Below are 60,948 nucleotides of genomic sequence, written 5' to 3' on the forward strand. Positions count from 1 at the left end.
CGGCTCATAAAAAAATCCATCTGGAGGGAGGAATGTCAATACCCCCATTACTTGATGTCCCACCTTTGACATTCTTCTTTCTTAATCCTCATGTTGCAAGTTCCTTGTCCTTGCTAACCAAAGGCCAAACCATATCACAAAGTTCAATGATTGACAGAAGCTCATTATGGAACATTTAAATGTCTTAAATTGATTGCACTGGTTAATGTGTAGAATGTTTGAAGAAATGATTATAGTAACATCCACGTGCCTCAGTTTCTGGTTAGGGAAGATTTTAATAGTCACAATGGGTACAACATCTCCAATCCACTTCCTAATAAACTCACTCATAGAATCAGTGTATACGTCAACGTTATTGTCTGAGGCTGGAACATATCCCAGTCCATGTGATTGAAGCAATCTTGAAGCATGGAATCCGATTGGTCAGACCAGCGTTGGATAGACCTAAGCACGGGCGCTTCCGGTTCAAGTTTCTGCCTATAGGAGAGGAGCAAAAACATGGAGTCATGGTCAGATTTGCCAAAGGGAGGGCATTGTATGCATCGTGGAAGTTAGAGTAGCAGTGGTCCAGCGTTTTGCTCGAGTGGGTACTACAATCAACGTGCTGGTAGAATTTAGGTAGCATTGTTCTCAAATTAGCTTTGTTAAAATCCCCAGCTATAATAAATGCAGCCTCAGGATATATGGTTTCCAGTTTACATAGAGTCCAGTGAAGTTCTTTCAGGGCCGTCGAGGTATCTGCTTGGGGGGATATACACAGCTGTGACTATAATCGAAGAGAATTCTCTTGGGAGATAATGCTGTCAGCATTTGATTGTAAGGAATTATAGGTCAGGTGAACAAAAGGACTTGAGTTCCTGTATGTTGTCATGATTACACCATGAGTGGTTAATCATGCGGCATACACCCCGCCCTTCTTCTTATCAGAGATGTTTGTTTCTGTTGGCGCGACACAGGAAGAAACCCGGTGGCTGTACCGACTCTGACAACATATCCCGAGTGAGCCATGTTTCCGTGAAACAGAGAATGTTACAATCTGTGATGTCTCTCTGGAAGGCAACTCGTGCCCTAATTTCGTCCACCTTGTTATCTAGAGACTGGACATTAGCGAGTAATATGCTCGGAAGCGGTGGATGGTGTGCTCGCCTTCTAAGTCTGACCGGGAGTCCGCTCCGTCTGCCTCTCCTGCGGCGATGACGTTGTTTCGGATCGGCCTCTGGGATTAGATCCAATGTCCAGGGTGGCGGTCCGAACAAACGATCCGCTTCGGGAAAGTCGTATTCCTGGTCAAAATGTTGGTAAGTTGACATCACTTATATCCAATAGTTCTTCCCAGCTGTATGTAATAACACTTAAGATTTTCTGGGCTAACACTGTAAGAAATATTACATTAAAACTACAGTGCCTTGCGAAAGTATTCAGCCCCCTTGAACTTTGCGACCTTTTGCCACATTTCAGGCTTCAAACATAAAGATATAAAACTGTATTTTTTTGTGAAGAATCAACAACAAGTGGGACACAATCATGAAGTGGAACGACATTTATTGGATATTTCAAACTTTTTTAACAAATCAAAAACTGACAAATTGGGCGTGCAAAATTATTCAGCCCCTTTACTTTCAGTGCAGCAAACTCTCTCCAGAAGTTCAGTGAGGATCTCTGAATGATCCAATTTTGACCTAAATGACTAATGATGATAAATACAATCCACCTGTGTGTAATCAAGTCTCCGTATAAATGCACCTGCACTGTGATAGTCTCAGAGGTCCGTTAAAAGCACAGAGAGCATCATGAAGAACAAGGAACACACCAGGCAGGTCCGAGATACTGTTGTGAAGAAGTTTAAAGCCGGATTTGGATACAAAAATATTTCCCAAGCTTTAAACATCCCAAGGAGCACTGTGCAAGCGATAATATTGAAATGGAAGGAGTATCAGACCACTGCAAATCTACCAAGACCTGGCCATCCCTCTAAACTTTCAGCTCATACAAGGAGAAGACTGATCAGAGATGCAGCCAAGAGGCCCATGATCACTCTGGATGAACTGCAGAGATCTACAGCTGAGGTGGGAGACTCTGTCCATAGGACAACAATCAGTCGTATATTGCACAAATCTGGCCTTTATGGAAGAGTGGTAAGAAGAAAGCCATTTCTTAAAGATATCCATAAAAAGTGTCGGTTAAAGTTTGCCACAAGCCACCTGGGAGACACACCAAACATGTGGAAGAAGGTGCTCTGGTCAGATGAAACCAAAATTGAACTTTTTGGCAACAATGCAAAACGTTATGTTTGGCGTAAAAGCAACACAGCTCATCACCCTGAACACACCATCCCCACTGTCAAACATGGTGGTGGCAGCATCATGGTTTGGGCCTGCTTTTCTTCAGCAGGGACAGGGAAGATGGTTAAAATTGATGGGAAGATGGATGGAGCCAAATACAGGACCATTCTGGAAGAAAACCTGATGTAGTCTGCAAAAGACCTGAGACTGGGACGGAGATTTGTCTTCCAACAAGACAATGATCCAAAACATAAAGCAAAATCTACAATGGAATGGTTCAAAAATAAACATATCCAGGTGTTAGAATGGCCAAGTCAAAGTCCAGACCTGAATCCAATCGAGAATCTGTGGACAGAACTGAAAACTGCTGTTCACAAATGCTCTCCATCTAACCTCACTGAGCTCGAGCTGTTTTGCAAGGAGGAATGGGAAAAAATGTCAGTCTCTCGATGTGCAAAACTGATAGAGACATACCCCAAGCGACTTACAGCTGTAATCGCAGCAAAAGGTGGCGCTACAAAGTATTAACTTAAGGGGGCTGAATAATTTTGCACGCCCAATTTTTCAGTTTTTGATTTGTTAAAAAAGTTTGAAATATCCAATAAATGTCGTTCCACTTCATGATTGTGTTGTTGATTCTTCACAAAAAAATACAGTTTTATATCTTTATGTTTGAAGCCTGAAATGTGGCAAAAGGTCGCAAAGTTCAAGGGGGCCGAATACTTTCGCAAGGCACTGTATTTATTGCATAGTATCCAAAGGACTTGAAGAGAGGCGACCATCTCTGTCGGCACCATCTTGCTACACAAGCTGGGTGCGCAATTACGCAGGTACTTTCCCGAAACAGACGACACAAACAACTGGATTCGTTATCTCTTTCATGCCCTGCCTCCAGTCCACTTACCGATATCTGAACAAGATAGCCTCATCGAAATTGCAACAAGTGGTTCTGTGAAAATTGTATTTAATCAGAAGCCACTGCCAGATTTTTGGATAGGGTTGAGCTTAGAGTTTCTTGCCTTTCTTGCAATTCACACTGTTAAGTTTCTGATGCCCTTTACAACCACGTACCTATGTGAGGGTGGATTCTCGGCCCTCACTAGCATGAAAACTAAATACAGGCACAGACTGTGTGTGGAAAATTATTTAAGACTGAGACTCTCTCCAAAACAACCCAACATTGCATAGTTATGTGCATCCTTTCAAGCACACCCTTCTCATTAACCTGTGGTGAGTTATTCACCATTTTTGATGAACAAATAAGGTGTTAAATGTAAGATGACTAAACAAAGAGCAAAATTATTGATTATTATTATATTATTATTTGTACCCATGTTCTATAAGAGCTCTTTGTCACTTACCATGAGCCGGGTTGTGACAAAACTCATTCTTATGTTTAATAAATTTATCGTATAGTGTGTGTGTCGCAGGTTTACAATGATGGCAAAAAACAACATTTGATGGTGCGCTGACCCTGGTGCTAGAGGGTGTATGCAGCTGGAGGTTGAATGTTTGAAGGGGTACGGGACTTTAAAAAGCCTCAGACGACCACTGCTTCAAACAAAACAATATTGATTCTGCATTGAATAAATAAGTAGTAAGCTTTAGGCTGTCTAGTCCAGGGGTACCAGACAGGGGTCTAGGGGTGCCCGATAGGGGGCCTAGTCTAGGGGTGCCAGATAAGGTTCTAGGGGTGCCAGATGGGGGTCTAGGGTGCCAGATAAGGCTCTAGAGGTGCCAGATAGGGACCTAGTCTAGGGGTGCCAGATAGGGGCCTAGTCTAGGGATTCCAGATAGGGACCTAGTCTAGGGGTGCCAGATAAGGCCAGATAGGGGCCTAGTCTAGGGATTCCAGATAGGGACCTAGTCTAGGGGTGCCAGATAAGGCTTTATGGGTGCCAGATAGGGGCCTAGTCTAGGGGTGCCAGATAGGGGTCTAGGGGTGCCAGATAGGGGCCTAGTCTAGGGCTGCCAGATAGGAGTCCAGGGGTGCCAGATAGGGACCTAGTCTATGGGTGCCAGATAGGGACCTAGTCTAGGGGTGCCAGATAAGGTTCTAGGGGTGCCAGATGGGGGTCTAGGGTGCCAGATAAGGCTCTAGGGGTGCCAGACAGGGGCCTAGTCTAGCCGTGCCAGATAAGGCTTTAGGGGTGCCAGACAGGGGTCTAGGGGTGCCAGATAGGGACCTACTCTAGAGGTGCCTGCCCCTTTGCCCTCATATGAAGAAAGTGCCCTTGCAGTTTTATTTTATGAATTTATGAATGTCACTAAGTTCATGTCAAATTCACAGAACCCCCTTTACAGTGTATATGTAGTTAATTCATATTTAAGCCAGATAGCTAACAATGGAATGTAGGATAGAGACTCATTACAGGCTATGTTCCAATATTCACATTAGTCTTCTGATGAACCACTAACCTGTTCAGAGGTAATGTGTGTGGGGGTGTGCCAGACACCAGTAACCTCCAACCCATCCTGCTAGTCTGAGACCTTAGGCTATTTCATTATTCCCTATCACTGTGTCTGTGTCCCAAGTGGCATTCCCTATGTAGTGCACTATAAAGGGAATATGTTGTTGTTGTGCACTATATAGGGAATATGGTGTTGTAGTGCACTATAGAGGGAATAGGGTGTAATTTGGGGGACACACCATCCATTGGCCTTACATGCAGCATTCTCCTTGCATTCACTCTCTCAGCTGTCAGACTCATGGAAGGTTCGGCTCAATTGATGACCTTGTTTATTCTGTTCAATATTCCCAGATAATTAAATGGTGGGGAGATTGATTCAAGCCGTTACATTAGATGAAGCTCTGACATTTTAGCCGTTCCAGATTCAATTACAGTCTGTGAACAACATGCCCATCAAGAAGCAGCACTCGAGCGTGTAACACTCTCCCCTCCTCTCCATCACAGGGGAGTTGTCAGAGGGGTGGCTCCCCCCTCCCTTGATGGTTGATCATTATTCAATGCCAGTGAGTTACCATTGAACAGGTATCTAACTTGAATATTTTCCCTATGTTTATTTTCAAATGTATTTATTTGAATAGATTAGGAGCATATACAAATTAACATTAACGGTTATTCAATGCAATGCATCGTAGTTTAAGACAATTTTCAACGCTATTTGTGATATAATTTAGCTGATTTCTTATGGCCACCTGACTGGTTCTTAGTCCCCCCTTTGCCCTGCCATTAAATCCTTCCTAGAAACGCCCCTGTTCTTTCAGCTCAGAGTGAAACCATGTTTGTTGACGGTGTAGCTCTCTGGGTTGTGATCCGTAAAGGCGGTTGTCGTCACAATAGACCTAGCAACGTCCGGTCGGGGTGTAATCAACCTCTTGCCATCTACAACCCTCTGTCATGGTAACAGTGTCCAGACAGAATCCCTAACAACTACTCCAGGTCCATCATTAGCATCAGTTATAATGTAAGAAGCTCGTGACATTGATGACAGGATCCTGATCATTTCTTTTGACCAGAGGATATTGGATATTCTTGCCATGAAGGAGACTTTGTCCTGATTTATGTAGATAAAGTACTAAGGCCATTGTTTCCCTTCACCTTGTGCCATGTCAAGGACGAGCTGTAAACTGTACAGTCAGTCCCATTTTCAGGTGTCCTTTCTGCACTGGCGTGTTGAGGGTAAACGCTGTCCGGAGACTTTGTTTTACCTTTCAACACTTGCTAATTCTGGCTCAGACCTTGGTACGTTGCATTTCTCTATCCGAGAGTGACTCAGGAAGGGATATGTAGAGGGCACCTCTGAGCAGGGACAAGTATGTAGCACAGAGATCTCAAACAGCGATCCGAAGAGTCTAAGAAGTTCACGGTTCAATGGGTTCATGGTCAAACACAGAGAAGAGAATAAGGGTGGTTCTGCATCCCAAAGGAACCCTATTCCCTATTTAGTGCACTACTTTTGACCAGGACACTATAGGAACTAGCGAGCCATTTGGGACGTAGTCAGGGTAGATGGGATGGTTCAGGGAAACAGCTCATTGAGGGAAGGATGTTCATCTCAATATAGGGGAAGTCTACAAGGAGCTTCATTTACCCTATGGAAAATCTCACGATTGGAATGGAGAAGTCCCAACCACAGACAGAAGACAATGGACTATATCACTGGGTTTTATGCTGTGGTGTAAAGTACTGAAGTAAAAATACTGTAAAGTGCTACAAGTAGTTTTGGGGGGTATCTGTACTTTACTATTTATATTTTTGACAACTTTTATTTTTACTTCACTACATTCCTAAAGAAAATAATGCATTTTCCCTGACAACCCAAAGTTACAGTTTGAATGCTTAGCAGGACAGGAACATTGTGAAATTCATGCACTAATCAAGAGAACACGTGGTCATCCCTACTGCCTCTGGTCTGGAGGACTCACTATACACAACAGCATCTTCTGTTAATAAAGTCTGACTGTTGGAGTGTGGCTATCCAAACATTGTTTAAACAAGAATCTGCTTTACTTAATATAAGAAATTTGAAATGATTTATACTTTTACATGTGAAGTATATTTTAGCAATTACATTTACTTTTGATACTTAAAACCAAATACTTTTAGACTTTTACTCAAGTAGTATTTTACTGGATGACTTTCCCTTTTACTTGAGTAACTTTCTATGAAGGTATCTATACTTTTACTGAAGTATGACAATTGGGTACTTTTTCCACCATTGGTTTTATGGGAGCTTCTTCTGATTCTACACACAGTGGCTCTCTGCCCTGAACCAGCTCCATAAACCCATAAACTAATACAACTCTGGATATTAATGTGTTCACTATGAATCTGGCTACATGTGGTGCTGACAACCTCAGTCAGTACACATTAGCAATACATATGCTATTTGTTTTGGAACGTTGTGTTATACTTGCGTCTACCTATCGCTGTCCGGGGCCTGAGACTGTGCAGAGAAAAAGAGACTAAACACCAACTCCAGTACTCTTTGAGAAAACTCATCAATGTCAACAATAGGAAAAGCCACTGTTGTAAAATAGGAGAGTGGGGTAAAACATGAAAAGATCTCTGAAAGGCTCAGGAAACAAGGAAAGGAGGTTGACATTCATTGGAGGTCCGTGCCAAGACAAACAGGAAATATCAGTCAGGAAGTAGTGTTCACGTAACGACTCAGCAAATCTAAGAGCCGGCCGGACGGCCAGTCTCTCTACAGGACGTCACAGAACACAGTAGAACAATAGGGAACTGCATCATCACATTGCCCACTAACAGGCTGGCTAAGGAGCACTAGACATTGACATTGAACAAACCCTGGGACAAAAGAGAATCCTAGGTCATTACCGTGGTGCAAACAGGAAGATGTTGGCACTGCAGGTCAGAGAGTATCTTCACATCAGCCATTGACATGTGCTGTGTTATTAGTCATATGAATCAAACCATACAATATGAACAGAAAATTAACTCAAATTAATTACGTTTCTAAATATTGTACATGGCAATTTTGTTCTAAAATCCTTTGGTATGGGAGCAGCGAACTCAGAATCTTCGTTACTGGGACAGTGAAGTGTTTAGTGAACCCTGCTGCTGAGCTACAGGGGGCTAATAGGTTTCTAATGCACCTCCACTCTATCTCTGATGTTAGGGCCTTTATATTCTCCCTCCCTCCCACCCTATCTCTGATGTTAGGGCCTTTATATCCTCCCTCCCACCCTATCTCTGATGTTAGGGCCTTTATATTCTCCCTCCCACCCACCCTATCTCTGATGTTAGGCCTTTATATTCTCCTTCCCTCCTACCCTATCTCTGATGTTAGGGCCTTTATATTCTCCCTCCCACCCTATCTCTGATGTTAGGGCCTTTATATTTTCCCTCCCTCCCACCCTATCTCTGATGTTAGGGCCTTTATATTCTCCCTCCCACCCTATCTCTGATGTTAGGGCCTTTATATTCTCCCTCCCTCCCAACCTATCTCTGATGTTAGGGCCTTTATATTATCCCTCCCTCCCACCCTATCTCTGATGTTAGGGCCTTTATATTTTCCCTCCCTCCCACCCTATCTCTGATGTTAGGGCCTTTATATTATCCCTCCCTCCCACCCTATCTCTGATGTTAGGGCCTTTATATTCTCCCTCCCACCCACCCTATCTCTGATGTTAGGGCCTTTATATTATCCCTCCCTCCCACCCTATCTCTGATGTTAGGGCCTTTATATTCTCCCTCCCTATCTCTGATGTTAGGGCCTTTATATTCTCCCTCCCTCCCACCCTATTTCTGATGTTAGGGCCTTTATATTTTCCCTCCCTATCTCTGATGTTAGGGCCTTTATATTCTCCCTCCCTCCCACCCTATCTCTGATGTTAGGGCCTTTATATTCTCCCTTCCACCCACCCTATCTCTGATGTTATTATATCATTATGACTCCCTGGCCTTTAGAAGAGTCATGATCATTATGACTCCCTGGCCTTTAGAAGAGTCATGATCATTATGACTCCCTGGCCTTTAGAAGAGTCATGATCATTATGAATCCCTGGCCTTTAGAAGAGTCATGATCATTATGACTCCCTGGCCTTTAGAAGAGTCATGATCATTATGAATCCCTGGCCTTTAGAAGAGTCATGATCATTATGACTCCCTGGCCTTTAGAAGAGTCATGATCATTATGACTCCCTGGCCTTTAGAAGATGGTGTCATGGTGCCACTGCAGGGGCTGTTTCAGCATATTACTCAGCATCCCTATAGGCATTTAATTCGAAATGTTTGTACAATAATGCTAAGCTATATCTGGATCATAATGCCTTTATATTCTCCCTTCCACCCTATCTCTGACGTTAGGGCCTTTATATCCTCCCTCCCACCCTATCTCTGATGTTAGGGCCTTTATATTCTCCTTCCCACCCTATCTCTGATGTTAGGGCCTTTATATCCTCCCTCCCACCCACCCTATCTCTGATGTTAGGGCCTTTATATTATCCCTCCCACCCACCCTATCTCTGATGTTAGGGCCTTTATATTCTCCCTCCCACCCTATCTCTGATGTTAGGGCCTTTATATCCTCCCTCCCACCCTATCTCTGATGTTAGGGCCTTTATATTCTCCTTCCCACCCTATCTCTGATGTTAGGGCCTTTATTTGTCATGGTGCCACTGCAGGGGCTGTTTCAGCATATTACTCAGCATCCCTATAGGCATTTAATTCGAAATGTTTGTATAATAATGCTAAACTATATCTGGATCATAATGAATTATTATTTTATAATATCATTCTGCCATAAAGTCCTCTTTATTCTGCCTACAACTCTTTTGATGTTTTAAAATTAATTGCGTTAGCCCTCAGGAATATCTAGGGCACCATTCAATCAAGCCCTATCACCAGGTTTCTAGGATAAAAAGTCAAACATATCATTTGTCTTCCACTGCAGCGAGTCAGAAACACATTTCCACAACAATGGTGTCCCAGTGGCATTATCAGTAGTGACACTCTGAACACTGTGGAAAACAATTACATACAGTGCCTTGCGAAAGTATTCGGCCCCCTTGAACTTTGCGACCTTTTGCCACATTTCAGGCTTCATACATAAAGATATAAAACTGTATTTTTTTGTGAAGAATCAACAACAAGTGGGACACAATCATGAAGTGGAACGACATTTATTGGATATTTCAAACTTTTTTAACAAATCAAAAACTGAAAAATTGGGCGTGCAAAATTATTCAGCCCCTTTACTTTCAGTGCAGCAAACTCTCTCCAGAAGTTCAGTGAGGATCTCTGAATGATCCAATGTTGACCTAAATGACTAATGATGATAAATACAATCCACCTGTGTGTAATCAAGTCTCCGTATAAATGCACCTGCACTGTGATAGTCTCAGAGGTCCGTTAAAAGCGCAGAGAGCATCATGAAGAACAAGGAACACACCAGGCAGGTCCGAGATACTGTTGTGAAGAAGTTTAAAGCCGGATTTGGATACAAAAAGATTTCCCAAGCTTTAAACATCCCAAGGAGCACTGTGCAAGCGATAATATTGAAATGGAAGGAGTATCAGACCACTGCAAATCTACCAAGACCTGGCCGTCCCTCTAAACTTTCAGCTCATACAAGGAGAAGACTGATCAGAGATGCAGCCAAGAGGCCCATGATCACTCTGGATGAACTGCAGAGATCTACAGCTGAGGTGGGAGACTCTGTCCATAGGACAACAATCAGTCGTATATTGCACAAATCTGGCCTTTATGGAAGAGTGGCAAGAAGAAAGCCATTTCTTAAAGATATCCATAAAAAGTGTCGTTTAAAGTTTGCCACAAGCCACCTGGGAGACACACCAAACATGTGGAAGAAGGTGCTCTGGTCAGATGAAACCAAAATTGAACTTTTTGGCAACAATGCAAAACGTTATGTTTGGCGTAAAAGCAACACAGCTCATCACCCTGAACACACCATGCCCACTGTCAAACATGGTGGTGGCAGCATCATGGTTTGGGCCTGCTTTTCTTCAGCAGGGACAGGGAAGATGGTTAAAATTGATGGGAAGATGGATGGAGCCAAATACAGGACCATTCTGGAAGAAAACCTGATGGAGTCTGCAAAAGACCTGAGACTGGGACGGAGATTTGTCTTCCAACAAGACAATGATCCAAAACATAAAGCAAAATCTACAATGGAATGGTTCAAAAATAAACATATCCAGGTGTTAGAATGGCCAAGTCAAAGTCCAGACCTGAATCCAATCGAGAATCTGTGGAAAGAACTGAAAACTGCTGTTCACAAATGCTCTCCATCCAACCTCACTGAGCTCGAGCTGTTTTGCAAGGAGGAATGGGAAAAAATGTCAGTCTCTCGATGTGCAAAACTGATAGAGACATACCCCAAGCGACTTACAGCTGTAATCGCAGCAAAAGGTGGCGCTACAAAGTATTAACTTAAGGGGGCTGAATAATTTTGCACGCCCAATTTTTCAGTTTTTGATTTGTTAAAAAAGTTTGAAATATCCAATAAATGTCGTTCCACTTCATGATTGTGTCCCACTTGTTGTTGATTCTTCACAAAAAATACAGTTTTATATCTTTATGTATGAAGCCTGAAATGTGGCAAAAGGTCGCAAAGTTCAAGGGGGCCGAATACTTTCGCAAGGCACTGTAGTCATCATCTCACTGGAAAATCCCATCGGTCCCTGTCTAGATGAACATAGTCATCATCTCACTGGAAAATCCCATCAGTCCCTGTCTAGATGAACATAGTCATCATCTCACTGGAAAATCCCATCGATCCCTGTCTAGATGAACATAGTCATCATCTCACTGGAAAATCCCATCGGTCCCTGTCTAGACGAACATAGTCATCATCTCACTGGAAAATCCCATCGGTCCCTGTCTAGACGAACATAGTCAACATCCCACTGGAAAATCCCATCGGTCCCTGTCTAGAACATAGTAATCTCTGGATTCTTTCCTTGCTAGAGTGCAACACTGTACACACCACAGGTTCTGTTTGGCTAGTCTAGTCCACGGCTGCAGGAAGATGTTTTGGATTTGGGGTGCTGTCGGCGGGGGGGGGGGGGGGTGTTGACGATTGTTTTAAATACTACACTAATAAAAGGCCTAGTTCACACATTTAGTGAAAAATACTATTATTAAAACATATATATAGATTTTTTAATTTCGATTTATCAGGGGGTGATGCAGCACCCTCAGCACCCCTACTTCCCATGGCTATGGTCTAGTCCACTTGGCACTCTGCTCGTCCGTCCGTCCGTCCGCCCGTCTGTCTGTCCGTCTGTCTGTCAGGTGGCGGTGAGTGGGGGTGGTATTTGTGTGTGTGTCATCTGGCCCATAAGCTTGGTGGCTCTCAGCATTACGCTTTCGATCTATTCATGGCGACTACTTGGCCAAACGTCACAATGGTAACTAACTATCTGTTCCAATGGGTCTAGCTGTCAACACTGTAACACTGAGTCAGGCCTGCTTGTGATGAGGTACAACACAAGTGTCTTAGTGTCAGCCTGGAGTTAGGCAGATCTATTCATAGTCCCTAATCTAATGCATTCATAGTGCCCTCTATCAACCAACAGTATATGATAAGACCATACCCACTGGGCACAGACATTAGTTTTCATTTACATTTGGTTGAGTTGTCAACTAACGTAAAATCAACAAAATATGTGGTGGAAACAATGTTGATTGAACCAGTTTTTACCCAGTAGGTATAAGCATTCATAACAGTTCATGGCTTCTTATAGCAGCTAATATCAATACATAAATCCATTCATTTATAAGGTGTTATATACAGCTGGCTCATGTAAAGGGTTATCAGCTGTCTATGTACTATGTATAACTCTGCAGTAGGAAAAACTGCAGCTAGCAAGAAAACCTGGTGGATTCTGGGTAACAAATGTCCCTTAATGTGTCTGTATTCGTGCACATGTGCATGTGTGTGCGTGCTTGTGTCCCCATGTCTGGGACTGACAGCGAGGGACAGTCAGTCGGTCGGTGGAGAGGATTACACCTTTCATCCTTTCACACACAGCTGCATTCTCTGCTGAGTCATCTGCCTATGTTACCATGGTAACGGCTGGTAGTACTGTAGCATGGGGGCGTCCATCTGTCTGTACTGCGAAAGTACCGGCTGGGAATTAATTTCACTACCGAGCAGCTCTGGGAGGCAGGACGCTGCATGGATGATGAAACTGGAGCAGGACCAAGTCACGACTTCTTTGTGAGGGAAGATGGGACACGGAGCAATGCGGATTGTGTTTGAGACTCATGACATTCAATTAAACAGCTGTCTCTGGTAGGGAGAAAAACATCATGCTTGATGCTACCAGATAGTGTATACAGTAGGTAGAGGTAGGTGTAGAGGTAGGGGTAGGGGTAGAGGTAGGGGTAGAGGTAGGGGTTCCAGGTAGGGGTAGAGGTAGGGGTAGAGGTAGGGGTAGAGGTAGAGGTAGGGGTAGAGGTAGGGGTAGAGGTAGGGGTAGAGGTAGGGGTAGAGATGGGGTTCCAGGTAGACGTAGAGGTAGGGGTAGAGGTAGGGGTAGAGGTAGAGGTAGAGGTAGGGGTAGGGGTAGAGGTAGGTGTAGAGGTAGGGGTAGAGGTAGGGGTAGGGGTAGAGGTAGAGGTAGGTGTAGAGGTAGGTGTAGAGGTAGGGGTAGAGATGGGGTTCCAGGTAGAGGTAGGGATAGAGGTATGGGTAGGGGTAGAGGTAGGGATAGAGGTAGATGTAGAGGTAGGGGTAGGGGTAGAAGTAGAGGTAGGGGTAGAGGTAGGGGTAGAGGTAGGGGTAGAAGTAGAAGTAGAGGTAGGGGTAGAGGTAGGGGTAGGGGAAGGGGTAGGGGTAGGGGTAGGGGTAGAGGTAGGGGTAGAGGTAGGGGTAGGGTAGAGGTAAAAGTAGGGTTAGAGGTAGGGTTAGAGGTGAGGGTTAGAGGTGAGGGTTAGAGGTAGAGGTAGGGTTAGCGGTAGGGTTAGAGGTAGGGTTAGAGGTGAGGGTTAGAGGTAGAGGTAGGGTTAGAGGTAGTTTTAGAGGTAGAGGTAGGGTTAGAGGTAGGGTTAGAGGTAGAGGTAGGGTTAGAGGTGAGGTTAGAGGTAGGGTTAGAGGTAGAGGTAGGGTTAGAGGTAGAGTTAGAGGTATAAATAGAGGTAGGGTTAGAGGTGAGGGTTAGAGGTAGAGGTAGGGTTAGAGGTAGGGTTAGAGGTGAGGGTTAGAGGTAGAGGTAGGGTTAGAGGTAGTGTTAGAGGTAGAGGTAGGGTTAGAGGTAGGGTTAGAGGTAGAGGTAGGGTTAGAGGTGGGGTTAGAGGTAGGGTTAGAGGTAGAGGTAGGGTTAGAGGTAGAGTTAGAGGTATAAATAGAGGTAGGGTTAGAGGTAGTGTTAGAGGTAGAGGTAGGGTTAGAGGTAGGGTTAGAGGTAGAGGTAGGGTTAGAGGTGGGGTTAGAGGTAGGGTTAGAGGTAGAGTTAGAGGTATAAATAGAGGTAGGGTTAGAAGTAGGGTTAGAGGTAGAGGTAGGGTTAGAGGTAGGGTTAGAGGTAGAGGTAGCTTTAGAGGTAGGGGTAGAGGTAGGGTTAGAGGTAGGGTTAGAAGTAGGGTTAGGGTAGAGGTAGAGGTAGAGTTAGAGGTGAGGGTTAGAGGTAGTGTTAGAGGTAGAGGTGAGGGTTAGAGGTATGGTTAGAGGTGAGGGTTAGAAGTAGGGTTAGGGTAGAGGTAGAGGTAGGGTTAGAGGTAGGGTTAGAGGTAGGGTTAGAAGTAGGGTTAGGGTAGAGTTAGAGGTAGAGTTAGAGGTGAGGGTTAGAGGTAGGGTTAGAGGTAGAGGTGAGGGTTAGAGGTAGGGTTAGAGGTAGGGTTAGAAGTATAAATAGAGGTAAGATTAGAGGTAGGGTTAGAGGTATAAATAGAGGTAGGGTTAGAGGTATAAATAGAGGTAGGGTTAGAGGTATAAATAGAGGTAGGGTTAGAGGTATAAATAGAGGTAGGGTTAGAGGTAGGGTTAGAGGTATAAATAGAGGTAGGGTTAGAGGTATAAATAGAGGTAGGGTTAGCGGTATAAATAGAGGTAGAGGTAGAGTTAGAGGTAGAGGTAGAGATAGGGTAGAGGTAGAAGCAGGCTTTGAGGTGGGGGTAGAGGTAGAGATAGGGGTAGGGGCGGCAGGTAGCCTAGTGGTTAGAGCGTTGGACTTGTAACCGAAAGGTTGCCTGTTTTCGTAATATTTGTCGATAAGTGTCTCTAGTCTTTAGATTTGTTTTGTGTTATTATCCAGATTGAAGGTTATCACCCACCAGATTATATAGTGCTAATATTTTAGTCTAACTTGCCAATATTGAATATTATGTTTTATCTTGAGGTGCTCCACATAACTTCATTCAGTCCACCTTTACGTCAGCACTGCTCCCTAATTACCAGATCAAATCCCAGAGCTGCCCGTTCTGCCCCTGAACAGGCAGTTAACCCACTGTTCCTAGGCCGTCATTGTAAATAATAATTTGTTCTTAACTAACTTGCCTAGTTAAATAAGGTTAAAAAAATCATAAATAAAAAGTAGGGGTATAGTATTTGAGAGAAACACTGTGTTCCATTCCACCAAAAGCAGTGTCTACCTCATAATCAAAATAATTTGAAGACAGTTTGTCTTAGTTTGATGATTGGCTACTACTTGCAGTATCTACATGAAGCAAGAACATGACTTGTGTCTTCAAATTCAACCTGATCATCGAAGGATGAAGAACTAGGCCCGAGGCTGGTGGTGGGTCTGGTAGGCAGAATAACTTGATCCCATTGATCCAGATAGCTGAGAAAACTTAACAGTGGCCAGAATGGCCCCTGATACCCCCACAGAGAACACATACCTCAGACCACCCAGAGGGTCACACACACGCATGCACACACAGAGACAACCACGCATGTTATTCAGAAAGCTTCCAGGATCTTTCACTGCTTTCCCTGGAAAATGTCAACTATTCCACTATTCCATGTCCACCATGTAGCAACTGTTTGTGATGACAGTAGACGTATACACTACAGTATATGCCTTTTAGGGGTGAGGAAGTTCACTTTACCTACTACCTACTTATGTTATGGACTTAAACCCACACTGGTAAACGTCTCCCAACTTGTTCTACCGTAAAGCCTAAGTAATTATCCCTCTGCTTTCAAAACAAAACAAAGACTTGGAACACTGGTAATGTGTATACAGTAAACCTGGGTGAATTGTACCCACAACGCTGACTCTTCACCGGGCACAGATAGAGGTCTAAGGGTGCCTGAGCACCTGACCTTTTCCCTCCTATGACAAAAGTGCCCTTTCAGATTGGTGGTGGTTTTCAATTATTACATTAGAACTTAATCTAATTTCATTTTCTCTCATTACTTAAATGAATTGCCCATCAAACTAGGTATATTCTCCTTTTTGGACATTGGAAACATTTCCCACATGAGCATGTGCACTGCGCTACCGGCACTGAACGGTAGTGTGGAAGGGCTCCCTTTTGAGTTGCATGTGTGATCTCACGGTCAGGAACAGGGAAGATTTCAATTTGACTGTTGGTTAGGAGGCCTAAGAGGCAGATGTCAGCACCCGAACAAACTCCAATCACAGGTAAAGACTAGTTAGATTGTTTCAACAGCATAGCTAACTAGCTAGCTAGCTAACTAGCTGATTTACATAATATATTTTCATTATGATCAGCTGATAGCCGACCCCTCTTTGCCTCTTTGAGCAGTAGGCTGTAATCTTGTTTACAGTGGGATAAGTGGCATGATTTTGCAGAAAGTCAATGAGGCCTATGCTTTATAATATATGTTGAGCATTAGATAATTAGCTATGAATGTAAGAAAGTAAGTAAACTTGTGTGTGTAACTTGGAGCACCTGCCCCGCCAAAGGCCTGTGCACGGCCCTGCCCTTCACACTGTGTGGGATTGTGGAGATGGGTTGGTGACATTCCTGATAGGCTTGGACAAGTTAAAGATTAGTTTTCTCAGTCATATTAGCTTTGGCTTTCATTGACTTCAATGAAAGAATCCTCAAAACATAGGCCTCCCACTGAGGGAGACACACCTAAATAGCATACTTGAGGCAGGTGTGTGAGCTAATCAAGGGACTGTTGATTCATTGAATCAGATCAGGTATGTTAGTGCAGGGCAAGAACAAAAATGTGCACCCCTGTAGGTCCCCAAGGACCAGATGAAGAAACTCTTAAGCTAAGTGAAATGGTGAAATAGCATGGTCCTTTCCCCCTCTCCTTCTTAGCAGACACCACTACACCTGTCTCCAGCATCTGTCCCTGACAGTAATGTGCTGCTGTTTCATAATGTAGTACAATTAGTCACTAACCCTCCTCCACACCGCTTGGCCCAGCAGCGTGCCATTTGCACTAGCACCATGCCAGTGACCATGTGGGCAGCGGGATTATCCCCAACTTCCTGGTGGAGAGCCAAAAGCATGATGGGAAACAGGAAATTGACAAGTGACCTGACAGGAGGACTGTCATCTGCTGCGGAGCTGAGTGAAGCCAAGATGACATAACAACATGGTTGCTGAAACGTTTTGTTTTAGACTACATTTCCTTTTGTTTTACGTGTCTCCATGAAATATCTGGGTAAATACCTGTTACACAAGCGTACATTAATGCAATAATGTACCATTCCTCTCAGAGGTTAGTACTGTGCATTTATCTAGATTGATATGTTCTGCTGCTTGGCTGACTCTGGATGTATTACAAATGTGAACAATGTGAACAATTGATCTGAACAAATGTCTGTCTTTACACCGCATGTGAACATGGTCTTCTGTCCGCATGCATGACCTCTCCTGAAGGACAAAGACAGTCTCATATTTCACCCATTAAAACAATTGTTCTGCTCTAAAGTCACCTTGTCCCTGCAGTAGCAGCAGCACACTGCAGAGAAGGCCCCCAGCTACTCTCTCTCTCCCCCCTCCTCTCTGTTGGGCAGTAACTGATTACATGTAATCTGATTACCCCAAAAAACGGTGTAATCAGGTACATTACCAGTAAAAATATTGCAATCAAATTACAGATACGTTTGAAATAATACTAGATGATTACTTCTTGGATTACTTTTCAATTCAGAAAGGATGATTGTGAAAATAAATACATTGACACCATTCTGTTTTCTCAATGACATTCAATTCAGCATTGAAAAAAGTTGGTTCAGGTTGGTTCCACCTGAGCGAGTCTGACCACAAGTCAGAGACCACTATGATGTCAGAGACCACTATGATCACACAACAAATGTGTTTGTTGGATCCTTTTTGTCTTCTTCAGGGGAAAGTAATCCGATTACATTACTGAGTTTGGGTAACCCAAAAGTTACATTAATGATTACAATTTTGGACAGGTAGCTAGTAACTGTAACGGATTACAAGTAGAAAGTAACCTAGCCAACCCTGTCTACTTTCTCCTCTACCTCTATCTGTAATCACAGAGTACCATTAGGTTCATGCTACCTGTATAGGTTAGTAGTGGTTTAGTAAGGTGAGCCACCCAGTTTACAGGGATGGATGGATGACTGCATCTCCTCCATGCTGGTTAGTGACAGACAGTGTGGGCAAACCCGTCCTGCAGGTAGGTAGGTGTATGAGGACTCCTGCAGGAGTGAGAGTAGAGGACTGTGGCTGTAGTGGCCGACCGTGCTGATCTCTAGATTATTGGCACGAGAACTATTCTATGTGCGTGAAAAGCAAATCAATCACCTGCATTGACTCACAGGGGCCCCTTTCCTTGCAGCAGGCTACTCCTCCTTCTGAATCCTCCTGTGAGTGGAGGGCTGGGAGAAGAGGCCCCGCCCCCAGCAGATCACATGGGCTAGGGGAACAGGAACAGGAAGAAAGTGAAGACTGCTGCAGTTACTGTGGACTGGAGTGTCCTTCCTGCATGCTAACCTTCAACTTCCCAGGCTCTCACTCCCACACCAAACCTATAGCCTACTGCCTGCTCCTATTCCCATCATAGTTCCCTCATCAGATAATGCCCATAATGCAGCAGATAGAGTATATGGAGACATTTTTTACAACTGAAATATACAGTATGTGAAATGTATTGTGAGGAATACTGCTCCATGTATTTCATAGATTACTGTCCTGTCAGTCCTATTCTAAGTAACATTGGGAGAGAGATACCCATGAAGCCCCACACAGCCATGAAGGTAACAGTCTTGTTACAGCAATTATAATTGAGAGGAGCCTTCAGTGTGAGTCCTACTCCGACATGCTCCTACACACACACACACACACACACACACACACACACACACACACACACACACACACACACACACACACACACACACACACACACACACACACACACACACACACACACACACACACTCAGCCAGGAGGGAAAGAGCCCTTTGCTCAGCCCGGGAAGTGTTATTAATAGCAACAATGCATTTGGAGCTCAGAGAAAGAGAGTGAGAGAGATAGTAGAGAGAGGAAGAGAGAGAGTCAGATTGCAGGGAGTCGTCCTGTAAGTGCAGTGTTTCTAAATCGAGGTTGTGTCCTCCACAGACGTCACTCGGAGTGACGGAAAAGTACCACAGTTGACTGACAGACCGAGCGCTGCTTCTCTCCGTCTGCACCCCTCAGGAGCACATTGGGATTGAGAGATCATCAATCTCCCCTCTCATGTATCTCCCCTCTCAGAGCCCAGCAGACAGGGAGCTGTGTCTTTCTGTGAAAGAAGCAGTCCTTTACTTGTCACTACGATCACCTTCATCTTCCATATGCTGTAAATTGGGTTGTACAACATGAGTAAGTTAGTCAACACCATTGTAAAGTGTCAACATGCATCTCAGTGTGAATAGCATGTTCTGGCTTCAGTTTAGATCAACATCTGAGCATGTTTTATTAGCATGAAGCAGAATATGAACACTTATAGGAATGTGTGGTTTTAAAGCATAAAGAGAAACTCTAAAAGGTCATTCCATTTTACTTGAAATGATTAGGTTCAGTTCCTTTGACTGATTAAAGACTAGAGGTATGCACCGATATTAGCCTTTTCTCACAATGTAGACTACCACGTAGTCACTTTAATAATGTTGACATATTTCTCATTACTCATCTCATATTTATATACTGTATTCTATTCTACTGTATTTTAGTCTATGCCGCTCAGACATTGCTCATCCAAATCTTTATATATTCTTAATTCCATTCCTTTAGATGTATGTGAATTGTGTGTATTGTTGTGAAATTGTTAGCTATTACTGCACTCTTGGAGCTAGAAACACAAGCATTTCACTACACCCGCAATAACATCTGCTAAACATGTGTATGTGACCAACACAATTTGATTTGAGTTCTAGTTTGATGTCACAGATATTGGAGGTGGCCCCCTACTGACAGACAGCCTCCATTGCAGGCTGAACAAAGTCAAACAAGGCCATGGGACACAATTATAGAAGAGTTTTACATGGCTTGTCATCTCTAGTGGACATTGAGCATCTGACCAAGTTACGCACGATTTGGGTTAACTAAGATTACATGGCTAATCGTCCTATTAAACGGTGCCAATCATTTCCCTTAATTTAGGATTTAGGAGGCTGGCAGATGTTCCTGTAAAGCTGTCGGGTAAGAAACATCAGATAGCATGGCATATGAATCCACAGAACCTCTTTTGAAGTATGGAAACTTTGATTTTAGGGTGAAGAATCTCTTTAAGCTCATTACGTTTTCAGAGCCATTATAACTCATTATAACAGTGCCAGTGGTTATTAGAGTTAACTTCTAGCTACTTACTGCCACTCCAGGTATGTTGTCAGCCCATCCGCGCCCATTACCCACACACTAGGCCTAATCAAAGGCCCTAATATGCTGGAGGCCGGGAACCTGTCCTTGACTGTCCTTTATCTCTAGACTCTGTGCTCCCTAGCTAACCAGACTCTATAGGGACTAGGCTAAGAAGAGAGAGAAATAAATGAACCCAGAGCTCAAAAAACTCATCTAACTTTGCAGCTTATGTTTGGATTACCCCGCACTAAGCGCGTCAGTGGCATCGGGCAGAACGAAACCCATGCCAATCAGTCTGTAACAAAAGATGCCAGCATGAGAGAAACATGTGCGTGTGTGTGTGTGTACAGTGTCGTTTTTCCCCATGGTGAAAGCAGAGACACACCAACACCGTATTAGATAAACATGGTCTTTGCGGAGCTCGTAACCAGAGCCAGATCACTTGAAACCCATCTCAATGGTGTCATTGTCCTGCTGAATGGTTTGATTACCAGGGCAACAGTCAGGGTTGTCATTATGGCTGACATAAGCTTTTCTTCCAAATCATAACAACAATTTGCCTCTTTCTGGTTCCCTCGGGATGTTCACTGTATCTAATTGAGCAAAGGCTTTGTTGTAGTGTAAAACTTCTGTGCGCTTTGCCCCAGTTAGAAATAGTAATTCCCTTGTTCTGCAAGCTATATTTACCTTAATACAGTACAGATGTTGGATCTTAATTTGACCTATATTGGCACACAAAATAATAATGAACATTTAATTGCTTGATCTTTGGTAAGGCTAAAACTGGTCAAATGTAAGCAACATGAAAAGTGCCATACTGTTAATAGAACTGTGTGTTAGTGTGGGTTTTCAGTGAATTTATGCAAATCACGAGGCTGCAGAAAAATTCTCAGCAACAAAAGAGTGATCAAATTAACATCCTACACCTGTAGCACCACAGAGACTCCTCTAAGCTCTGACAATGACAAAAGACCACCAAGTGAAACAAAGTCAGGTGAAAATGACAGTATTAAAACTGAATTAGCTTTAGGTCCAGAGTAACAATAAAATGTTTACTGTTGGGGGTACTTGATGACTGGAGTTGGGAAACACTGGTCTAGTGCACTAGATCCTGAACACTGTTCCTGAACACTAGATCCTGAACACTGCTGACTGTCAACAGAGGATGTGAGAATAGTGCACCGCCCTGCAGACAATGCTTACAGAACACACTAAACACACACAAGAACACAACTGGGAAATAAGCACCTAGCAACCACCACACCCATAACTCCTCATAATGTATTACTGTACCCATTGTGTCTAGGAGTATATTTATATTTGATCCATATTTGATCTATTATGCAAACTGTAAGAGTTTCATTTCTCTGCAAACTATGGACAGTTTTAGATTCCTATGACTTATCATCCTTTATCTCCCTCCTTCCCTCTTCCTGCTGCATCTCGCCTCACCTGTTCTGCGTCATGGCAGGATGATAAATAGAGACAAAGCCTGCACCGTGCCTCTCCATATTACTGCCATGCAGTAGGTGAACTCTGTGACACTCCATCCAATGAGAAAGTGACTCGCATCAAGGTTACTAGACACCGCCTTCAGTCACAAGGGAGATCACTCACTTGACGTGTCACTACACCTGAGAAATGAACCACTTTCAACAGCTACAGAACTACTAATCAGAAACAACATGAGTTTCCATATCTGCCACTTTCACTGCAGCACAAGTTGGCTGAAATCTTAGCTTTCTCTCTTACAGGGAAAACAATCCACAGTATAGGAAGAGGAGTGTGCATTGGTCCTTACTGCTGACTAGACTTATACTCAGGACTCTGCGGTCCTATAGAATGTGCCACTATATGCAGAAAGTACACATCACAGGCTGAAACAGTAGACCTCAGCTGCAGAATGCTCAGGCTCTGGAGCTCAGTAACAAAAGGTAGAACACTTTTGGGTTCCATGTAAAAACACTTTTCACAGAGGGTTCTATATGGAACCCAAAATGGTTCTTCTATGGGGACAACCGAAGAACCCTTTTGGAAGACTAAGAGTGTACTAGTTTTTGTTATTGCTGATAACTCTCATAGAGATCCTATTAAATTACTAAACCTTTTATTCATTGTGAATAATTCACCACAGGTTAATGAGAAGGGTGTGCTTGAAAGGATGCACATAACTCTGCAATGTTGGGTTGTATTGGAGATAGTCTTAAAATATTTTCCACACACAATCTGTGCCTGTATGTAGTTTTTATGCTAGTGTGGGACGAGAATCCACTCTCACATAGGTACGTGGTTGCAAAGGGCATCAGAGTCTTAACAGTGCGATTTGCCAAGGCAGGATACTCTGAGCGCAGCCCAATCCAGAAATCTGGCAGTGGCTTCTGATTCAATTCCATTTTCACAGAACAGCTTGTTGCAATTTCGATGAGGCTCTCTTGTTCAGATATCGTTAAGTGGACTGGAGGCAGGGCATGAAAGGAATAACCAATCCAGTTGTTTGCGTCCTCCGTTTCGCTATATCACATTTGACATTGTCCGTAAGCTTGAGTTCATTTGCACACAAACAAATCATACAATGATGGAAAGACCTGTGTGTTGTCCTTGTTAATGCAGACAGAGAAGAGCTCCAACTTCTTAATCATAGCCTCAATTTTGTCTCGCACATTGAATATAGTTGCAGGGAGTCCCTGTAATCCTAGATTCAGATCATTCAGGTGAGAAAGAACATCACCCAGATAGGCCAGTTGTGTGAGAAACGCATCATCATGCAAGCGGTCAGACAAGTGAAAATTATGGTCAGTAAAGAAAACTTTAAGCTCGTCAAAATTCAAAAAAACAATACTTTGCCCTTTGATAACAAGCACACTTCTGTATGTTGTAAAATAGTTACATGGTCGCTGCCCATATCATTGCATAGTGCAGAAAATACACCAGGCGCCTTGCTTTAACGAAGTTAACCATTTTTACTGTAGACTCCCAAATGTTTTTCAAGCTGTCAGTCATTCCCTTGGCAGCAAGAGCCTCTAGGTGGATGCTGCAGTGTACCCAAGTGGCGTCGGAAGCAACTGTTTGCACGCGCGTTAGCACTCCACTATGTCTCCCTGTCATGGCTTTTGCGCCATCAGTACAGATACCAACATGAGCAGCAGCTACGTTTGGCTACATATGGACCGTTAGTGGAATTCCCGTGAGAGAGTAACAGTTAATGTGATTGCATGTTAATTATTTGACTAGGCTACCTGTATTTGACATTGTGTTGCTATTTTGCTGAACACTAGATGGTTTAATTAGATTTTTGGCAGTGAAGCAAGGCTACTCAGGTGAGAAAAGAACCTCACCTAAAGGTATAGCCCGGTTGGAATTTGTTTATCACATTTTTATTTGGTGTACCCCCGATGGCATTGTGCGTACCCCTGGTGGTGCCCCAGTTAGGGAATACCTACTGTAGACCAACATTTAGTTTTCAACTGTGGAGATTTGTATACATCTTCCTGTCTGTCTCTTTGACATTTGCAACATTGTTTCAATATTCAAATTAGATCTCCAGCTGTCCCATATTAATGATCGGAGTCGGGACGAAGCAGACAGGCAGTGTTTCTCTGCCAGTCGAAATCATGAATCAGCTGGCATCATTTTTATGGATATATACAAAGAACTGTCAATTGAAAAAAGGTAAAACATGCAGCTAGTTAGCAGTCTTTACAGCTTGAAGTGATTGTGTTAGCTGTGTTGTTGGCTAGCTCCTCTGAACAACAGTTGGCCGTAGTTGACTAGCTAGCAAGCAAGGGGTAAGAACGTTTCCAGCCAGTATGGCAATGGAACATTTAGAATGAACGACAGTGTCATGACGTTGGCCTGGGGGTAGGTTTATGACAGTCATAAATACCTCTTCCCCCCTTTTTTCTCTCTCTACCCTACTGATGTTACATTTGCAAAACCCTTGGTTAACATAGAGATTCTAGGAACATCAGAAGGTGGGGGGAAATGAAATATATTCTGGTAATCCGACCAATTGAACATATGCAGTGGTACTTAATTAATATGATGTCAGTTCAGTTGTCATCTGAGACATTCTCATCAATGATAAGATGACATAAACTCTACAGTGGAAAGTCTACACATCAGAGTTATCGGATTCACATGGAATTGTTGTTCAATTTAAATGTTTGAAAGTGAAATTATTCGTGATGGGATGAAATGTGATTTTAGCTTCTAAAATGTGAGATTTGGGTTTTCATAAGATTGGCCTCTGCTCAATCAGTGGCCCGCCCCTGTGAAGGGACATGGGCTATACAACTTTTCAAACACGCCCTCCTCTCCCTTCCTATATAAAGCCTTGATGACAATATAACCTCCTGTTTCGAGGATGTGGGGATGACGGTCCGATGTCAGAATAGTTCAGATAATAACTACAGAACGAAGCCAACATCAGCGTGAGCTTTGGTTGCGAATGGTATGAACTTTGAACTCTTATTCACTACAGAACTGATACCTCCTAGCCGTTGAATTAGCAACAGCCGCTGCAAACGAGGGTTAGGAAGGAACCGACAGAGTATCCCGTCTACCACACAACGACGTTACTACAACGTATTCAATTTACCAGCAGAGACATTCTTCAAAGGACAAAGGACTCGGTTGGGCAACACGGCCTTCCATCTACCACCAACCTACCGAAGTGCAGCTCAGAGTAAATATTTATTGCATTTTCCTTTTCCAAATGGGTGGTAATTTATAATGCATAAGATACTATATTTACGATAGCACAGCTTCGCCCTTTGTTCCTCAGTCTTCCCGCTCTTTCACTCAAACCCAGCCCTTTTCTTTTGTGTAACCAGCTGTCATATCTGTTCCGCCCGCTAGGGATGTTTTCCTTTATGACGTAATTTGTAATCAAGTTATGATTTAAATATGTGTAATTCGTTAGGTATTTAGTAAATAAATAATTACACCCAATTTTGTATTGCTGATTAGCCAGGGTTCGTGCAGATAACCAAGAATTTACAACTTTCAGATGAGACTGAATTAAGATGACGATTAATATTGACTGCTATTGATGTAAAATATTACTAGGTCTTTAGGAGTTTATTCGGAAGATAAATATTATTTTGTGGTGCCCGACTCTCTAGTTAATTACATTTACATGATTAGCTCAATCAGGTAATATTAATTACAGAGAAATAATTTTATAGAATAGCATGTCATATCACTTAATCCGGCATAGCCAAAGACACAACAACAGGATTGTGTCCATAGATACAGAAGAAAAAGACTGAACGACTGGGTCGCGTCTCAAGCAACCGAACCAATAGAACGAGCAACCAGCCGGCTTGGGTAGCAACCCTAGATTTGTGTCAGGACTACATCTTGTGGAAGGATGAAACAGTATGAATAAATTTATTAAAATAAAGTTTTTAATGCAAATATGTCAATCACTATTTGAATATGTTGGTAACCAGTTGTATAAAAGTGATAATACCCTTGAAGACGGTGTTTGGAGAATATATTGACTATCTACACCCATGCCAATGTATCCTCCAAACACCGGCTTCTCGGGCATTATCACTGAATTAATTAGAAAAATGTATGGAATCATTCTTCTCAAATTGGCTGGCTAGCTAGCTAAAAAACATACAGTGCAGATAAATTCTTCACATTGATTGTTTTACTAAATATCTTATCACAGCACTGGTAAACCATGGTCGACCAACATGGCTGACCTTTGGACCATCATAAGAAGGTTCATCTCCATTCTAGTATTCTAATTTGTAATTCTATGATATTTCTTACTGGCTGCCACTTTTTCAGGTGGCTTTGTTAACCCAATATCCACAGAATATGCAATGCAAAGCAGCATTGTCACCTGTGAGAGCAAATGTATTTAATACCTGTTGTCATATATTCTAAGACATTTATCTAACTATTTTTTGCTTATTGGCTTCCTGGCATTATTTTTTATTCAAATTTACCTAATTAAAAGAGGTAGGGAAAGTAGAATAGCAAAACTAAATGAGTCAGCTAAAGCTGACGTTACAGGGTAATTAACTAAGGTCAACACTAATGTGAGTAGTATGCAGTATTATAGTGCATCTGTCAGAGGGACACCAGCAGAAAACCTTGATTCATTTCAATTCACAAAAATAAGTATTTTTAATCTACTTTTCTATCGATTTAACTCATTAGTAATTACAAGTTATGTGACAGGAAGGTCAGACTGAGGTCAACATAAGGTTCCTCTGCCCTCATCGGCTGGACTGGGCCTATTGTAAATTATGCATGTGTGCAGTTACTGTATGTCTCATCATCACACAAACTAATCTGACAGCCGACCTCATGAGTCTAGTTTAACGCAGTTTCGTGAGAAGAGCTTTAAGCTTCAGACAACACAGCTAATCCACAGCAGGAACTTCCATATATGGGCATTGTCTTGGGAATTGAAATTCAGCCTTAGAGCAGGAACTCCATATATGGGTACAGACTTTCATATTGGAAGTTGCCCGGAGGAGGAACTCCATGTATGGGCCCAGACACCCAAATTGGAATGCGGCCTATTAGCAAAGAACTCCAAATATGGACATAGAGCTGTGACCATGCCAATTGCTCACCTGCAATCAGCCCTTTACGAACACCCTGCCGGGAGGCCACCTACCAGCCTCAGTCCACGACCAGGGTCTGGCCTCCCCATCAACTCACCCCCTAGGCTTCCTACACAATGGTGGGCCAGCTCAACCCCGGTCCATGACCAGTGGCTGGCCCCATCAGCAGAGGGGCTAGCACAACCTTGGCTTACGGCCGGGGATTGGCCCTGCCAGCAGGGGGCAGCTCAACAGCTCAACAGTAACAGGGCTTGGGGATTTGCTGTACTGTGGTTTGCTCCATTCACATCACCGTCTGATATGCTGTCACACAATAGTGATGGGGCACACGTAAAGATTTCTACTTTCTATGCCGAGGCCAAGGACAAAGCTTCAACGCTTCAACACTAAAGAAGGGCACAGATAGTATAACTAAGGCACAGAAGGTTTTTTTTTAGCAGGCAAAATGTCCTTATGAAGAGCACTCAGACTCTATTAAGCACCACTTAAAGGGTAATTCCACCACTTTTCAACCTCATATTTATTATCTCCAGCACAATACCAGTGTATGCATTTTTGAAAACCGACCATTTCTTTTCGTTTTGTAAAAATATATAAAGTTAATAAATTCTACCCGATGACATCATCAAAAGTGTTTAAAAGCATTTTAAACAGTGATTTTAAAACACAATTAAATTTGCAGTTGTGTGGGGAGCAAGAAAATACTTTCCCTCTGGCTAGAAACTTTTGAAAATCACAGTTTTTCCTTCATTTTAATCCAACCCTGTGATGTCACAGAGAAGCATTGTTTTTAGGATCTTTTTAACCACAGATCATAGAAACATGACATTTTCACATTCAGTATGTAGACACTGGTATGGTGCTGGAGATAATGATTATGAGGTTGAAAAGTGGCGGAATTGCCCTTTAAAAAAGAGAAGGTAATTTTGGAAGGTTATTCAAACTGAGTGGATTAGGATTTCACACGAGAGTCAACTAGTGTCAGCCACGACATGAAACGCCCATCAGGCGAGCTCTAGCACAATGACACTCATGCCAGCACAGCAAAATGTAGAGGAAGATCAAATAGGGGTTTTATTTACAGTATACAGACTGTATGGCTCCCTGTAAACACAAAGCTATATTAAGAGTTTATAGGCTCCTAATATGTTGCTATGCCAAACAGGTTTTACAGTACAGAGTACCTAGTAAGGAGAGTCATTTGCAGTCAGTGTACGTACATTGGTGGCATTTCCGTTGCGTCTGTACAAAGACACTGAGTGGGATGAAGGAGGGATGAAGAGCTTTTGGTGTGCCGAAATTGAAAATCTTCTGAAACCTTGTCACAATTGTGCCCAGCAGCGACCTCAAATAGACGCCTGGCTATTACTGATGTGACTCCTGAGTTTGACATCATCAAAACAGGGCAGCAGGTTGCTAGGCAACAGAGGGGACAGCTGCGAAATCTACAGTAAGCAGATGTTCTTGGATGTAATGACAGCACTGTTGTTTTATGAGGGCAAAGAGATTTAAAATGTATGATTTTGACAGGTCTTTCAGAGAACTGAAGTTACTGCAGTGTCACCTACAGTGTCCTTGTTCTAGCTGTGCTATGTTGGCATCTCTGGATGTTGCAAGGCTCCCATTGGGAAGCCTCTCTCCCTCCGACACACACACACACACACACACACACACACACACACACACACACGGCTTCATGGCCTATACCAAAGTCACTTTAGAGGGCATGCCGGCAATCCATACCCCGGCTGGGATCCAATATGTTGCTGTGATACCTCAGCAACCTGAGAAGAATGCAGAATGATAGAGAATGGAGAGAGTGGAGGGGGTTAGAGATGGTGGAGGGGTTAGAGGGATTGGAGGGGGTTAGAGACAGTGGAGGTGGTTAGAGGGAGTGGATGGGGTTAGAGACAGTGGATGGGGTTAGAGACAGTGGAGGGGTTTAGAGACAGTGGAGGGGGTTATAGACAGTGGAGTGGGTTATAGACAGTGGAGGGGTTAGAGGGAGTGGATGGGGCTAGAGGGAGTGGAGGGGGAGGGACTGGGCCACGTGCTGAGCTGAGGAAGGTAGAATCACTGTGATATCATAACATTGTGAACAGGTTTGCAGGACACACAGGAACACACACACACAGACACACAAGGCTAGCGGCACTCTGCAGGTTCTATTTTAAGAGCCCATTCTCACTCCTCCATTAATCACACAGTGTAGCGTGAAACACTCCCTCCAACAGGGCCAGACACATCATAGATCACGGAGGCGCTGTGTGTGTGTGTGTGTGTGTGTGTGTGTGTGTGTGTGTGTGTGTGTGTGTGTGTGTGTGTGTGTGTGTGTGTGTGTGTGTATGAGAGCGAGAGATTGCGAGAGCAGAGATTTCATTGTGCATAGCTTCTAATAAGCACAGGGAGGCGACAAAGTTATAGCTAGACTATTGTAGTACGTGGGGGGACTTTTATTTTGAAGGCTGAAGGAATACATTGACCCGGAAGTGATTCGTGTAGCTACAGCTCAACAACGCGAATACATTTTAAACAGAAATTTAACCACAACAGGTAGCTAGCTATAGACGGATACATTGGAATTATGCCATTAGGTTAGTACAGTGGTTCCCAACCAACCAGCGGTAGGTACTAGGGAGCCCTGGCTTACTTGGCTTATCTACAGGGGATACTTGAGAAGACTCATGAGACCATAGGCTTTTACTGGTAAAATGCGCATGAGGGGGTACAGTACTCTGGGCAGAGCAACATAACATTATGTTCGTGGTACAATAACCGAAAAGAATTGGGGACCACTGGCTTTGTAAACTAGCTAGCTAACGTTAGTTACACGTTGATGTATCATTATCAGCAACAATCTAGTGGTCCTTGACAGTTAATGAATGAATGCATGCTACCTAGCTAGCGTTAGTTAAAACGATACAAAAAAGTTACATTATATTGATCCCAATTTAATCATCACACTCGTTGTGATACTGAATTAAATTATTAGCTAATATACTAGTAACGTTAACTAGCTAGATAAATTGCCAATAGCCATAGCACAGTAGTTATGTTGTCAGATTCAGAGCTTTTGCCGCTTAGCGGATTTGCTTAAATATCTGTTTTATTATTTAAACTTTTTCGTAGGTTCACATCCCTGGCTGCAATGGCGCACATAACAATCAACCAGTATCTCCAACAGGTAGCCATTTTTCTATTTTATCTTACCGGTTATCAAGTGAACCCATATAGCTAGCAGTCTTCTTCCTTAGCACAAACTTTCATTTAGCTATTCTTTGTGTTCACCACTAGTCACGCATGCTCAGTTCACACCATGTTGCTTACCTGTTCCCAGGTGTATGAGGCCATTGATAATCATGAGGGGAGTTTTTGTGCAGAACTGCTGTCATTCAAACACCCACATGTGGCTAACCCACGTCTCCAGGTGAGGCTATTCAGGCTATTCAACCTTCCATGCCTTCAAGTCCTGCTGACCTGTTGTTACACTTGTATCTCTTCAGATAACACCCTCTGTGTTTTGCTTTAGAAACATGACTGTATGTATGCCTGCAGCTCGCCAGTCCAGAGGAGAAGTGCCAACAGGTGCTGGAAGTCCCGTACGATGAGATGGTTGCAGCACACTTGAGGTGCACCTATGCAGTGTCCAACCACGACTTTGTTGAGGCGTACAAATGTCAGACGTTGGTGGTCCAATATCCTTTTGGCATTTCTGGAGATTACTTTGGATACATATTCTCATCACTCCCCATCCCTGCCTGACAAATATATACATACACACAAGATGTATGCGAAAGCACATATCGTGCTATCGACTGGTCCATTTCCAAACTGTTCTGTCATGGTTTCTCTGCGGTTCGTCCTTGACTTTCTACGTCATTCTTGAGGGCCTTCCAATCTCACAAAGAGGAGAACTGGTAAGGATAAGCATGTAAAATTACATTTTTGATCAATTTGGCCTTAGTGTTTTTCTATTCTACATATACACGTCTGTAGGATGACTGCTCTATGTGCTGTTTAGGGCCTTGCCAGTGATGTTCGCTGTTACGCTGGACCTGCGGATATTTGCCAACAATGTAAGTGAACATAAACTATTGTGCTCTAAAATGCTTCTGATCCAGTGATGGAAAAGTCATGTCCTAAAGGAGAGGTTTGATGATTGTAGTAGTATTGTCCTATAGGAGGGGTTTGATGATTGTAGTAGTATTGTCCTATAGGAGGGGTTTGATGATTGTAGTAGTATTGTCCTATAGGAGGGGTTTGATGATTGTAGTAGTATTGTCCTATAGGAGGGGTTTGATGATTGTAGTAGTATTGTTCTATAGGAGGGGTTTGATGATTGTAGTAGTATTGTCCTATAGGAGGGGTTTGATGATTGTAGTAGTATTGTCCTATAGGAGGGGTTTGATGATTGTAGTAGTATTGTCCTATAGGAGGGGTTTGATGATTGTAGTAGTATTGTCATATAGGAGAGGTTTGATGATTGTAGTAGTATAGGAGGGGTTTGATGATTGTAGTAGTATTGTCCTATAGGAGGGGTTTGATGATTGTAGTATTATTGTCCTATAGGAGGGGTTTGATGATTGTAGTAGTATTGTCCTATAGGAGGGGTTTGATGATTGTAGTAGTATTGTCCTATAGGAGGGGTTTGATGATTGTAGTAGTATTGTCCTATAGGAGAGGTTTGATGATTGTAGTAGTATAGGAGGGGTTTGATGATTGTAGTATTATTGTCCTATAGGAGGGGTTTGATGATTGTAGTAGTATTGTCCTATAGGAGGGGTTTGATGATTGTAGTAGTATTGTCCGATAGGAGGGGTTTGATGATTGTAGTAGTATTGTCCTATAGGAGAGGTTTGATGATTGTAGTAGTATAGGAGGGGTTTGATGATTGTAGTATTATTGTCCTATAGGAGAGGTTTGATGATTGTAGTAGTATTGTCCTATAGGAGGGGTTTGATGATTGTAGTATTATTGTCCTATAGGAGGGGTTTGATGATTGTAGTATTATTGTCCTATAGGAGGGGTTTGATGATTGTAGTAGTATTGTCCTATAGGAGGGGTTTGATGATTGTAGTAGTATTGTCCTATAGGAGGGGTTTGATGATTGTAGTAGTATTGTCCTATAGGAGAGGTTTGATGATTGTAGTAGTATAGGAGGGGTTTGATGATTGTAGTATTATTGTCCTATAGGAGGGGTTTGATGATTGTAGTAGTATTGTCCTATAGGAGGGGTTTGATGATTGTAGTAGTATTGTCCTATAGGAGGGGTTTGATGATTGTAGTAGTATTGTCCTATAGGAGAGGTTTGATGATTGTAGTATTATTGTCCTATAGGAGAGGTTTGATGATTGTAGTAGTATTGCCCTATAGGAGGGGTTTGATGATTGTAGTATTATTGTCCTATAGGAGGGGTTTGATGATTGTAGAATGATTTTCCAGGCAGAGCAGCAGCTCCTGAGGAAGGGAAAAGGCAAACTGGGAGACATGCTGGAGAAAGCTGCTGAGCAACTGATGGGCTGTTTCAGAGTGTGTGCCAGCGACAAGTGAGTCTCACAGGACATGGACACTATTGACAGCATATTACACTATACATCTAACAGCAGACAGCATATTAAACTATATATCTAACAGCATATTACACTATACATCTAACAGCATATTAAACTATATATCTAACAGCATATTAAACTATATATCTAACAGCAGACAGCATATTAAACTATATATCTAACAGCAGACAGCATATTAAACTATATATCTAACAGCATATTAAACTATATATCTAACAGCATATTAAACTATATATCTAACAGCAGACAGCATATTAAACTATATATCTAACAGCATATTAAACTATATATCTAACAGCATATTAAACTATATATCTAACAGCATATTAAACTATATATCTAACAGCATATTAAACTATATATCTAACAGCATATTACACTATATATCTAACAGCAGACAGCATATTAAACTATATATCTAACAGCATATTAAACTATATATCTAACAACATATTAAACTATATATCTAACAGCAGACAGCATATTAAACTATATATCTAACAGCATATTAAACTATATATCTAACAGCATATTAAACTATATATCTAACAGCAGACAGCATATTAAACTATATATCTAACAGCATATTAAACTATATATCTAACAGCATATTAAACTATATATCTAACAGCATATTAAACTATATATCTAACAGCAGACAGCATATTAAACTATATATCTAACAGCATATTAAACTATATATCTAACAGCAGACAGCATATTAAACTATATATCTAACACATATAAACTATATATCTAACAGCATATTAAACTATATATCTAACAGCAGACAGCATATTAAACTATATATCTATCTATATATCTAACAGCATATTAAACTATATATCTAACAGCAGACAGCATATTAAACTATATATCTAACAGCATATTAAACTATATATCTATATTAAACTATATATCTAACAGCATATTAAACTATATATCTAACAGCATATTAAACTATATATCTAACAGCATATTAAACTATATATCTTACAACATATTAAACTATATATCTAACAGCATATTAAACTATATATCTAACAGCAGACAGCATATTAAACTATATATCTAACAGCATATTAAACTATATATCTATATATCTTATTAAACTATATATCTATATTAAACTATATATCTAACAGCATATTAAACTATATATCTAACAGCAGACAGCATATTAAACTATATATCTAACAGCATATTAAACTATATATCTAACAGCATATTAAACTATATATCTAACAGCAGACAGCATATTAAACTATATATCTAACAGCATATTAAACTATATATCTAACAGCATATTAAACTATATATATATATCTAACAGCATATTAAACTATATATCTAACAGCAGATATTAAACTATATATCTACAGCATAACTAGCTAGACAGCATATTAAACTATATATCAGCATAACAGCAGACAGCATATTAAACTATATATCTAACAGCATATTAAACTATATATCTAACAGCATATTAAACTATATATCTAACAGCATATTAAACTATATATCTAACAGCAGACAGCATATTAAACTATATATCTAACAGCAGACAGCATATTAAACTATATATCTAACAGCATATTAAACTATATATCTAACAGCATATTAAACTATATATCTAACAGCATATTAAACTATATATCTAACAGCATATTAAACTATATATCTAACAGCATATTAAACTATATATCTAACAGCATATTAAACTATATATCTAACAGCAGACAGCATATTAAACTATATATCTAACAGCATATTAAACTATATATCTAACAGCATATTAAACTATATATCTAACAGCATATTAAACTATATATCTAACAGCATATTAAACTATATATCTAACAGCATATTAAACTATATATCTAACAGCATATTAAACTATATATCTAACAGCATATTAAACTATATTAAACTATATATCTAACAGCATATTAAACTATATATCTAACAGCATATTAAACTATATATCTAACAGCATATTAAACTATATATCTAACAGCATATTAAACTATATATCTAACAGCAGACAGCATATTAAACTATATATCTAACAGCATATTAAACTATATATCTAACAGCATATTAAACTATATATCTAACAGCATATTAAACTATATATCTAACAGCATATTAAACTATATATCTAACAGCATATTAAACTATATATCTAACAGCATATTAAACTATATATCTAACAGCATATTAAACTATATATCTAACAGCATATTAAACTATATATCTAACAGCATATTAAACTATATATCTAACAGCATATTAAACTATATATCTAACAGCATATTAAACTATATATCTAACAGCATATTAAACTATATATCTAACAGCATATTAAACTATATATCTAACAGCATATTAAACTATATATCTAACAGCATATTAAACTATATATCTAACAGCATATTAAACTATATATCTAACAGCATATTAAACTATACAACAGCATATTAAACTATATATCTAACAGCATATTAAACTATATATCTAACAGCATATTAAACTATATATCTAACAGCATATTAAACTATATATCTAACAGCACAGCATATTAAACTATATATCTAACAGCATATTAAACTATATATCTAACAGCATATTAAACATATATCTAACAGCATATTAAACTATATATCTAACAGCATATTAAACTATATATCTAACAGCATATTAAACTATATATCTAACAGCATATTAAACTATATATCTAACAGCATATTAAACTATATATCTAACAGCATATTAAACTATATATCTATATTAAACTATACATCAGACAGCATATTAAACTATATATCTAACAGCATATTAAACTATATATCTAACAGCAGACAGCATATTAAACTATATATCTAACAGCATATTAAACTATATATCTAACAGCATATTAAACTATATATCTAACAGCATATTAAACTATATATCTAACAGCATATTAAACTATATATCTAACAGCATATTAAACTATATATCTAACAGCATATTAAACTATATATCTAACAGCATATTAAACTATATATCTAACAGCATATTAAACTATATATCTAACAGCAGACAGCATATTAAACTATATATCTAACAGCATATTAAACTATATATCTAACAGCATATTAAACTATATATCTAACAGCATATTAAACTATATATCTAACAGCATATTAAACTATATATCTAACAGCATATTAAACTATATATCTAACAGCATATTAAACTATATATCTAACAGCATATTAAACTATATATCTAACAGCATATTAAACTATATATCTAACAGCATATTAAACTATATATCTAACAGCATATTAAACTATATATCTAACAGCATATTAAACTATATATCTAACAGCATATTAAACTATATATCTAACAGCATATTAAACTATATATCTAACAGCATATTAAACTATATATCTAACAGCATATTAAACTATATATCTAACAGCATATTAAACTATATATCTAACAGCATATTAAACTATATATCTAACAGCATATTAAACTATATATCTAACAGCATATTAAACTATATATCTAACAGCATATTAAACTATATATCTAACAGCATATTAAACTATATATCTAACAGCATACAGCATATTAAACTATATATCTAACAGCATATTAAACTATATATCTAACAGCATATTAAACTATATATCTAACAGCATATTAAACTATATATCTAACAGCATATTAAACTATATATCTAACAGCATATTAAACTATATATCTAACAGCATATTAAACTATATATCTAACAGCATATTAAACTATATATCTAACAGCATATTAAACTATATATCTAACAGCATATTAAACTATATATCTAACAGCATATTAAACTATATATCTAACAGCATATTAAACTATATATCTAACAGCATATTAAACTATATATCTAACAGCATATTAAACTATATATCTAACAGCATATTAAACTATATATCTAACAGCATATTAAACTATATATCTAACAGCATATTAAACTATATATCTAACAGCATATTAAACTATATATCTAACAGCAGCATATTAAACTATATATCTAACAGCAGCATATTAAACTATATATCTAACAGCAGATTAAACTATATATCTAACAGCATATTAAACTATATATCTAACAGCATATTAAACTATATATCTAACAGCATATTAAACTATATATCTAACAGCATATTAAACTATATATCTAACAGCATATTAAACTATATATCTAACAGCATATTAAACTATATATCTAACAGCATATTAAACTATATATCTAACAGCATATTAAACTATATATCTAACAGCATATTAAACTATATATCTAACAGCATATTAAACTATATATCTAACAGCATATTAAACTATATATCTAACAGCATATTAAACTATATATCTAACAGCATATTAAACTATATATCTAACAGCATATTAAACTATATATCTAACAGCATATTAAACTATATATCTAACAGCATATTAAACTATATATCTAACAGCATATTAAACTATATATCTAACAGCATATTAAACTATATATCTAACAGCATATTAAACTATATATCTAACAGCAGATTAAACTATATATCTAACAGCATATTAAACTATATATCTAACAGCATATTAAACTATATATCTTACAGCATATTAAACTATATATCTAACAGCAGACAGCATATTAAACTATATATCTAACAGCATATTAAACTATATATCTAACAGCATATTAAACTATATATCTAACAGCAGACAGCATATTAAACTATATATCTAACAGCATATTAAACTATATATCTAACAGCAGACAGCATATTAAACTATATATCTAACAGCATATTAAACTATATATCTAACAGCATATTAAACTATATTAAACTATATATCTAACAGCATATTAAACTATATATCTAACAGCATATTAAACTATATATCTAACAGCATATTAAACTATATATCTAACAGCAGACAGCATATTAAACTATATATCTAACAGCAGACAGCATATTAAACTATATATCTAACAGCATATTAAACTATATATCTAACAGCATATTAAACTATATATCTAACAGCAGACAGCATATTAAACTATATATCTAACAGCATATTAAACTATATATCTAACAGCATATTAAACTATATATCTAACAGCAGACAGCATATTAAACTATATATCTAACAGCAGACAGCATATTAAACTATATATCTAACAGCATATTAAACTATATATCTAACAGCATATTAAACTATATATCTAACAGCATATTAAACTATATATCTAACAGCATATTAAACTATATATCTAACAGCATATTAAACTATATATCTAACAGCATATTAAACTATATATCTAACAGCATATTAAACTATATATCTAACAGCAGACAGCATATTAAACTATATATCTAACAGCATATTAAACTATATATCTAACAGCATATTAAACTATATATCTAACAGCATATTAAACTATATATCTAACAGCATATTAAACTATATATCTAACAGCATATTAAACTATATATCTAACAGCATATTAAACTATATATCTAACAGCATATTAAACTATATATCTAACAGCATATTAAACTATATATCTAACAGCATATTAAACTATATATCTAACAGCATATTAAACTATATATCTAACAGCATATTAAACTATATATCTAACAGCATATTAAACATATATAAACTATATATCTAACAGCAACTATATATCTAACAGCAGCAGCATATTAAACTATATATCTTACAGCATATTAAACTATATATCTAACAGCATATTAAACTATATATCTAACAGCATATTAAACTATATATCTAACAGCATATTAAACTATATATCTAACAGCATATTAAACTATATATCTAACAGCATATTAAACTATATATCTAACAGCATATTAAACTATATATCTAACAGCATATTAAACTATATAACAGCATATAAACTATATATCTTACAGCATATTAAACTATATATCTAACAGCATATTAAACTATATATCTAACAGCATATTAAACTATATATCTAACAGCAGACAGCATATTAAACTATATATCTAACAGCATATTAAACTATATATCTAACAGCATATTAAACTATATATCTAACAGCAGCATATTAAACTATATATCTAACAGCATATTAAACTATATATCTAACAGCAGACAGCATATTAAACTATATATCTAACAGCATATTAAACTATATATCTAACAGCATATTAAACTATATATCTAACAGCATATTAAACTATATATCTAACAGCATATTAAACTATATATCTTACAGCATATTAAACTATATATCTAACAGCATATTAAACTATATATCTAACAGCATATTAAACTATATATCTAACAGCATATTAAACTATATATCTAACAGCATATTAAACTATATATCTAACAGCATATTAAACTATATATCTAACAGCATATTAAACTATATATCTAACAGCATATTAAACTATATATCTAACAGCATATTAAACTATATATCTAACAGCATATTTAAACTATATATCTAACAGCATATTAAACTATATATCTAACAGCATATTAAACTATATATCTAACAGCATATTAAACTATATATCTAACAGCATATTAAACTATATATCTAACAGCATATTAAACTATATATCTAACAGCATATTAAACTATATATCTAACAGCATATTAAACTATATATCTAACAGCATATTAAACTATATATCTAACAGCATATTAAACTATATATCTAACAGCATATTAAACTATATATCTAACAGCATATTAAACTATATATCTAACAGCATATTAAACTATATATCTAACAGCATATTAAACTATATATCTAACAGCATATTAAACTATATATCTAACAGCAGACAGCATATTAAACTATATATCTAACAGCATATTAAACTATATATCTAACAGCATATTAAACTATATATCTAACAGCATATTAAACTATATATCTAACAGCATATTAAACTATATATCTAACAGCATATTAAACTATATATCTAACAGCATATTAAACTATATATCTAACAGCATATTAAACTATATATCTAACAGCATATTAAACTATATATCTAACAGCATATTAAACTATATATCTAACAGCATATTAAACTATATATCTAACAGCATATTAAACTATATATCTAACAGCATATTAAACTATATATCTAACAGCATATTAAACTATATATCTAACAGCATATTAAACTATATATCTAACAGCATATTAAACTATATATCTAACAGCATATTAAACTATATATATTAAACTATATATCAGCATATTAAACTATATATCTTACAGCATATTAAACTATATATCTAACAGCATATTAAACTATATATCTAACAGCATATTAAACTATATATCTAACAGCATATTAAACTATATATCTAACAGCATATTAAACTATATATCTAACAGCATATTAAACTATATATCTAACAGCATATTAAACTATATATCTAACAGTAGACAGCATATTAAACTATATATCTAACAGCATATTAAACTATATATCTAACAGTAGACAGCATATTAAACTATATATCTAACAGTAGACAGCATATTAAACTATATATCTAACAGCAGACAGCATATTAAACTATATATCTTACAGCATATTAAACTATATATCTAACAGCATATTAAACTATATATCTAACAGCATATTAAACTATATATCTAACAGCATATTAAACTATATATCTAACAGCATATTAAACTATATATCTAACAGCATATTAAACTATATATCTAACAGCATATTAAACTATATATCTAACAGCATATTAAACTATATATCTAACAGCATATTAAACTATATATCTAACAGCATATTAAACTATATATCTAACAGCATATTAAACTATATATCTAACAGCATATTAAACTATATATCTAACAGCATATTAAACTATATATCTAACAGCATATTAAACTATATATCTAACAGCATATTAAACTATATATCTAACAGCATATTAAACTATATATCTAACAACATATTAAACTATATATCTAACAGCATATTAAACTATATATCTAACAGCATATTAAACTATATATCTAACAGCATATTAAACTATATATCTAACAGCATATTAAACTATATATCTAACAGCATATTAAACTATATATCTAACAGCATATTAAACTATATATCTAACAGCATATTAAACTATATATCTTACAGCATATTAAACTATATATCTAACAGCAGACAGCATATTAAACTATATATCTAACAGCATATTAAACTATATATCTAACAGCAGACAGCATATTAAACTATATATCTAACAGCATATTAAACTATATATCTTACAGCATATTAAACTATATATCTAACAGCATATTAAACTATATATCTTACAGCATATTAAACTATATATCTAACAGCATATTAAACTATATATCTAACAGCATATTAAACTATATATCTAACAGCATATTAAACTATATATCTAACAGCATATTAAACTATATATCTTACAGCATATTAAACTATATATCTAACAGCAGACAGCATATTAAACTATATCTTACAGCATAATAAACTATATATCTAACAGCATATTAAACTATATATCTAACAGCATATTAAACTATATATCTAACAGCAGACAGCATATTAAACTATATATCTAACAGCATATTAAACTATATATCTTACAGCATATTAAACTATATATCTAACAGCATATTAAACTATATATCTAACAGCATATTAAACTATATATCTAACAGCATATTAAACTATATATCTAACAGCATATTAAACTATATATCTAACAGCATATTAAACTATATATCTAACAGCATATTAAACTATATATCTTACAGCATATTAAACTATATATCTAACAGCAGACAGCATATTAAACTATATATCTAACAGCATATTAAACTATATATCTAACAGCATATTAAACTATATATCTAACAGCATATTAAACTATATATCTAACAGCATATTAAACTATATATCTAACAGCATATTAAACTATATATCTAACAGCATATTAAACTATATATCTAACAGCATATTAAACTATATATCTAACAGGATATTAAACTATATATCTAACAGCATATTAAACTATATATCTAACAGCATATTAAACTATATATCTAACAGCATATTAAACTATATATCTAACAGCAGACAGCATATTAAACTATATATCTAACAGCAGACAGCATATTAAACTATATATCTAACAGCAGACAGCATATTAAACTATATATCTAACAGCAGACAGCATATTAAACTATATATCTTACAGCATAATAAACTATATATCTAACAGCAGACAGCATATTAAACTATATATCTAACAGCAGACAGCATATTAAACTATATATCTTACAACATATTAAACTATATATCTAACAGCAGACAGCATATTAAACTATATATCTAACAGCAGACAGCATATTAAACTATATATCTAACAGCAGACAGCATATTAAACTATATATCTAACAGCATATTAAACTATATATCTAACAGCAGACAGCATATTAAACTATATATCTAACAGCAGACAGCATATTAAACTATATATCTAACAGCATATTTAACTATATATCTAACAGCAGACAGCATATTAAACTATATATCTAACAGCATATTAAACTATATATCTAACAGCAGACAGCATATTAAACTATATATCTAACAGCAGACAGCATATTAAACTATATATCTAACAGCATATTAAACTATATATCTAACAGCAGACAGCATATTAAACTATATATCTAACAGCATATTAAACTATATATCTAACAGCAGACAGCATATTAAACTATATATCTAACAGCATATTAAACTATATATCTAACAGCATATTAAACTATATATCTAACAGCATATTAAACTATATATCTAACAGCATATTAAACTATATATCTAACAGCATATTAAACTATATATCTAACAGCATATTAAACTATATATCTAACAGCATATTAAACTATATATCTAACAGCATATTAAACTATATATCTTACAGCATATTAAACTATATATCTAACAGCATATTAAACTATATATCTAACAGCATATTAAACTATATATCTAACAGCATATTAAACTATATATCTAACAGCATATTAAACTATATATCTTACAGCATATTAAACTATATATCTAACAGCATACAGCATATTAAACTATATATCTAACAGCATATTAAACTATATATCTTACAGCATATTAAACTATATATCTAACAGCATATTAAACTATATATCTAACAGCATATTAAACTATATATCTAACAGCATATTAAACTATATATCTTACAGCATATTAAACTATATATCTTACAGCATATTAAACTATATATCTAACAGCATATTAAACTATATATCTAACAGCATATTAAACTATATATCTAACAGCATATTAAACTATATATCTAACAGCATATTAAACTATATATCTAACAGCATATTAAACTATATATCTTACAGCATATTAAACTATATATCTTACAGCATATTAAACTATATATCTAACAGCATATTAAACTATATATCTAACAGCATATTAAACTATATATCTAACAGCAGACAGCATATTAAACTATATATCTAACAGCAGACAGCATATTAAACTATATATCTAACAGCATATTAAACTATATATCTAACAGCAGACAGCATATTAAACTATATATCTAACAGCATATTAAACTATATATCTAACAGCATATTAAACTATATATCTAACAGCATATTAAACTATATATCTAACAGCAGACAGCATATTAAACTATATATCTAACAGCATATTAAACTATATATCTAACAGCATATTAAACTATATATCTAACAGCATATTAAACTATATATCTAACAGCATATTAAACTATATATCTAACAGCATATTAAACTATATATCTAACAGCATATTAAACTATATATCTTACAGCATATTAAACTATATATCTAACAGCATATTAAACTATATATCTAACAGCATATTAAACTATATATCTAACAGCATATTAAACTATATATCTAACAGCATATTAAACTATATATCTAACAGCATATTAAACTATATATCTAACAGCAGACAGCATATTAAACTATATATCTAACAGCATATTAAACTATATATCTAACAGCATATTAAACTATATATCTAACAGCATATTAAACTATATATCTAACAGCATATTAAACTATATATCTAACAGCATATTAAACTATATATCTAACAGCATATTAAACTATATATCTAACAGCATATTAAACTATATATCTAACAGCATATTAAACTATATATCTAACAGCATATTAAACTATATATCTTACAGCATATTAAACTATATATCTAACAGCATATTAAACTATATATCTAACAGCATATTAAACTATATATCTAACAGCATATTAAACTATATATCTAACAGCATATTAAACTATATATCTAACAGCATATTAAACTATATATCTAACAGCATATTAAACTATATATCTAACAGCATATTAAACTATATATCTAACAGCATATTAAACTATATATCTAACAGCATATTAAACTATATATCTAACAGCATATTAAACTATATATCTAACAGCATATTAAACTATATATCTAACAGCATATTAAACTATATATCTAACAGCATATTAAACTATATATCTAACAGCATATTAAACTATATATCTAACAGCATATTAAACTATATATCTAACAGCATATTAAACTATATATCTAACAGCATATTAAACTATATATCTAACAGCATATTAAACTATATATCTAACAGCATATTAAACTATATATCTAACAGCATATTAAACTATATATCTAACAGCATATTACACTATATATCTAACAGTAGACAGCATATTAAACTATATATCTAACAGCATATTAAACTATATATCTAACAGTAGACAGCATATTAAACTATATCTAACAGCATATTAAACTATATATCTAACAGCATATTAAACTATATATCTAACAGCATATTAAACTATATATCTAACAGTAGACAGCATATTAAACTATATATCTAACAGCATATTAAACTATATATCTAACAGCATATTAAACTATATATCTAACAGCATATTAAACTATATATCTAACAGCATATTAAACTATATATCTAACAGCATATTAAACTATATATCTAACAGCATATTAAACTATATATCTAACAGTAGACAGCATATTAAACTATATATCTAACAGCATATTAAACTATATATCTAACAGTAGACAGCATATTAAACTATATCTAACAGCATATTAAACTATATATCTAACAGCATATTAAACTATATATCTAACAGCATATTAAACTATATATCTTACAGCATATTAAACTATATATCTAACAGCATATTAAACTATATATCTAACAGCATATTAAACTATATATCTAACAGCAGACAGCATATTAAACTATATATCTAACAGCATATTAAACTATATATCTTACAGCATATTAAACTATACTTTACTGTAGCAACCATATCCCCTTGCTCATTATGTCTTGACTGTTATCGTATACAGTCGGGCTGGGATTGACGACTCCAAGAAGTGGGGAATGTTGTTTCTCATCAATCAGCTCTTCAAGATCTACTTCAAGGTAAGGCAGTAGTGTGATTGGGTGAAGTTTTGTTTACATGAAAAGGCCCTACTTTGTGTGTGTGTGTGTGTGTGTGTGTGTGTGTGTCTAAACGGTTGTGTGTGTGTCCAGATCAACAAGCTACACCTGTGTAAGCCACTGATCCGGGCCATCGACAGCTCCAACCTGAAGGATGATTACAGTATGGCCCAGAGAGTCACCTACAAATACTACGTAGGCCGCAAGGCCATGTTCGACAGCGACTACAAACCAGCCGAGGAGTACCTGTCCTTCTCCTTCCAGCACTGCCACCGCTCCAGCCAGAGGAACAAACGCATGATCCTCATCTACCTACTGCCTGTCAAGATGTTGCTGGTGAGACAGAGTGCCTCACTGAGAGAGCTCAAACATACACTCATCTAGCCACACACGTCTGAATTCAAATCAAATTAAAAAAGCTTGACTGTCAATCAGAGACGAAGACTGGTGTTGCTCATGTTGATTCAGGGTCACATGCCTAATCACCAGCTGCTCAGGAAGTACGACCTCATGCAGTTTGCCGACGTCACGAAAGCTGTGAGGTGAGTGTCACCACCCGCCCGCTCCTTGCCATCTCTCTTTCTCCTCTCTCTCCCCCTACTCCCTTCTTGCCCCTCTTTTTCTGATTTCTGTCTCTCTGTCTCTGTAACAGTGAGGGCAACCTGCTGCTGTTGAACGAGGCCTTGGCCAAGCACGAGACCTTCTTCATCCGCTGTGGCATCTTCCTCATCCTCGAGAAGCTCAAGATCATCACCTACCGGAACCTCTTCAAGAAAGTGTGAGTCTACTCGCCAAGTCCAATGGTACTGTGCTGGCCTGGTTACACTTTTAACCCTACTGAGCCAAGTCCAGCTGGACTGTGCTGGCCTGGTTACACTTTTAACACTACTGAGCCAAGTCCAGCTGGAATGGGCTGGTCTGGTTACACTTTTCACACTACTGAGCCAAGTCCAGCTGGAATGGGCTGGTCTGGTTACACTTTTCACACTACTGAGCCAAGTCCAGCTGGAATGGGCTGGTCTGGTTACACATCCATCATAGTTGCTGGAACCGCACTGAAAGGACAATGTGAAAATAAATTATCTGAGGCAGCACAGTACGATTCAGGTCAGCCCTATAGTGTGAATTGGCATAGTGTGTGTGTGTGTGTGTGTGAGAACCTATGACCGATATTGACTTTCTGTTAACATGCTTGTGGTATGTGGGTTAGGTACCAGCTGCTGAAGACTCACCAGTTGCCCCTAGATGCCTTCCTGGTAGCTCTGAAAATGATGCAGGTGGAAGAGGTGGACATTGACGAGGTGCAGTGTATCCTGGCCAACCTAATCTGTGAGGTGAGATCCCACCACACACCTTTTCCTCTGACCATGTGCTTCCACCTGATATTTCAGACAGTAGTAAAACACGAAGCAGCAGATGAACTCTCTTCCTCTCTTCTAGGGTCACATCAAGGGCTACATCTCTCACCAGCACCAGAAACTGGTCGTCAGCAAGGCCAATCCATTCCCCCTGCTGTCATCATCTTCCTAATCTACGTATCCCAGAATCCCCTTCACCCAGGAACTGCTCCCAGAAATATATTTCCTTATTATTTAGGTTGCATTTTATTTTGTCATATTTTTAACATTTTGAATAAAAGTTTTGTTGTTGTTGTACTCCTTGTACCACATGTTTGTTTATTAAGGAAGTGTGGAAGATAAATGATTTATATAATTATAGTACATGTTAAAATATAACCATTCGCTTTCATTTACATTGTTAACCTTGGAAAAAACAACTTAAATCTTGAACGCAACCTTGTTGGCTGTAAGTCCAGTGTAGGTAGGGATCAGGCTAACCCTTAGTTGTTGGCTGTAAGTCCAGTGTAGGTAGGGATCAGGCTAACCCTTAGTTGGGGTTACACATAAGGTCCAGGTGGGTCATGGGTAATTTGTGGTGTCATCCTCATCTCTGTCATCTTCACGCGCTGCTGGATCCATTGCAAGTAGCGAGACAACTTGGTGAACAACAGGGTTTGTCCACAGTCATGTGACGTGGGTGGCGAAAGGTGCAAGCCTGTTAGGAACGCTGTACCCCTCTCCACAGTCACAACAGGGGTCCCGGACAAAAGGCCGCAGTTCCTCATTAGTCCTGGTTTGAGGTCTGTCTCATTAAACCTAGTCAACTTAGTCCCACAGAAGCCCTTCTGGCTCCCCATACAGAACATCTTGTTGGTGAGGGGCTGGGAGACGTTCACCTGGTTCCGACAGCCCTCCGCATGCAGGTAGGAGAGAACAGGGGGGCCGTGGTATTGCCCCCGGAACTTATCCGGACCCCTGGCCACCCCCTCCCTTCCTGGACTCATCAACACGTTCTCACTGAAATCCTTAGTGGGCAGGCACAGGTGGGAGACAGAGGTGTCGAAGGGAAGGGGCTCATTCAGTCTCACCAAGGCCAGGTCGTCCTCCAGACTGCCTCTCTCGTGGCGGTTGTGAACGTACAGTTGGGTCGATAGAGGGATCCTCACACTATTATTTGAGGCACCTTAGATGATGAAGGGGAACTGTTAGATTTCAGAAAGATTTGAATCTGCCTGAGCTGGAGGTTTACACACTAACAGATCAAACGTCAGTGTTTTTATCGCTGTGGGACTCACCTGTCTGCATGCTGTGGACTTTCTTTCCCATGTACAGGCAGCTAGCTGAGGTCAGGACTGCCTGAGGCCCCAGGATCACCCCGCTACACAGCTCTGCACCAGCCTCATCCACAAACACCACCTGCCAATCACAAAGCCACAGGTTAAAGGGGAAGTTCAGTATTTCACAACTTATTGTTCCTCACCTTGAAAGTAGTCTATAGGCCAGGAGAAACAGACTCCCCCTCACCTTGAAAGTAGTCTATAGGCCAGGAGAAACAGACTCCCCCTCACCTTGCTCTACGTTGTGCTGGTAGGGGAGGAACTTACTTGCCATGGACAGCGGTTGTGTGGACAGACGTGATAGGCTATGTTGATTTGGTTTGTTGGCTGGAGTCTTCCACAGGGGTGCTTAACTAAGGAAACAGAGACGTCTCTATTTAAAGTGTGTGAGAGAGAGAGTGTTACAGATGTCTAATTCAAAAGAATAGGTAGATGTTAACCTGCAGGTATGCAGCTCCTCTTATCACTGTGAATCTTGTACCCCGTGGTGCAGGAGCACTGGTATGCTCCAAAGTTGGGACTGCAGAAGTGGTCACAGGAGAAGGGCCCCTTGGTGGGGCACTGAGCGCTATCTGTCACGACACACAAACATATCTCTTAGACTACTCGCATAACTATGAACACACACTCTCACACACACATTGACACACACTCAAAAAGAGTTCTAATGTAGGTGTTCTTTTGACCTATTTCACAGTTCTTCCCGTGGTACAGCTCTGTGCAGCTACAGGTGAAACCTCCAATGCTGTCCTTGCAGCTGCCGCCATGGAGACAGGGATTGGGTTTGCACTGGTCCCCATCTGAGGAGGAAGAAGAAGGGAGGGGATTCAATATCTGGAGTCGGGAGAAAACCCAACACCCCTCTGCCGCGATTAAAAAGAATGAGACATACCTACGTAGACATTCCAGAAAGTGTCCTATTGAGGTATGAGAGAGAGAGAGAGAGACAATGGACACAGGGTTTAAATCAGAAAACTACTACATTAGTTATGGATAAGGGGATTGCTTATGTTGTCAGATTAGTGCAGTTGAAGGAAAGGAGTCAAGGAAAGGAATGCATTTTAGACTATTGAGATGCACCCTGTAGGCCTAAACTGCTCACAGTTTTGGGTGTGTCTTCAAAGTACTCCCTGGCCTCCTCGTAGTTGCAGGTCTCCTCATAACACTCTCTCTCCAGGTTCCCCTGAAGCATCTCCTCCAAGAAGAACGCATTCGCTCTCTTCGACCGTAGGAAGACCGTGCTGGCGTACGCAGGGGGTCTGAACACTGAGGGTCAGGGAGGAGGTGGAGGAAGAGCAGGAGAGGAGGAGGTAGATGAAGAGGAGGAGGGAAAGGAGAAGGGATAGGAGGGGAAGTGGATGAAGAGGGGGGAGGGGCAGGTTAATGAAGAGGAGGGGAAGGAGGTGGACAAAGAGGAGGAGAGGAAGGGGAGGTGGATGAACGGGAGGAGAGGAGGGGAAGGAAGGGGAGGAGGAGGGAGAAGACATGTGGAACAACAACAACTGAAAAGTGAGACAAACCAGAAGTGACTCAGTATTCATTTTTCTCCTTCCAGGTTGAAGATAATATGTTAAATGGTGGAAAGTTAAACATGAAGAGTTTTCACTTTAAGTGGTACCATCATTGAGTTTCATGCCATTTAATTACATACAGAACAGTTTGTTTAATGTATACCTGTGGAGGCTGCTAAGGGGACAAAACATGGTTTTCATACCGTTCCATTTACTCCATTCCATCTATTAAACTCCATTCCAGACATTATTATGAGCCGTTCTCTCCTCAGCAGCCTCCACTATTGCATACACAACACTATGCTGGTCATATGTAGACTGGAAAACTATGCTAGCAAAGTCATTGTCAGCCTGAAGGTATGATTAACAAAATGTCTACTTGGTCCTGTAGCTTTCACAGTGCAGTGGCTTACCTCTCCCATAGCTGCAGACCAGGAGGACACTGCTCAGAAGAGAGAGAGACAGAAACCACCATTGCCTCCACGAGCCCATTACAATCCACATCCACACCGTACCCACAAGCCTCTCTGCCTGTGCCAAGGTCCTGTCTGTAGCCCTGTCTATCTCTCTCTCTCTTGCGCTCTCTCTCTCTATCTTTCTGTCTTACACACACAACCATGCTGGCGGGTTAACATTGCCAAGTAAACCCCCACCCGCTTGCCAGCCCAAATGTCCGTTTTTAGTCATTGCTGTATACGCCAACAAAGTTATGTGGTGTGAATTTCTCCAGGATAGCGTAATTTATGTGGATCTCCCTGTCACCTGACGTAATAAATGTAGCTGGTGCCAGCTCTAGATAGTTTAAAGATGGTGCCTCATTAGCAATTGTATGTAATATAATATCTACCAAATATGCTACTAATATGCTAATGTTATGAAGATGAATTGAGATGAAACGTTCAGTAAAACTCATTGTATAACATGAGGTCTTCACAAACACAATGTCCCACAGATGGACTCTAGACTGTACACACAGTAGAGCAAACAGCAAATCCACCTATCCTTGTGTGCTCGGTACTTACACCAGCAATGATTCAAGTCAATGGTGACCTTTGAACCCTGCTGTTTTTCTGATACGATCGATTCAGTTTGTACTTTAAAAAAACAGGAACAGTAGGAACATTTCTGTCTAATGGCACTCCTGACTCAACTTCATATTGTGTAATGTAGTTTAATGTTGGTATGTGATAACTGGACATTCAAACAAAACATGTTTTTTTCTTTACCTTAAGTTACTTGGTCTTGGATACATTTTGTGAAAAACAATGATAAACCACACAACAATGTTTATTGCCCATAATTCCCCAAGCCTCTTTAATGATTGGTTCTCCTCTCTCCTTTGTCTCCCTCAAACCCACATCATTGAGTGCATTCTACCTGCCCCCCTCGTCTTCCTCTTCCCTCCCTCCTTGGGGAGAAACTTCCCCATGACCGCCCGGATCCAGTCGATGTACTTGGACACCTGCGTGTAGATGCCGTACTTGCCCTCACGGGCGCACCCCTCGCCCCAGCTCACCACACCCGTCACGAACCAAGTGTCCCCGTAACGGGTGACGTGGGGTCCTCCGCTGTCCCCCTGGCACGCGTCCTTCTTCTCCTTATCGTAGCCGGCGCAGAACATGCGGTTGGAGATCTTGTGCTGGCTGGACTGAAGGCAGGTGGCCCGGGGTACGTAGGGCACGGTCAGACGCAGCAGGATGGTGGACGGCTGCTTGGCCTCCCCCACACGGCCGAACCCACTCACCAGCCCGTCGTGCTGTTTCATCAACACCTTGTATTGATAAGTAGACAGGACACCATTATGTTAGGTTCAGGAACATCTTTACTAAGATATAAACCATAGACAGATTCATTATATACTGTATGTTTATATGCATCACTGGATAAAACCAGATGTGTCACACAGAGAATTATGTGTAGTACATCATGCTACAGACCTTCTCTGCAAAGTCTCGTTCAGGCAGGCAGGCAGGGAGGATGAACTGGGTGAACTTGATAGGGTCCTTCAGCATGACGAGGGAGATGTCGTTGTGATAGGTGGTGGAGATGTAGGACCTGTGGATGAACACCTGTTCCACCTGGTGGATGGCCTCCCGCCCATCCTTCACCTCCGTGTCAAACTCTCCTGAAGGCAGATGGACCAATGGGGAGGTTTGATTTCAATCAATTAAATTCGTTTGATAGGCTGCTACAACTTAGGCTATGTATGGGTGGTATGGTTATTGACTGTTGTTATTTCACCCAGTTAGCAACTATGCTGTACACAGCAATATACTTTTCTGATAATGAAGTTTTGTGATTATGGCACAATTATATTATATAGGATATGATTCACTTAAAAACAATTCCCAGATGTAGAGACCACTGTTAAAGGTGATTGGCTAACGGTACCTACCGAGGACAACGTAAAAGGAGCGTGTCTGGTTCATGCAATGTGCTGCCGTTAAGATGAAGTACTTATTCAGGATGGTTCCTCCACAGAAGCCCCTGTCCTCGTGGTTTACCAGGAAAGCCTGTGGAGAGAGGGAGAGAAGGAGAGAGAGAAAGAATGAGAGAGAGAGAGAGAAAGATAGAGGAAGAGAGAAACAGATAGACAGAGAAAAAGAGAGAAACAAAGAGAGAAAGAATGAAAGCGAGAGAGAGAGAAAGAAAGAGAGACAAAGAGATATATATATATGAGAGAGAGAGAGAAATAGAGAGAAAGAGAAAGACAGAGTTGCAGAAACAAACAACTCTGAACGCTATTTAGAGGGAACCCCACTAGAGGTTTCTCTACTCTACCTGCCAGGGACATTCTCCAGGACGACACTCCTCCCCATTGACAATACGGGTGTTGCCTCTCGCCTCGGCAAAGACTGGCTTCTCCTTCACCATTTCGATAACGTCATCCTCAAATGCAAATTGGATTTCTCTCTGTTGGGTTACGTTCCAGGCCGTTTCCCTGATAGGGTCCTCCATTATGTTGGTCTTTTCAGTGGTGTTGGTGGCAGTGGTGTTAGGCTGGTAGATGAAGATGCTGCGGGTGTTCTTGGATACCACAAAGCCACACTTAAAGGCCTCTTCAATGACAAAAGGGCAACAATGTTATTAGGTACTAACTAAGCCCAACCTCCAACCTACTACCAGTCCATGTTGGAGAATGGAGAATGGATCATGTATGTATGTATGTATGTATGTATATGTATGTATGTATGTATGTCTGTCTGTCTGTCTGTCTGTCTGTCTGTCTGTCTGTCTGTCTGTCTGTCTGTCTGTCTGTCTGTCTGTCTGTCTGTCTCTCTCTCTCTCTCTCACTCACTCACTCACTCACTCACTCACTCACTCACTCACTCACTCACTCACTCACTCACTCACTCACTCACCCACCCACCCACCCACCCACCCACCCACCCACCGTTGGAAAGGCAGGACTTGTCGTCTGTGTCCAGATAGTAGCCATCAGCACAGGAGCATTGCACACTGTCCTTCTTCACGTGGCAGAAGTGATCACAGTCTCCATTCTTATTCTCACACAGCTCAGGAATGGCTGCAGAACAGCATCACATCACGGATCCAGATTAGACACAGATCACAGTCATGATTAGAGCCAGGTGTTGTTTCTGACTATGGAGTAACTTGGAGTCAAGATATTTCTGGCGTCTATGTCATTTCAAGAGCAAAGGGAGAAGAAGACATACCAATCTCACAGTTGTACCCCTGGAATCCAGCGAGACAGAAGCAGGTGTACATCCCAATCCCGTCCTTGCAGACGCCATTGTGGACACATGGCTTAGAAACACAGGCATCTCCATCTGTGAAACACAGTTTATTTCTTGCCATGGACCTAACAGCACAGCAACACCAAACACACTGCAAACAATCAATTCATGATTTGAAAATAGCCCATTGTTTTGGTGTGTGGTCGTGAGTCCTTTACTTCCTGATCTGACTAGGTTGACCCCAATCTGACCCCAACCTGACTCCAACCCAGCTCTAATCAGAAAACTCCATGTGATCCAATCCCTAGCCTCTTGCGCCAACCCTTAGCCTCAACAGACTCCTGGGCCTTACCGTAATATGTGTTCCAGAATTCAGTCTGAGGGAAAGAGGTAAAAAGAGACACAAACATCACAAATTCAAACCAGAAAGGTCAAGATTCCAAAAACAAAGGAATTTCTGGTTGAAATCATGAGCGTGTAAAGGTGGTGTGAATGAGTGCAAAGTGAGGAGTGACTAAACAGGAATGTGATTTATGTGACTGGAACGCAGACAGACATGTGTTTCCGGTTTAAAGAGAGATAGATAGAAACAAAGATGGAGAATGGCAATTTACAGTCAGTTTGTCGTCCTCAAAGATCTCCCTAGCCTCCTCTCTGTCACAGCGTTCCTCGATACACTCTCTCTCCATGTCTCCCTGCCGCCACTCCTCAAATGGGCTGTTGGCCCGCCGCCGCCGGTTCAGAACCTGGTTAGCATCGTCACTGTTCAGGAAGACTGGGGACACAGGGAAAAATCGGTATCAGTGGCAGCAGGGCACCATCATCATCGTCATCACCCTCATCATCATCACCATCATCATCTTCATCATCATCATCACCATCGTCATCTTCATCATCATCACCATCTTCATCACTATCATCATCACCATCGTCATCACCATCATCGTCATCATCATCACTATCATTACCATAATCATCACCATATTAATGACTGTCATCGTCATCACCATCATCATTATCATCTTTTCCATCTTTTCCATCAATTAGGCTGTTGTCATCATCACAGCATGCTTGTCTAGCACACAGTCATCACAATCATCAAAGCAATCAGAGATACAGACACACCATAAAATATATCAACACACACATCCCAGTCACCAGCCCTCACCCGTACTCACACACTGACCGCAATCACTGACACTGACTAAACCCCAGAGTCTCCCTCACTTTCTCTCTACATAACTATTTGTCAACCGTTTGAGACGGTGGGGTGTTTGAACGTACCCTCGGAGGCCACGACGTGCAGCAGCAGGAGAAGGAAACAGGTTTGGGACAGCCGAAACATGGCCTGATCTCTGGGTGAGGCACCTCTCTACTCCTGGCTGCTCTGTGGAGCACAACTCTGGAGAGAGCGGGCGGAGAGGGAGGGCAATGACCTGAGAGACAGGAAGAGAGAGAACATGCTGAAGAGAGAGGGAGAGGAAGGAATGTGTGTGTGTTTGTGTGTGTGTGTGGGGGGGGGGGGGGGGGACAAGAGGGTAAAAAAAAGAGGGATTAGGGATGTTTGAGAGAAAGAGTGGAGAGAGAAGGGAAGAGAGAGAGAGAGAGAGGGAGGACTCACTTCAAATCCAGTCTTCACCATTCAGAGAGGCAAGGCCTTGTCCAGACCACCATTTAGCTCTGCACTCTTCAGCATGACAGACAGCCCTTATTTGAGCCAATCAGAAAAGCTCTCAGGAAGGGGCACAAAATCCTCAGTGATCATGTGATCAGTGTTCTGAGGTCCAAATCACTGAGCTAATATTGACACTAAGGTATCTATTCCAATGGTTTAGCCTGCTGTGTTGTGGTGCCTTAAACGGCAAATCTAAAGAAATGCGTATGATTCAGATAATATGCATTTCAGAGAAAATACCATGTAGATGAGCTACTGCTGAAGTGTGGCTATGGATACATTTGGACTTTTCATTCACTCACACACACTCACACACACACAAATAACACAAAGGAGGCAAAGATTTAGTTTGTCAGCGAGTAATATTTATTCTTCAGCTATCAGAGAGGAAACTTTGGAAGTAAATGTACGTATTGGGAAGCAAACATTCTGTATGGCATCAGGTCAAACATTCTGTATGGCATCACGTCAAACATTCTGTATGGCATCAGTCAAACATTCTGTATGGCATCACGTCAAACATTTTGTATGGCATCAGGTCAAACATTCTGTATGGCATCAGGTCAAACATTCTGTATGGCATCAGGTCATCCAAATCACCACTTGAAATAAACACTTCACATTAAGAGTCAAATGAAAAGAATAGCAGAGTGAAAAGATGTCTGATTACAAAGTGATGAAACAGGACGATATGCTACACCATGATAGTAGCATGTATATAAAAATATCTGTAGCATTGGACTTCCATGTACTATAAAAATATCTATTAATGTTATGTGACAATAGATTCACTGTAATGACAATTGGTGTTGTGTGGTGACTGGTGACAAATGTAATGGGAGTTAGCCAATGCTCTGCACATTGGGAGGTGGTGGCAATAACTTCTCCGTAGCCTGCTGAATCTGAACCTCATCTAATGCCATCTCTAGCAGGAATGGCATCACCGGGGCACTGACTGAAGGCACCGGGGCAACGACTGAAGGAGTATTCATCACCTCCTCAGCCCAGTCCAGGTAGTTGGCTACGGTAGTGTAGACGCCATAGAAACCCTGTTTGGGGCAGCCCTTCCCCCAGCCCACCACGCCCATCAGGAAGTGGGTGGTCCCGTAGTAAGTGACCAGGGGGCTCCCGTCGTCCCCCCTACAGGCCTCCTGGTTCCCCTCCATGTAGCCGGCACACAGCATGTTCTGGGTGAAGTTGAAGCCGCTCTTGAGGGTGCACTCAGAGTTGGGCAGGATGGGCACGGCTAGCCTGCGGAGGAAGGGCGAGGAGGGGGCTGGCGGGGTGCCAGGTTTGGGATCGTTGCCCCCGTTGGTGCGCTTCCCCCAGCCACTAAGGGTGTGAAAGTGGACGGCCGCCAGCTCGCTCTTGGCGAAGTGTTGCTGAGGCAGGCAGATGGGTACAGCGTCAGGGCCCAGAGTTACACGCCCTCTCAGACGCAGCAGGGCGATGTCACTGTCACCTGTTGCCGGGTCGTACAGGTTGTAGGGTATGGCTCTGGCCACAGGGATCCTCTGCTCGCTGCCCTCTTCTACGTCAATGTTGTGTTCCCCTGGAAACAGTGTTGTTCATTAGGACAGTGTTTTGTTTATGTGACACAGGGACACAAATAATGTATATGTTTCTAGAAGCTCTATGAAAGGAACACAACCCACACCGTAACCTACCTGCGACCACCATCAGGTCCTTGGTGTCTCTATCCACGACACAGTGGGCAGCAGTGATGACCCAGTCAGGATGAACTATGACCCCACCACACAGACTAGTGCCTTTATGCTCCAATAGGACCTGCAACCACCAGTCCCATCACAAAGACAAATTGGCCACTCATCCATCACATCTCATTGTACATAAACCAAAATAATACTGTGGAATTATATAATGCCTAATGGAAGAGGTGGTAATAGATACTAACCTAGTTAATATTACACCCTTTGACTTCAAGGATAGTGGTTGTATGGGATTGACTGTGGATTAGTTATTCTACCAACTATGCAACATAATGCCCTGTGTGGCTTAGTTGGTAGATCATAGTGCTTGCAATTCCAGCATGGTGGGTTTAATTCCCATGGGGGACAAGCACAAAAAATGCCCTCACTACTCTAAATCACTCTGGATAAGAATGTCTGCTAAATTACAAAAATGTAGAAGGGTAGTATTGGCCAATCAAATGTGAAAGAGGTGGATGGATCCATTGTGCTCTCCAGCCAGGCGTTGATGTGTTACCTGCCATGGACAGGCTCCTTTGGGACAGTGGTTCCCACCGACTAGTTTGACTCGTGCCTGGCTCATCGGAGCTTCCAAGCCTGGGATTTTACCACACGGATACTGAACTGATAATAGACAGACAGACGAGTTGTTGTTTCTAACTCTAATCATACATCAACAAATACACGTTGGCTCCTTTTGGTTCTGTTAATATTACAGTCTGTTCGTAACAAACAGGGATTTCCCGTCTTTAACAAAACATCTGGGCTCATCTACTGTCCGTTACAGTTAGTACCTTGGGCAACACACTCTCTTCCGTCCTCTCCCAGGGCATAACCAGGAGCGCAGGAACACTTGCGTCTTGACCCAGAACTGTTACAGAAGTGATCGCACTCCCCGTTAAGGGAGAGGCATTTCAGGGTGTCCTCAAACACTACAGTATGTTGGGAGAAAGGGGAAACGCAAGTAGGATGAGCAGAATGCGGTCAACATATCATATCACTAGCAAATGTTGGCAACACTTCACATTAGGGTGCTCTTACTACTGCGGAATTACAATAAACTATTGGTATGAAACTATTGTGAAAACCGGTGTTGCTTAATCCTGGTCCTGGAAACCCAAAGGGGGTGCACATTTTGGTTTTTGCCCTAGCACTACACATCTGAGCACACATACTTTCTTAACACTTATTTTTCTTAAAACTGCATTGTTGGTTAAGGGCTTGTCTGTAAGCATTTTACTGTAAGGTCTGTTGTATTCGGAGCATGTGACAAAAACATTAGATTTGATTCAACTAATCAACTCATTATCTAACATTTGATTAGTGGAATCAGGTGTGCAGTGCTAGGGCAAAAACAGAAATGTGCACCCCTTTGGGACCCCAGGACCAGGATTAAGAAACACTGGCGTAAACTATTGGTATAAAAATGGCAGCTAGGAATTCTCTTCCTACCTGTCTGACAGTATTTCCCTTCATAGCCTTCCAGACAGTGACATGTGTAAGAGTCATCCATGTAAACACAAGTTCCGTTGTTTTTGCATGGGTTGACCAGGCAGGGATCCTGACCTTAGAGGGATCAATCAATAGGGTAAAGGATATGACATTTGCTATTTGACATGCTGGACATTTCTTGTGCAAATAAATTAGGAATGTGCTACCATGTATGTTATTACCATATTGGATTTTATACAACAATATAATTAGCATTTTATGAAAATGAATGAAAGCAATACTCTATCATATATTTTAGGCTGATTGGAATTTTTTGTGTACAGTCCACATAGAAAAATCTGATTTACCCGTGTATGTCAACCAAAACCTTTTCTGTGGAAACAAACAATACATAGTCAGTTTTAAGAGTTCTCTGGAATTCTCACATGTTCCTATGCATTGCTAAATATTTAATTAAATTAAATCAAAATAGTGCTTCAATTAAAGTAATAGCAAATATTTCACCAAGTGAAATTACTACAAAATTGCACCGTTTGGGCGTCGTCCTCGAAAACTTCCCGAGCCTCTTCATAGTTACAAATTTCCTCGACACACTCGCGCTCGAGATTGCCCTGTTTCACCTCCTCGAAGTAGCCGCTGTTGGCGCGCCTTGCTCTGTCAAGCACCAGGTGCGCATCATCCTTCTTCAAGAAGACTTAAACATCGAATGACAAACCATAAAAGAAAGACAACAACTGACATTTGGCACCTCTCCATATTTAAAAAAAATATGACTTTATCATTTAACTAACTGTAACGCTAGATTCAAAATATATGTTTTCGAAACAAACTTACCAGCGGCAGAAATGACAGTTGAAATGGCCCAAAGTGCACAAAATGTTTTCAGCAGCATCGTGGCGGACCTGAATCACCCAGAACTGGAGCGATTTGAGGTAAACAATTCCAGCTCATATGACTCCCACTCACTCCAACAGCTCACTCCCACTCACTCCAACAGCTCACTCCCACTGCTCTGCAAACAGTTGCCACATCTGGGTGATGGTGACCAGACCTGAACCAGAGGATTAGGCCTATGTCTTACACTACATGGACAAAAGAATGTGGACACACCTTCAAATGAGTGGATTCGGCTATTTCAGTCACACCAGTTGCTGACGTGTATACAATCGAGCACACAGCCATGCAATCTCCATAGACAAACAATGTCAGTAGAATGGACCGTACTGAGCTCAGTGAGCTCAGTCAGTTCCTCAAATGTCTGCTCTGTTAGAGCTGGGCAACTGTAAGTGCTGTTATTGTGAAGTGGAAACTTCTAGGAATAAGAATGTCTCAGCCGGTAAGTGGTAGGCCACACAAGCTCACAGAACTGGACCGCCAAGTCCTTAGCGCTTAAACAAATTCTGTCCTCGGCTGCAACACTCACTACCGAGTTCCAAACTGCCCCTGGGAGCAAAATCAGCGCAAGAACTGTTAGTCGGGAGCTTCATGAAATGGGTTTCCATGGCCGAGCAGATGCACAAAAGCCTAAGATCACCATGCACAATGCCAAGCGTCGGCTGGAGTGGTGTAAAGCTCGTCGCCATTGGACTCTGGAGCAGTGGAAATGCATTCTCTTGAGTGATGAATCACGCTTCACCATCTGGATGAATTTGGGTTTGGCAGATGCCAGGAAAACACTACCTGCCCCAATACATAGTGCCAAATGTAAAGTTTGGTGGAGGAGGAATAATGTTCTGGGGTTCTTTTTCATGGTTCAGGCTAGGGCCCTTAGTTCCAGTGAAGGGAAATCTTAACGCTACAACATACAATGACATTCTAGAAAATTCTGTGCTTCCAACTTTGTGGCAACAGTTTTGGAATGAGATCTTCGACAAGCAGCTGTCCAAATACTTTTGGCCATGTAGTGTATCTTAAATATGACCTTTGATCCCTATATTTACCTGTTATAATACATTTTTCACTATCCTTTGTAATATCATAATCGTTCACAATCATTCAAATATTTGATTTCATGATATGCATCATTGAATGTATGTAGCTCAAATCAAATCAAATGTATTGATAAAGCCCTTCTTACATCAGCTGATATCTCAAGGTGCTGTACAGAAACACAGCGTAAAACCCCAAACAGCAAGCAATGCAGGTGTAGAAGCACGGTGGCTAGGAAAAACTCCCTAGAAAGGCCAGAACCTCGGAGGAAACCTAGAGAGGAACCAGGCTATGAGGGGTGGTCAGTCCTCTTCTGGCTGTGCCGGGTGGAGATTTTAACAGAACATAGCCAACATGTTCAAATGTTCATAGATGACCAGCAGGGTCAAATAATAATAATCACAGTGGTTGTCGAGGGTGCAACAGGTCAGCACCTCAGGAGTAAATGTCAGTTGGCTTTTCATAGCCGATCATTCAGAGTGTCTCTACCGCTCCTGCTGTCTCTAGAGAGTTGAAAACAGCAGGTCTGGGACAGGTAGCATGTCCGGTGAACAGGTCAGGGTTCCATAGCCGCAGGCAGAACAGTTGAAACTGGAGCAGCAGCACGGCCAGGTGGACTGGGGACAGCAAGGAGTCATCAGGCCAGGTAGTCCTGAGGCATAGTCCTAGGGCTCAGGTCCCCCGAGAGAAAGAAAGAAAGAAAGAAAGAGAGAAAGAGAAAGAGAGAGAGAGAATTGGAGAGAACATACTTAAATTCACACAAGACACCTGATAAGACAGGAGAAATACTCCAGATATAACAGACTGGCCCTAGCCCCCCGACACATAAACTACTGCAGCATAAATACTGGAGGCTGAGACAGGAGGGGTCGGGAGACACTGTGGCCCCATCAAACGACACTCCCGGACAGGGCCAAACAGGCAGGATATAAGCCCACCCACTTTGCAAAAACACAGCCCCCACACCACTAGAG

At 39.6% G+C, this 60,948-nt stretch overlaps 4 protein-coding genes across 8 annotated transcripts; 1 reads left to right on the forward strand and 3 right to left on the reverse strand.

Annotated features, from left to right (window-relative positions):
* Positions 1-29,531: 29,531 nt before the first annotated feature.
* On the forward strand, positions 29,532-46,978 carry LOC139412833 (PCI domain containing 2). Of its 4 annotated transcripts, none has more exons than XM_071159565.1 (13): positions 29,532-29,663; positions 30,199-30,253; positions 30,407-30,496; positions 30,625-30,764; positions 30,945-30,986; positions 31,091-31,145; positions 32,512-32,615; positions 45,230-45,305; positions 45,417-45,659; positions 45,792-45,865; positions 45,976-46,101; positions 46,534-46,657; positions 46,764-46,978. In XM_071159565.1, the coding sequence occupies exons 2-13, from the start codon at positions 30,218-30,220 to the stop codon at positions 46,851-46,853; spliced, it is 1,200 nt and encodes a 399-aa protein (XP_071015666.1). In that variant the 5' UTR covers positions 29,532-29,663; positions 30,199-30,217; the 3' UTR covers positions 46,854-46,978. The 4 variants fall into 4 exon arrangements, with proteins under 4 accessions (XP_071015666.1, XP_071015665.1, XP_071015668.1 ...); XM_071159564.1 differs by having other exon boundaries at positions 29,547-29,693; XM_071159567.1 differs by having other exon boundaries at positions 29,561-29,693; positions 30,599-30,764.
* Positions 46,904-50,146, reverse strand: LOC139412832 (protein Z, vitamin K-dependent plasma glycoprotein b). The gene is made up of 8 exons (XM_071159563.1): positions 49,925-50,146; positions 49,103-49,266; positions 48,893-48,917; positions 48,687-48,800; positions 48,441-48,572; positions 48,268-48,353; positions 47,959-48,079; positions 46,904-47,846 (listed from the first exon to the last, which is right to left on the reverse strand). The coding sequence occupies exons 1-8, from the start codon at positions 50,013-50,015 to the stop codon at positions 47,221-47,223; spliced, it is 1,359 nt and encodes a 452-aa protein (XP_071015664.1). The 5' UTR covers positions 50,016-50,146; the 3' UTR covers positions 46,904-47,220.
* A 520-nt stretch (positions 50,147-50,666) lies between these two features.
* On the reverse strand, positions 50,667-54,923 carry LOC139412830 (coagulation factor X). 2 transcript variants are annotated; one of them, XM_071159559.1, is made up of 10 exons: positions 54,831-54,923; positions 54,494-54,645; positions 53,824-53,984; positions 53,562-53,586; positions 53,189-53,302; positions 52,906-53,037; positions 52,293-52,570; positions 51,907-52,024; positions 51,449-51,636; positions 50,667-51,282 (listed from the first exon to the last, which is right to left on the reverse strand). In XM_071159559.1, the coding sequence occupies exons 2-10, from the start codon at positions 54,552-54,554 to the stop codon at positions 50,860-50,862; spliced, it is 1,500 nt and encodes a 499-aa protein (XP_071015660.1). In that variant the 5' UTR covers positions 54,555-54,645; positions 54,831-54,923; the 3' UTR covers positions 50,667-50,859. The 2 variants fall into 2 exon arrangements, with proteins under 2 accessions (XP_071015660.1, XP_071015661.1); XM_071159560.1 differs by having other exon boundaries at positions 54,494-54,672; positions 54,831-54,919.
* A 708-nt stretch (positions 54,924-55,631) lies between these two features.
* LOC139412831 (coagulation factor VII-like) lies at positions 55,632-59,038 on the reverse strand. Its single transcript, XM_071159561.1, has 8 exons — positions 58,880-59,038; positions 58,576-58,739; positions 58,393-58,417; positions 58,046-58,159; positions 57,388-57,525; positions 57,111-57,217; positions 56,552-56,672; positions 55,632-56,436 (listed from the first exon to the last, which is right to left on the reverse strand). The coding sequence occupies exons 1-8, from the start codon at positions 58,935-58,937 to the stop codon at positions 55,727-55,729; spliced, it is 1,437 nt and encodes a 478-aa protein (XP_071015662.1). The 5' UTR covers positions 58,938-59,038; the 3' UTR covers positions 55,632-55,726.
* Between the last annotated feature and the right edge of the window lie 1,910 nt (positions 59,039-60,948).

This window comes from Oncorhynchus clarkii, chromosome 7, assembly GCF_045791955.1.
Source record: "Oncorhynchus clarkii lewisi isolate Uvic-CL-2024 chromosome 7, UVic_Ocla_1.0, whole genome shotgun sequence".
NCBI classification, from domain to species: domain Eukaryota; kingdom Metazoa; phylum Chordata; class Actinopteri; order Salmoniformes; family Salmonidae; genus Oncorhynchus; species Oncorhynchus clarkii.

What these genes read in the sequence shown, in the direction of transcription:
- LOC139412833 (XM_071159565.1), top strand. Translation starts at nt 30,218, where the DNA reads ATGGCGCACATAACAATCAACCAGTATCTCCAACAG. An exon ending in TGTCAGACGTTGGTGGTCCA is followed by an intron (nt 30,765 to 30,944) that starts ATATCCTTTTGG and finishes TTGACTTTCTAC; the next exon opens with GTCATTCTTGAGGGCCTTCC. An exon ending in CGGAACCTCTTCAAGAAAGT is followed by an intron (nt 46,102 to 46,533) that starts GTGAGTCTACTC and finishes TATGTGGGTTAG; the next exon opens with GTACCAGCTGCTGAAGACTC.
- LOC139412832 (XM_071159563.1), bottom strand. Translation starts at nt 50,015, where the DNA reads ATGTGGATTGTAATGGGCTCGTGGAGGCAATGGTGGTTTCTGTCTCTC. An exon ending in GAGGAGCTGCATACCTGCAG is followed by an intron (nt 48,354 to 48,440) that starts GTTAACATCTAC and finishes CTGTTTCCTTAG; the next exon opens with TTAAGCACCCCTGTGGAAGA. An exon ending in AGTCCACAGCATGCAGACAG is followed by an intron (nt 47,847 to 47,958) that starts GTGAGTCCCACA and finishes TCATCATCTAAG; the next exon opens with GTGCCTCAAATAATAGTGTG.
- LOC139412830 (XM_071159559.1), bottom strand. Translation starts at nt 54,554, where the DNA reads ATGTTTCGGCTGTCCCAAACCTGTTTCCTTCTCCTGCTGCTGCACGTC. An exon ending in CTCCTTTTACGTTGTCCTCG is followed by an intron (nt 51,637 to 51,906) that starts GTAGGTACCGTT and finishes ATCTGCCTTCAG; the next exon opens with GAGAGTTTGACACGGAGGTG. An exon ending in AACGAGACTTTGCAGAGAAG is followed by an intron (nt 51,283 to 51,448) that starts GTCTGTAGCATG and finishes TATCAATACAAG; the next exon opens with GTGTTGATGAAACAGCACGA.
- LOC139412831 (XM_071159561.1), bottom strand. Translation starts at nt 58,937, where the DNA reads ATGCTGCTGAAAACATTTTGTGCACTTTGGGCCATTTCAACTGTCATT. An exon ending in AACTGTCATTTCTGCCGCTG is followed by an intron (nt 58,740 to 58,879) that starts GTAAGTTTGTTT and finishes TCGATGTTTAAG; the next exon opens with TCTTCTTGAAGAAGGATGAT. An exon ending in TCGAGGACGACGCCCAAACG is followed by an intron (nt 58,418 to 58,575) that starts GTGCAATTTTGT and finishes TTGTTTCCACAG; the next exon opens with AAAAGGTTTTGGTTGACATA.